The sequence below is a fragment of the Gastrolobium bilobum genome, unplaced genomic scaffold, assembly GCF_033153095.1.
Source record: "Gastrolobium bilobum isolate Gb01-03AN ecotype WA unplaced genomic scaffold, APGP_CSIRO_Gbil_v1 utg8498, whole genome shotgun sequence".
In the NCBI taxonomy this organism is placed as follows: Eukaryota; Viridiplantae; Streptophyta; class Magnoliopsida; order Fabales; family Fabaceae; genus Gastrolobium; species Gastrolobium bilobum.
In genome coordinates this window covers 188,926-242,019 of record NW_026898476.1, presented here as the reverse complement: position 1 = coordinate 242,019, position 53,094 = coordinate 188,926, and the positions used below count along the sequence as shown (strand labels likewise).

At 34.3% G+C, this 53,094-nt stretch overlaps 5 protein-coding genes and 1 non-coding gene across 8 annotated transcripts; 2 read left to right on the top strand and 4 right to left on the bottom strand.

The window, feature by feature from the left end:
- The first annotated feature begins 2,626 nt into the window (after window positions 1–2,626).
- Window positions 2,627–3,622, top strand: LOC133316588 (ethylene-responsive transcription factor LEP-like). Its single transcript, XM_061518358.1, has one exon. The coding sequence runs from the start codon at window positions 2,627–2,629 to the stop codon at window positions 3,620–3,622; it is 996 nt and encodes a 331-aa protein (XP_061374342.1).
- A 2,569-nt stretch (window positions 3,623–6,191) lies between these two features.
- On the bottom strand, window positions 6,192–17,388 carry LOC133316579 (zinc finger CCCH domain-containing protein 34-like). Of its 2 annotated transcripts, none has more exons than XM_061518347.1 (7): window positions 17,119–17,388; window positions 16,843–16,988; window positions 16,532–16,594; window positions 16,187–16,306; window positions 15,732–16,046; window positions 15,327–15,647; window positions 6,192–7,342 (listed from the first exon to the last, which is right to left on the bottom strand). In XM_061518347.1, exons 1-7 carry the CDS (start codon window positions 17,204–17,206, stop codon window positions 6,968–6,970), a joined length of 1,428 nt encoding a protein of 475 aa, XP_061374331.1. In that variant the 5' UTR covers window positions 17,207–17,388; the 3' UTR covers window positions 6,192–6,967. The 2 variants fall into 2 exon arrangements, with proteins under 2 accessions (XP_061374331.1, XP_061374332.1); XM_061518348.1 differs by having other exon boundaries at window positions 15,363–15,647.
- An 8,900-nt stretch (window positions 17,389–26,288) lies between these two features.
- On the bottom strand, window positions 26,289–26,361 carry TRNAF-GAA (transfer RNA phenylalanine (anticodon GAA)). Its single transcript has one exon. It is a non-coding gene; the product is annotated as a tRNA-Phe (tRNA).
- A 2,389-nt stretch (window positions 26,362–28,750) lies between these two features.
- Window positions 28,751–30,950, bottom strand: LOC133316563 (large ribosomal subunit protein eL20y). 2 transcript variants are annotated; one of them, XM_061518323.1, is made up of 4 exons: window positions 30,853–30,950; window positions 30,654–30,769; window positions 30,403–30,466; window positions 28,751–29,290 (listed from the first exon to the last, which is right to left on the bottom strand). In XM_061518323.1, the coding sequence occupies exons 1-4, from the start codon at window positions 30,865–30,867 to the stop codon at window positions 28,949–28,951; spliced, it is 537 nt and encodes a 178-aa protein (XP_061374307.1). In that variant the 5' UTR covers window positions 30,868–30,950; the 3' UTR covers window positions 28,751–28,948. The 2 variants fall into 2 exon arrangements, with proteins under 2 accessions (XP_061374307.1, XP_061374308.1); XM_061518324.1 differs by lacking the exon at window positions 30,853–30,950 and having other exon boundaries at window positions 30,654–30,778.
- A 2,179-nt stretch (window positions 30,951–33,129) lies between these two features.
- Window positions 33,130–42,453, bottom strand: LOC133316564 (large ribosomal subunit protein eL20z-like). Its single transcript, XM_061518325.1, has 4 exons — window positions 42,213–42,453; window positions 42,010–42,085; window positions 40,920–41,034; window positions 33,130–33,403 (listed from the first exon to the last, which is right to left on the bottom strand). The coding sequence occupies exons 1-4, from the start codon at window positions 42,391–42,393 to the stop codon at window positions 33,338–33,340; spliced, it is 438 nt and encodes a 145-aa protein (XP_061374309.1). The 5' UTR covers window positions 42,394–42,453; the 3' UTR covers window positions 33,130–33,337.
- A 235-nt stretch (window positions 42,454–42,688) lies between these two features.
- LOC133316592 (small ribosomal subunit protein uS11) lies at window positions 42,689–44,741 on the top strand. Its single transcript, XM_061518362.1, has 6 exons — window positions 42,689–42,844; window positions 42,995–43,114; window positions 43,210–43,255; window positions 43,738–43,823; window positions 44,075–44,204; window positions 44,466–44,741. The coding sequence occupies exons 1-6, from the start codon at window positions 42,842–42,844 to the stop codon at window positions 44,531–44,533; spliced, it is 453 nt and encodes a 150-aa protein (XP_061374346.1). The 5' UTR covers window positions 42,689–42,841; the 3' UTR covers window positions 44,534–44,741.
- Window positions 44,742–53,094: the final 8,353 nt, after the last annotated feature.

The following is a 53,094-nucleotide window of genomic DNA, read 5'->3' as shown; positions in this document are numbered from 1 at the left end:
AAAGCATTGTGCAGCACTGGGAAATATGCTAAAAACAACAAAACGGTTTGACCCATTTGATATGATTAGTAGCATGCTATTTCCAATGCTATATAGAATGACATAGCAGGCTAATTAAAAGAGAGTAAAATTATACTTTTAAGAGCTGTGAATCAATAAAAGTGTGGCCCACTATAGCTTTTGTTTTATGGGGCGGTTTAGTCCACTTCAATTTGCATGCTTTGTTTAAGCTTTTCATTGCCCTTTTTGACTATACCATTTTTCTATTGGCTTTTGGATATCAGTACTGTTGTCTCTCATTATCAGGGGAGAGTGACCATTTTGTCACGTTTGGACAAAAAAATTACCAGACTGCCACTCCAATAGTAAATTTTGCCAAAATGCCACGCGGCATAATTCGCTACACAGTGTAGCGAATTATGTATGCAAGTAATTCGCTACACAGTGTAGCGAAATATGCCACGTCAGAGCCAAAAATGCCACATGTCAAATTTTGCAAAATTCGCTACCCTATGTAGCGAATTTTGCAAAATTTGACATGTGGCATTTTTGGTTCTGTGCGTTCTGACGTAGCATATTTCGCTACACTGTGTAGCGAATTACTTGCATACATAATTCGCTACACTGTGTAGCGAATTATGCCGCGTAGTATTTTGGCAAAATTTACTGTTAGTGTGGCAGTCTGGTAAATTTTTTGTCCAAACGTGGCACTTTGGTCACTATTCCCATTATCAGACTTTGTTGAAAATTGCTCAAAGGTGATAGGTATACCTAGAAGGCAATTTGCAGGGAGCATGTATTCAGTGTTTTTGTTATCTGTTTTGTGTCATGAACAATTTTTATTTTATTTTTTTCATTTACTTTCTAGCCCTTAAATACTTTGCAGGGTACATTCATAATGTTGTGTTAGTCCAAAGTCTAGTCATGGCTACTACCAAAATTTGATTAAAATCTTTAAATGAAACTGAACATATTGGAATGCAAAATTGGATTTGTGCTTGAAAGATCTGAAACATGAGCGCAATGATCAAGTTTTAAATGAAGCTAAACTCTGCTGGAAATTATAAAGGTTTTTTTGGCATGAAGGAGATAGTTACAATAGAATCTGATCTTAAGCGTTCATCAAAGAGCTTAGGGGTTAGGTTGAGTTGTTGTTTGACACTCTTTCATGAACCAACTTCATCACTGAACAAGGCTTTTGAGCATAGATAGTGAAGAGCTAAGACCTCAGTCAACTAGTACCACTAGTTCTTTCTGCATAAGATATTAACCCATATACTAGAATTGAAAATTCTACCATTGACATGTGAAGCATACATGGAACAAACAAAAATAAGAATTTAACTAGTGGGTCTTTCTAAGAATAACCTTTTCTATATTTGTATTCTAGTGTGGGGTTGTTTCCATGATAGGGAAGACTCATACAATATCTAATTCTTGGATAATTTTCTGTCTGACACCCTTTGAAAAAATCATGAAGCAAACAAGAGCTCCCTATGTAATTGGTTGATTATTTTGCATAAAAGGATTCACATGTGCATATTACATGCAGCTGGTGAATGGCATGCTTAGTACCTTCAATTTCAAAGGTTTGAGACAATCAAGGAGAATGCCGACAAAACCATGCAGTTGTTTTTCTTTTCTGGTCTCCCCTCGGATTGATACCAGCATAATAATATTTCATTTATACCAATTATTCAGTCACCAAGGAAAGTTCTCCGAAGATGGCACTAAATTATTTTCTCAAAACCAAACTTTGTCAGGTCAATATTTATCAGGTTCAGGTGAAAAATAAAGGTAGAGACTTTATGCTAGATTTCTGTATTCATATATAACAAATTACAATAGTAGTTTATAGGGTCAAGCCCTTTTTTTGTGGTGTATTAGTATGTGTCTTTTTCACGATTGTCTCTTGTATTGAAAAGAACAAAATAGAGTTTACCTGACAGATTTCCAGGTAGTTTATTGATTAGCTTGGTCTTTACACATGAATTGATACACATAAATATTCAATTTTGTCAATCCTTATCAAATCCCATTACCTTGCATGTACCAGATGCAAGAATGGGCTCACTAAGCTTTACATTGTTACCGAGTTCAAAAACTAAAGTAATAGAACTATTTTTTAACCTACTAAATCTGTTCTTGTGCTTATTACTAAGTTACAGAAGACACATTTTTTAAGTATCATTGGAACTATGGAGAAAGTGTCTTATGCAAAGAAATAAAAACTCAAAGTGCAGTTTGTAGAGAGCTCCATTTAAAGTATTTGACAAGTTAAGGGAATCTTTACTTTCACTGTTTAGTTCAACTCTGAAGTAAATAGGATGGAGGGTTAGATATTTAATACAAAAAATAAAAATAAAAATAAAAAAGATTTAAAATGTAGGTGAAAAGGGGAGAATGGTTTTTTATAAAAATGACATCTGCAAAATGTCCTTTTCCTTCTCTCCATGATCAAGTCACAGTCTTTAAAAGACTTCCCACAACTTCACTCATTCATAACCTTCACTGCTCCTACCTTCTGCACTCCCATTCTGTTATATGCTCCCTTCACTTGGCACCATTTAACTTCCCTTAGCTAGCTTACAGTTTCTCAGCTCATCCAACACACATTTTCTTAACCATGTCCACCTCTAGAACCTCAAATGCTTCCCTCAAAGGATATGAACCAAATCAAACCCAAATGAATTTATCTCTTCTTCAACTCAATACATCTCCTTCTGGTGAGAGAAAAGGCCAAAGAAAACAAGCAGAGCCAGGAAGGTTTCTTGGGGTAAGGAGGCGCCCTTGGGGTCGATATGCTGCTGAAATTAGAGACCCTACAACTAAAGAAAGACATTGGCTTGGAACATTTGACACTGCTCAAGAAGCTGCTCTTGCTTATGACAAAGCTGCTTTGTCCATGAAAGGCAACCAAGCAAGAACCAACTTCATATACTCTGATGATACCAATTTTCATAACGTTCTTACTCCTAAAGATGTTCAAGCTCTCTTACCAGCTTCACAGTTCCTCACTAACACTCAGAAACCACAACCAACCAATCAAAATAGCCTCTCTCAGCTTGGTTCTTCCCACATTGAAAACCCCTCTCACTTGAACAATGACATGTGTTCTGAAACTGCACATGGGTCACCTCAGGATGATAATTTCTTCTTCTCCAATGATTCTAACTCAGGCTATCTGGAATGCATAGTTCCTGATAATTGTTTCAGACCTGTTTCCACTACCAACAGTTCAAGCAGCAGGAAGAGCAATGCAAGTGCTTCAAGCTATCACCAAAAGGTTAGCTCCATTAACACAAGCACCATGGAGGGTCAATCACATTTTGACAACACTGCATTCTCTCAAGAAGCCTTAAACATGCAAACAATGGCCTTTAACTTTGCAGATTTTTCTTACCCAAGTGAACTTAGTCAAGGATTATGGGGTAATCAACAATCATGGGATTGCAATTCCAGTGAACTGTCAGCTATGTTTAACAATCCATTAAGGATTGAAGATGGGTGCATGGATGCATCATGTCCCATCAATGACAGTCCAAGCTATGGGCTAATGACTCAGGCTGTTTCTTCAACTACATGTTCTCCATCACTTCCTCCTTTTGAGGATGCATGTTGAATTGGGATACCCACTCTTCTGAGCTTTTTCATTGAGGTACCTTTATGAAGGGGTGCCTTGTGTACTTGCATGCACTTTGGGGGACAATGACCATACTGCCACTTTTTAGGTAAAATTTTACCTGATTGCCACTTTTGAAAAAATTTTTGCCAAAATGCCACGCCTGAATCCCGCTTGTCAGACTGGACACGTGTCAGCGTCTGAATGGTGAACCATTCTCGCTGGGCTGCCCAGCTAGAATGACAGAATGCTGACACGTGGCAAAAGCACAGGCATTGAACCATTCAGACGCTAACACGTGTCCAGTCCATTCCCGCTTGTCAGATCAGCGAGATTCAGGCGTGGCATTTTGGCAATTTTTTTTTCAGAAGTGGCAATCAGGTAAATTTTTATTAAAGGAGTGGCAATATGATCAATGTCCCGCACATTGGTACGTCTGTCTTGTAACTTAAGTTCTAGGAAGTGGGAAATTTTTTCTTCTACTAATGTAATCACTAAATTACACATATGGGGCAAGCTCTTTTGGTTCTCTAGTTCACATCAAGGAAAGTCAATTTTGTGATACTCACCCTTCCTTGCTCATAATATTATTTTTAAAGTTATTTCCTGCAACTTAAAATAATAATGTCATTTCGGGATTCTAAAAAATAATTTTATCAGATAATTTTATTTATTTTTATTATTATAAAATAAATTTCATTTAAACCATACAACTCCAGTAAAAAAAAAATTACTGGATTTATTGAGAAAAGAAAATAAATACAAACTTTATCCAAAATTAAATCATGATATGTAGCTTAAATCCTTGTCCCAAAACAAAACTATTGATTATGATGTATCTTTTACTGTGGCGACCCCCACACACGTACACACAAAAATATATGCTTATATACGGACACATATATGTATTAATAGCATAATTTATTCTTCTTTAAGGGTAGTTGCCTAAACTTTTGGGTACAATAAAGGCAGTAATGCCACAACCACAAGCATCTCGCAAAAGGTTAGGTTCACGGAAAGATATATTGTCAAATGCAATAATAACGATCAATTCTAACGTATTGCTTGTCCTTTTAAATGACACATTTTATATTCTTTCACTTTCTTAAAGAAGTGAGACCCACACCTTTATTTTTATTTTTTGTCAAATCTCTCTCCTCTTTTATCTATCTCTTTCTATTTCTTAAAATGACACAACTTTACCTTCTTTAAAATGACACAACTTTACCTTCTTTAAAATGACACACACTTTTCCCATTGTTTAATAGTACATTCCCTTTAGCTGACTATTTATCGATTAGATAAATGTTTTTGCCTCTTCTTCCTTCTCCCCTTTTTCTATAATTTCCCAACGGTAGCTAGGTTCTAGCTCAAGTTTAATTGTCCAAAGAGATCTATGCTCATTTTAAAGCAATATCATGGTTAGGACTTAGGAACTTAGAAACATGGCAGCCAGGCAGCATAGGAAGTTTAATATGGAGGGAATGTGTCCTTGCTATGTTTCATTTATTCTTTTTTCGCCTTGTGGTTAATAATTTATAAACAGTTAAAATCACTACACATGACTAAATCATATTAAATGAGAGATGAAAGAATATATTCCCTATCTTGGGGGAAACAATGGTGATAAGCACACTTTAAAATAATAATAATTTTTTGAATAACTTTATTTGAAAATGTTTCTCACGAGATTTTCCTAAGTGAAACAGTTGAAACCTTCTGTATAATGATAAGAGGCCAAGAAGGTCTAATTTTTCATTTTATACAATTTAAAGTAGTTGTCTCGTCTTAGGATCTAAAATTAGATTGTACATTAAGCAATAATGCATTAGCAGAGGCTAATCTTAAATTGTTGATGATCAAGCTATATACAGTAGATAGTAGTTTGCTTGGTACTCTGTGTGTCAGATAAGTATTCTTTTGTCCACCAGTACTAAGAAAACAAGCACACTTAATATCGATTCCCCATTCCAAAAACAACAATGATGTTTATTTTTTAACTTTTAAGGAGCAGGATTAGCTGAAATGAAGTAAGCAGCCTCTCCGAATGCTGATCTTGGATCAAAAAATTAATCTAAAAAAGAGTTGGAGCAACTTGAGCTAAACCTCCTTTTCTTATCCCAGAGCATTAATGCAAAACCCAATGATCCAATTATAAAAGTGCAAAACCTCCTTCGTTAATTGAAGAATTGCCACAACTTTCATCATTATGGATCTAGGAAAATATTTCTGACTTAGGTTCTGACTCAGCTCAGAAAAGCTTGGAAAATGCAAAATAATTTTCAAAAACAAAAAATAGTTGGATAAGAGAAGGACTGGTTCAGTGCCTCCCCCATGCTAAGCTCTGAAAGTGAACAGATTCTTACATTCACTACCCACTGCACATGAAGACTTGACCTGAAAATGGCTATTCCTACAAGCCAGGTTTCTTGTCTTTAGAAGACATGCACTAAGCCTTGGCTCTTAATTCCATTGACTGATGCATGCCAAGCTGCACCCTTTTTATCACTTGAGCAGAGTGGTAATCTATTTATAATACAATCATCTTACAACAAACATCAAATTCGGTCAAGGGGGGAGGGGGTGACAAAAATAAAAATTCCCCTCCGGAAAGTTACCTGATCTCACATCAAAGCTTGATCAGGTAAACTGATAGAAAAGGAGAAAAAAGGTTATTACACATTCAAATGTGTTAATTTAAATGTGTTTCTTCATATACGTATTCTGTAATAAATTTAAGTATCAAGTCATGCTTTTCATTGTCACAACACCACCGTGTATCTAAAACCATATAAGATAGCAATGTGAAGCCTCATTGTACTCTCCTGATTACTTCTCTTCACAGTAAACCCTAGATACAAGTTGGAAAAAGTACTGATGAGGACTATCGAAGCAGAAATGGAAAATTGTTCCCAAATTCAAAAAGGGTTCAGGTGAAGAGACATTATCACATGGTCAATGAAAGTCTGGACAGAATTTTCTCTTACCAAAAAAGATTGGAGCATAAATAATCACAACAAACTCCAAAAATTGGAGATGTGGATGGACATGTGCATAATGGACTTGCAGAGTCCTTTGGAGTTATTCAATAGCAAGGTGGTTGTATGGGTTGCTAAAATTCTCAAGGTTGGCCATTGTTTATTCAAGATCAAAGGGATGGCCACAAAAAGATTATATGAACATAAAGATAATTGGTGTGAAGTGTGGAACTGAACGTGGAACTTGGATATCTTAAAAAAAAAAAAAAAAAAAACCTATTTGAGGACCTCCTTGAATAATGATGTCTGGTTGAAGAATTGAGATAAAAAGGAGAAATGATGAGGTATGCATTCACATTGCTTAGCTCTAGGTGTGAGAGACATTGCTATTTGTGGTGGTAATGGCCGCTGCTGAAGGACTGGAACTCTGAGCAGATGGTTGAGTGCTTGATTGAGAAACAGATCCACCAGTCGACAAAGTCAAGCCAATTGATGAGGATATTCTGGATGAGACAGACTCCATGCTAGATCCTGACATAAGTTCGGGCCGCAATTCTGATGATGAAGATGACAGAGCAAGAGTGCCAATTGATGAACCCACAGGATAGGGTGCAACCGGCATGTCAGCCAGTGAAGAAGCAGATGGACAATAACTCAGAGATCCCATAGGATGATCAAATTTGCAAGCAGGACCGAACTTACATACTCCACGCTGTGCATAATGAGTGCAAAGTCGTTCCCCCTGATAACAAGCACAAACATTGATGCTTGATGAGCAAGAAAGCAGCCAAAAAATATATTTGAAAAACATTCCAATTGAACATACAAACTTATTATTGCCAAATGCTAGTTCTTTCAACAAATAGAGTGACAAATGAAATTAACATACAGCAAGAAACTTTCTGTGAACCAAGGCCCAATGAAAAACGCTAATGCATGAAGAAGAGAGACAGCAACAACAGCTGAAAGGAAACAATGAAGACTAGTTTATCATGTTTGGAAATAGCCACATTCAAGAAAACGAGGAAGCACTCCTAATCTGTCTATAATATGAAAAACTAGAAGAACTACTAACCTAAAATCCCAGGAAGGAATCAAGGAGACAAAAAAAATTACCCATGAATTTTTTTTTGAACAACTCAAGCTAGTATGGGAACAAAGGATTGAGAAACAAAACATATGACCGAGCAGAGGAGAACCCTCTACTCTAAACAAAGAAACATGAAGCACTAGGTGTTCCTACTCATGGAGCAACCAACTCCGTATAAAACCCAAATAATACACGTATAATTCTTGCATAAAGGCTTCATATTTGACCTAAAAGGCATTCCATGGCAGAAATAAAATTCAGATATACAAATAAGGTAAAGAATGTGGAATGCTCAAACAGCTCTTAAGTTTTACGGATAAAAAATAAACAAGTATAAATGGAAATTAAGTTGGAGATCACATACGCAAATCTAGATCAGATAAGGAAAACAGAAATGCCATGCAAAATGCTTAAGGTGAAATAAATTATGGTGCAAATAAAAACACAATGAGGAAAAAGGACATGAAAATCAATGACTATTAAAATTTAGATAATAAAGAAAAGAGAATGAAATGATGTTCATTGAAAACTATTGAAACATGATGAAACATACATACCCTACAAACCGTTAAAACACTTCCTTCAAGGAAATCGAGTAACGGACTGCTAGAAAACCATTAGGAGAAACTATTAAAAAAAGAGCTTTCTAAATGGTTTTAATGAAAATTTGGTTTTTGATTGATCCATGTAGCAGACTCTACCTAGTGGGATAAGACTTAGTTGTTAGGTAACTAAATGCAACAAAATATTAATAAAAAGTTATTGGGACTTATATCGGCTAATTTAGGGATCGTTGGTTGTTGACATGCTAGCCTAAGCCTCTTCAACCAATTTTTTAAGAGTTGGTCCTTGCCATAGTTATCAAATGCGGGTAACGGGCATTAGCAGCCAACCCCCGAAAACACTAAAGAGCTATAGCGGTATAGTGCAACAGCAAAGTCCAATGCATGAACCTAATATATAGGTATACCACACATATAAATGCTAAAAAATAAAGACATTCATTCATAGTTAAATATATCATCACAATCATTTCAAATAAGGAATCTAAATATTGTCAATTACAAGGATCAACAGAATTAGCTGAGTTGGCCAAGTTTTCAAAAGTCAAAACCAATAATGTGGATAAGAATTGGAATAAAAAAGAAGCAGAACCAACATAATTGGAAAAGGAAGGGAACGAGGAACCTATCAACTTCTATCATGATGTAGATAATGAAAGCTTGAGATAAGCTAAGTACGATCCTCACGCATCATTTTCTATGGGATCAATGCTTCTTAACTTGAATACATAACATCTTAAGAAAAATAAAGCACATTTTTGCAAGCATGGGAATTAAAAGAAAAGAAAGAAAAACAAGACTACAAACCTAGAGGTGGTTGAAATAAGAAGCTGATCAGAAAAATGGGTTGGAGAACAAAGAAACCGTGCAAGGTTACAACAGAACACTGACCTCTGAAAAGGCTTGGAACAGGGTTGATGGGTAAAGAAAAAAGAGTTGATGAGGTGGAAGTTGATGAGAACAAATCACTAGTCGCCATCCACCGAAAGTGAATGGGCTCGTCTAACACTGAGATTCAAGAGTGATAGAGGGAGCTTTCTGGTCAACAAGGTTGAGAGTTGACGCAAAAAGAGAGTCAAGAGATACAAATTAAAAATTGGGGTTAAAAATCCATTTAACCCTTTTAATATGACTGTTGAGACACCAAATTGAGGACAAACCCCTTCCCTGTAGGGGCACTATTACACTGCAAACTGCTACTATGAATCATAGCGAGGCGTAGCGACGGTACCTACTACTGTCGTGCTATAGTGTGGAATTGCGGCATGATTAATAACTATGTTTCAGAGTAATTAATTTTTATTTATTTATTCACTAAAAAGGTAAAGCCAATAAATGCTAATGCTAATTGATAATAATAAGGACTAATTGATATTGTAAAGAACCAATTCACCCAAAAGCTTAAGCTGGTGGGTGAGACTATATTAATAGTTTTATATATCTCTAATATGTCCCCTCACACAAGAGCCCACTGGGCTTGAAGGGTGGACAATGCACACACCCATCTACCTGTGCTAAGAAATTCCACAAGAGAAAGCGGGATGCAGTGAGGATCGAACCTAGGACATGAGGCTCTGATACATGTAAAGAACCAATTCACCCAGAAGCTTAAGCTGGTAGGTGAGGTTATATTAATGGTTTTATATATCTCTAACAAATATCATCAATTTAATTATTTTATTAATGTTAATTGAAATGCTTAAAAAAGGTAAAGCCAGTAAATGCTAATTCTGATTGATACTAATCAGGATTAATTAATAACAACCTAATCATTTTATTAATGTAAGCTAGTAAATGCTAATTTGTTATCACATCACGACCTTGGCACCTAACATTCCTTCCCTTATTAAGATGTGACTTTTGTCCTCAAATTGAGAGGCGGCCTATGAATGGGTTAGGTGGATCTCGTTTTACAAACTCGAGCGGTAGCGAGTAGTCCTCCATGAAGGAAAGACCCTTCAAATATATAAAGGTTAGGCTTTTACATTGATGCTCATAGAGGAACTTCTCATGGCAGTTGAAGCAAAGTCCTTTGTCACATCATGACTGCATCTCTTCCTCTGTCAGGCGTTTGATAGGAAGCTGTGTGACAAGAGATTGGGAGGCGACAAGAGTTGCCAATGGCGGCAGTTGAAATGGCATGCGAATGCATCATGCAAGTCCACATGCCGATGAGCTTGAGCTACCATGCACACTCATGGTTGCAAAAAGATAAACCAGTTGTGTAATGCTCTTACAAGAGTCCACGGACCTAGTTGGCAAGGTTCTCAAAGGCAACTTGGTAATTGAGGAAAAAGCCAATTTGAGATAGCTATGCAAGGAATGCAGTGGGATGTTCATACTCGAAGGGACCAGAGCAGCAACGAAAGGCTCGAACAAATGCCTCCCAATTGGGCAGAAGATTATCATCCACCAGACCTTGGTACCAAGTGGCCACAAGTGCATTGAGATGCATCATGGTCAAAAGTAGTTGATCCTCTTGGTGTGTTATAATATTGAAAATAGTGCTCCACATTGAAATGCCAAACAACTGAGTCACCTAGGGAGAAATATGGAAACGTGAGGTGGAGGGTATGCCTATGCAATGGCGTGGTATGCAAAGGTGTGGGCTTGTGTGGAGCAAGGCCAAGGATGCCCAAAGCTAGATCAGATGACAATGGTGGTTGTGTTGGTAGCTCCTGTCGGAGAGCGGTAAAGAGATGTTGCTCATGTTTGTCCAATAATGCCACAAGAGTTTATGTCGTAAGTTGGTTGACTTGAGAGTCCAAGAAATCCTAACATAACTATTTCCCTGGCTAGTTGTTCAACCGCTTGGACTCGATCATTGCGCTCTTGAGAATAGGTTGTTGGAATGGTGGAGGCAGGAGTCCATAAAGCATGAGTTATTAAAGGGTAATTCTATAGTTGGCCGAATTGTAAAGAGAGAAGACATAGAAGAAGGGAGAGGTGAGAATGAAATTGATTGGGAGAAAGAGAAGAGAATCCGAGAATTATTGGAATGAAGTAATTTTCTTCTTGTCTATTCCATTAAGCCATGAAGCCTTTTTTAACAAGTATTTGAAATACTAAAAAGGTAAAGTCAATAAATACTAATTCTAATTGATACCAATCAGAACTAATTGATATTTGATATCAATCTAATCCTTTTAATAATGTTAGTTGAAATGCTAAAAAAAGTAAAGCCAATAAATGCTAATGTTGATTGATACTAATCAGGATTAATTGATAACAACCTAATCCTTTTACATATGGAAGGTAATAAATGCTAATTTGATATCATGTGATTCCCTGGGTGCCTAACATAGTCGAGTCGTTGACTAAATCCTCTTGATAGAGATTAAAAAATCACTAATGTATTGTACTTTATTTCTTTGGACAAATTTTTGATTCGAAGATTTAGCTTGTATAAACCATTATTGGTCAAACACCCATAACGTAAGCCGTTTCGGTAAGGGTATACATATATATATATGTATTGATTAGATAATAAATGAATCAACAAAATGGTCGAACAATTATGCTTGGATTGTCTAGATTCTCAACCAACTGGCAGCAGAAAGTCTAATGGCATCAATGGAAAAGCATTAGGTGTGATCCGACCACTACCACCATTTATGGCCATTCTAGCAATGAGAATTCCTGGTCACATTCCACAAAAATCCACATCTTTGAACACCACGCCAATGCATGGACATCCACCTTATGTTCTCGTGTTTTCCCTTGAGTGACCCGACTGTATTACTTTCCAACGTGCAACACTATTTTCAGTATTATAACACACCCGAAAGATTGATTGTTTCTAACCTCAATACATCTCGATGCACCTGTGGTTACTCGATATCAAGGTTTGGCGACTGATAACCTCCCTACCCAATTGGAACGCTTTTGTTTTCCCCATTCGTCGCCACTATGGTCCCTCAGAGTATGAGATCCCATTGTCTTTCTCTCCATGCTGTCTTAGATTGGCTCCGTCCTTGATTACCAAGCCACCTTCGAGGACCTTGCCATCCACGTTTGTGAACTCTCTCAGGAGCATTTACACAACTTGTTTATCTCTGGCTTGCAACTCTAATTGCGTATGATGGTTCAAGTTCATCGGTATATGGACTTACATGGCACATTCATGTAGGCATGCGAATATGAGTCTAAGCGAGCCGCACCTCAGCAGCCGGCCATTTCAGTCGCTGCCCTCTACAACACCAAGCCTGGCTTCCCTTACCGCCTTCTAATCCCTTGTCACGCAACTTGCTATCAAACTTCTAATAGCCGATGAGATGTAGGCGGGATGCAACAATGGACTATACATCAACTGAAATGAGAAGTTCGTCCACAGGCATCATTGTTGCTCAAGCCTGTTGAACTGGATTTGACTTAAGGACAAATCGTGTCTCAATGGAGGAAGGAAAGTTAGGCATATCAATTAACATTTACTACCCTCCATTAATAAAAGATTGAATTGGTATCAATTAGTCCTAATTAGTATTTGTTAGCTTCTATTAATCAAATATTGGTATCAATAGATTAGTATATGGAATAGGAAAAGAAAAAATTACTTCCTTCCAATCAATTCTCTCCTCACCTTTCCCTCTCTCATCTTCTCTTGTCATTTCCCTACAATTCTACTCCAAAATTACTCTTAAAAGATGCCCACTCTTTTAATCAAATTAAAAGTTTACCACAAGATTTTGGTGGGCTTGTGCTTTGTTTACTCTCCAACGCCAAAGGTTTTTTGCCTAAAGAGTAAAGAGGTGACTTAAACATTAATATGATCTATATAGTGAATAATAACTTAAATTAATATGATCTATATAGTGAATAATAACTTTTAAGGCGTTACAATTTATTAATAGCTACATAAACACTCTTATCAATAACTTCATAAATACTCTTTCCTTTGTATCCATTTTGAGGACCGTCATAAGATATCTCTTCAGACATGCCAGTGCTGGTGAAAGAAAAAAGAGAGACAAGAAGGGTGGCATGAGGGAGATAGAAGATGTTCTTTGCCTAAACTATACATTATTTTCAAGATCTTGTCTCAGTAAATCTTATATAAATATCTGCATTCTAAACCAGCATAGTCCACATTAAACTACGAGATATGGTAGCTCTCCTGCTTTATTGCTCCACACGCATTGCAACAGACAAAACCCATTTCCTGGCCAAAATCTCTTTCCATATCAAATTTGCTAAAAAATCACGCATATTATAATATTCATTTAGCTATCATTCTAATATACAAGACCAAAAGTCTTCATAAAATGAAAAATAAAGGAGAATAAATTTTAGGTTAGAAAGAAGAACAAAATAAAGACTAAATTGCAGCTATAGTTTGGGTAATATGATTACCAAATGATGGAATGTTAGTCATGCTAAAGAAAAAAAAGATGTGTCTTATATTCTAGAACAATGGATAACATATCAGGTAGTTACTTCTTCCATTTGTGAGGAAGAATTACAAAGAGATATTCTTCAGTCCAATAAAATAGATTATTTTAAGAGAGAGGAGAAAATTCTGGCAAATGCAACTCCCGTAATTAAGTATATATAGCAACATAAAGTAAGGCCCTCAATAAGTTGATGCTAATAATACTATTGTAACAGGCCGAATAGGCAACATAAGATCAATACCCAGTAATCAATGGCATGTTAACACACAGGAGTTCATAAATTTTAATCTGTAGGCAAGCTATTGAAAGGATATATATTTCAAATGATGACAAAGATCTTTCTTTTCATTTCCTTTTCTATTTTTATGATGATTAAAACAGAAAAGATCTTACTCTATTCAATAAAATTTCCTTGTATCAAAAAAATAAAAACTTCCATATATATTGGAAAGATGTATATGCTGGCCAAAAAAGGATAAACATGAAATTCAAAAACTCACTATTGGTGCCAGATCATTATAATATGCAGGACTCCAGAAACTACCTTAAGGAGTACATTAAAGGGAAAACCCCAGTACACAAGGTTCCCCCAACTTTGCGAGGGTAGGGATGAGGGTCAATTGTATGCACCTTACCCTTGCATTTTTGCAAAAAGAGATTGTTTCTCATATTCGAACCTGTGACCTTCCGGTCCCCTTGTACATAAGGGAAAAAAATATAATGTGAGAATTCCCTAGTAATTATGCAAAAGAAACTAATCAGAGGTGCATTGCATTCAAATACAACAGAACATGATCACCTCAACAAGTCCTTATTATGTTTCAGTTTTATCTTACAAACTTTAAAAAGAGTCACAATAAGATTCAACTGTTTATAGTACACAGTATTCCATGCTCTGGCAGAGAACATGTCCACAATGAAAGATTTTGAAGAGGACCTTACTGACAGAATTTACCGGAGTACAATCATAGTGATCAAACTGAAATATTTAACCGAACATACACCTAAAGAAAGGAACAAGATGCACACCTAAATGAATATATGAAAAAAGTGGGAATTCTACTCTCATAAAAGGTACAATCAAATCCAATGTGACACCATTAAACCAACAGTTTTACCTCCATGCTTTCAAATCTTGCCGGAAGAATCTCCAATAAATTAGAGATTAGAGATGTCAGAGTTCAGATATCATCCAACTCTATGACTAAAACATTCATCCACCAGCAATTCCAACATCATTTCATCAAATGGTCATTCAACTAAATTTTAGAGATTGTACAGGTGTGGTATAACCCAACATGAATGCATAACACATGATAAATAAAGACAAAAGCTCACCATCCAAGAAAAATGTTATCTTAAAATAACAATCAAAGCACAAGAGCAAGGAACAATGGCTCCTAGTATGGTTGGTTCTCAAAGATGAATTGAAAATTAGTAAAGCAAGTTTCAAATCCTACATAAAGCTATTGAAAACTAAATGATAAGAAGTCAATTTAATTATGTCTCACAACAGCTATTTTAATCCCTGGAAACTACTACATTTTGTTGGAGAGGGAAGATGGATCAACAACAACAAAGCATTTTTCTACTAGGTCAAAGAGGTTAGACGGATCATGCATATATAATTCAACAATCAATATGAGGTGCCACAGTACAAAAATGTTGAGAGGCAATCATTACCGGTCGCAAAGGAAGACCTGCAGGACTAAGGATCACATTCCCTTTTGGAGCACTCATGTCTGGTGGATGGTGATACCTACATGATGGACCAAATTTACACTCCCCTGTTTTCAAGTAATACTGACATTCTGGTTGATTAGGCCTCTCTGGAAATGACTGCTCCCTCTGAATACTGCCTGAAGGACCAGCTGAGAAACCAGAAGGTTGATAAGGTCCAGTATAGGCAGCTGCTGATGAGGGCAGCTGGGATATCCCATAAAGCTGTGCCGAACCAACATCAGATGGAGTACTAGAAGGAAGGACAGGGCCTGTTCCAGGAGCCTGCACCAAGAGCTCAACAGTCAAGAGCTTCAACGAATGCACATATAACTTGTCTAAGCAGTCAAAAAGAAATGCTTGCCCTACCTGATAAGGACCCCAGCCAGAAAAAGGGACCATGGCAGGGGACAATACCACAGGCCCATAGGGGCTCTGGACTAATGACCCAGGTAGCAGAGGTGGCCTTGCAACCAGAACACCAAATTGCTGTGATGAAGGACCAGATGGAGACTGTACGGTTGGATATAATGGTGAAGGTAATGGTACAGGTAAAGGCGAAACTGGGGGAACTGGCGATGGTGCTGGAATTTGGCTGCCAGCAGGCTGTGGATGATGGAATTTACAAGTTGCGCCAAACTTGCATTGCCCCGTTTTCACATAATAGGAACACTCCTTTTCACCCTGTTAATTGTTATTTATAATTTACAAAAGATAAAGATTCAAATTCAGAGGAAACTATTTCCATAATTAGAAAGTGCAACCCAAAACTCAAAAAACATGCTTAGCTTAATTTTATGCAGTAAATGTAAAGCAATACTGACCGGTCGCAACGGATATCCATAATAATTTAGTGAGACAGGGGCAGCAGTGCCTCCTGCCTGCCTAGGGTGGTGATACTTGCAAGAAGCACCAAATTTGCATGATCCTGTCCTCATATAATACTGCACTTTATGCATCAGCAGATATAATCAATACAAAAGGAAAGTCATGAACTTTGAAGAGAATCAAAACAAAAATAAAATCTCACTCCATCCATCCTCATTAACACATATAGACGACAGTTGAACACATGATTTTGTACAAAAACAAGGAATTACAGTGTCAATTGTGAAAGGCAATCATTTGATATGTGCGCCCATAGTATTTATCAGAACCATATAAAGCACCTGGCACACAGGCTGGCCTACTCGTTCTGGAAACTCCCCTCCAGTCCTCGCAGCTCCAATAACCTAAGCAACACATACACATAGATATCTCCAAATTACAAAAAGAAAGAAAGAAGAAACACTAAATCAGAGTGTACAATAGCTTGCAAACATCGCAATCTCAGTGAATAAAGCAAAAACTGAAAGACTTGACGGTGACACTGACACCACACTAATGGAAAAAGCCTTGTGATTCAGCAAGATCAAACCAAAATTGCAGAGATAAAAAAGTGCATGATCACATCAGTTACAAAACAAAACGACAAATTTACCGCGCCACGATCAAGGGGATGGTTAAACCGACACCGCGAGCCAAAGCCACAGAACCCGGTCCTCAAATAGTAGGCACAATCATTCTCATCGGGCCGTTGCGGATACGATTCCTCGCCAGCACCCAATCCCAATTGCCACATAGGCTCTGCATTTTTCAAATTCAAGATCAAACCCACTTCACAACACGCCACATTCAGAGAAAAATGAACCACAAATCACCAATCACAAAACAAAAAAAATGAACCGAATTTCTAGAAATGCAGAGATACACATACCTTCGAGTCCGGTTTCTCCCCCTGCTCCGGTCCATTCCGCCGACGGATCAGACCGCGAGCCTTCACTGGACCGGCCGTACTGCTCCATTGCACGGTCCTAAACCGGTGAAACGTAGCTGATTGTAGACAGAGAAAGTAAAGAGAGAAAAATGGGGTTGGATTTTTATGGGGTTTCTCTTTCTCTCTCTTAACTCACACTCAGAGACAAGACAACAGCGTCTCTGTTTCTTCTTCTTCTACTCTCTCTCTCTCTCTCTCACACACTCACTCTCTTTCAGTTTCAAAGCGTTTGATTTTTGATCTTTCTATGCTGATCCTCTGTGACGGGCTTCTTTTATTGGTCTGCGTGTTTGTTGGTTGGTTTTATTTATATGCACCCGCCAACACATCTCACTAAAATTATCATAATTATATATATATATATATATATTTCAGAAAAATATTTATGCAGAGTTAACGAAGATAAGTTATTTGTATTTATTTTTAAAATGATATCATTTTAAGATTGAAAGATTAAAAAATTATAATTATAAAGACTATAATAACCCTAAAATAAATTAAAATTACAAAAACACTATAATTTTTGTCCTAAAACAACGTCATATTGGACTTACTGCAGATAACTTATCTGAAGTAACCGCAGAAAAAGCGAACCCTATATATTTATTTATAATCAAATAACATTATTATTTACTACTATTAGAAAATAAAAAATAAATTGTGAAACTTTATTTTTAGAAATTGTAAGAAAAAATGGAAAAATTGTAAATGAAGCTCATTTAGGAGATGCTTGAATTAAGGGTAACTGAATGTGGTAAGGTAATGTAAACAACAAGCTAGTGTAGTGTGAGATATTGGCATAGAGACAAGGGAGTTTGAAAAGACTCAAGTGCCCTTGAATTTTAGCATGCGGGTTTAGTGGGGGAGTCAATGGAGAAGGTGTATGCGATATGATATGACAGCGTTGTCCTCTTGCATTAGAGTTAATACAAAAAGTAATGTGAACATTAATTAATTAATTAAGTACTGTGGGGGTGTGTGTGTGGGCCGTTGCTGATCGCTGATGTAGCAGATGCAAAAAAGAGCAGGGGATTGATGTTGTTGGTTCCACGTGGCAAAAAAGGAGGATCTTCCTTAAAAGTGGTAAAAAGGTCACATGAATTTACAATGTAACGAGGATTATGGGATCTTTTCCGAAACACAAACTTTCAATACGGTTATATGTAAGTCTCAAACTTTCTCTCCTAACCAGCTTCTAATCACTCTTCATGATAAGAGATTATTACATGTGAAAATATGTTATCTTACACAAGTTTAATAATTAATGAATGCATCCAAAACTATTTAAACAGTAACATAAAGATGAGGGCCCTTTTAATTTAATCAACACGAACCCCCCCAAAAAAGTTAATTTTTCTTCTTCTGATTATTAATATCTTTCCGTTCTTTGTATTTTATAATTAATGAAATTTAACTTTTTTGGAAACATGAAATTTAACTTTATGTTGAAGGTAAAGGTGGCTGGTTAGCAGACAATGCTTTTGCAACATACATTTTGTTGAGAGAATATTTTGATTATTTTCTCCTCCAAACCCACGTTTGAAATATGGCGTAATATCATAAAACACCTATGAAAATTTAATTTTTGCTCTCAATTTATAAGTATAAGTAACTTTCATGATTTAGGAAAAATTATGATATGGATTATCCTGACCTCCTTTTTTTCAATTAACATTTTCCTTATTTATATTATATCTTTTTACAAAAAAAATTTCCTTTGTGTGAATGACATATCCATTTTTACGGTTGTTTTCATGTGTTACTTTGAATGTTAAGAACATTCAAAATGAGACACATGTATTATAAACAAATTATCAATTATGTATTCTTGTGAATACATAAGCAAAGTATCAAAATTATTTTTTTTTCCTTTCTTCTCAAAGATTATGTCAGCATGGGTGTCTTGTTTTTATTGGATGAATGTAGATGCAACTGAGCACTTAAAATATTTTCTTGGAGGACATGGGACTTTAAATGCTGTGAATTTGCGGCGCAAAGTTATTAAATGAAAATAAAAAAATGTCTTCCAAGTTCAAGCAAGAGTATACGAGATTGGATTTTGAGAGAGAGAAAAAAATACAAAGTAATCAAACTCATTGAGAAAATGTTAAATCAAAAAGTGTGAATAATGTTAAGCGGACAAATGTTCTATTTATCTATTATATAATGGGATAGGATATTGTAACAATTAATTAGGATTATTACCAATATTACTATCAATCAATTTTATCGTTAGATCGATTATGTTGACCTAACGATTATATTTATTTCCATCTTTATATGGTTATAATTTTTTATATTTAATACTTTTATAATTTAAGCATATAAAAATATAATTTAAGTAAAAGATAGGTTACCTTATATTTATATGTTAATTATTGTTAGTTTTTTAAGGTTAGAAAAATACTATGCTAATATATCTATGGAGCATAGGTTACTCAATTTGTTCAAATAAGGTGGAATGTAAATTTTAGGCGCAAAATTGAGTTTATCGTGTGATATAAAAAAATTCAAAAAAATAGAGTATAGTTTATCATATCATCTTTATATCAATTATTGTATTATTTTCCATTAAAATACGACCCAAAAGATTTTAAGATAATAAAAGATGGGGGCTATATGAAAACATAGGTTGATCTTTATCTATCCGTTTATATATTCATATGTAAGATAAAAGTTCTTCAAATGCATATCATGTCCCTTCTAAAACTTTAATTGTCATGTACCAAAAAAAAAAAAAACTTTAATTGTCATGTCAACAGCTTGTAAATATGAATATATTTTTTTATTAATTTTTCATTTATTTTTGTATTCTCCCCTTTTTTGTTCTTTTTTCATATTTTTATATAAATTTTTAAATACAAATGCTTAATTTTTCGTATAAAAACTCAAATTATGACCAAAAAAAATACTTTTATGAATTAACTCTAAAAACAAAGTAAAGTAAGATTCTTACATCAGCAGGCTTATTATATTCTTTTTAGGTTATAATCTTTTTTTTTTCTTTTTAATATGAGGAGGGGCTGAAGACAGCAAGCAAAGACAATAGAAGCCATGAGGGGAATACAAAAAAGTACAATCATAATTTATTTTCCGATAATCGAACAAAGTTTGTAACAGTGACCAAAGTGTTGGCCAAAAAAATTATCAGACTGCTATGTCAATAGTAAATTTTGCCAAAATGTCATGTGGCATATTTCGCTACACTGTGTAGTGAAATATGTGTTCAAATAATTCGCTACACACTGTAGCGAAATATGCCATGTCAGACTGCTCAGAACCAAAAATGTCATGTGTCAAAATTGAAACAATTTTGACACGTGACATATTTCGCTACACTGTGTAACGAATTATTTGCACACATATTTCGCTACACAGTGTAGCGAAATATGTCACGTGATATTTTGACAAATTTTACTGTTAACATAGTAGTCTGATAATTTTTTTTACGAACAGTAACAAAATACTGTTCCCAGAAGTTTCACCATCCAATTAGCACAACCGTCAACCTCTCTGATCATGTCAATGAAGTGAACTTGCCAATTTCAATTCAAATGTTAGTACATATTCATAATTTAACGACTATTTTTTGAATATTTTAGTACGATGTTATTAGTAATACATAATTTTAAATTCTTTAAGTCAAATCAAGAAAATGCAACTGAATAAAATACTCTTTCGATATTTTTTTTTCATAACATTATAATTTTTAGAATATTCTATTTTTTTTTGGCAAATTACAAAATAATTTAATTGATATTAATTTATTTTGTTAGATTTAATTATAAATTTTTTTATAAAACAAATAAAATTGTATAAAAAGTATTCAAGTTTATTTAAAAATATATTTATGCTGACCTAATAAATCAGAATACATCATTCAACAAGTAAAAATTAATCTATATAACTTAAAAGCATCTTTTTAATATTTGATGCATGACCCCGTGTTAAATGACTCAAGGCCCTTTTAAAAAACAATGTTCATTGAATATTCAGTTCAATATATAATAATAATATTTTTAAGTTAAAAAATTAAAATATAAGATTATGAATTATTGCATGTGAAGTTTATTATTTTGTTTTTCTTTTAATTGTGTTTTAATGATCGTGTTGGAATATATAATGCACATAGATAATGTGAACTTGTTAATTTCAAATTATTGACAAACAAAACTCCGAAAAATCTCATATGAAAATATTAATTAATAATTATTATATAAATAATATTTTATTACTATATTATTGAATTTACAATTTGAATGATAATATTTTTCCTATAAATAGAAGCTAGGGGAAACCATTCGTGATTATTTAAAATTGAGAAAAAATCAAAGAGTGAGGGGTCATAAAATTTTTGGAGGAAACTCTTGAGAGTTATGATGAGAAAAAAAAAAAGAGTGAAGAAGGTTGTCAATAAGAAAAGATAAAAGTGAAGGTGGGATAATTTCTTTCTTTTTTTAATATATAAAGCACAAATGAGTGTTATTTTGGATATATTATTTTTCCTCTTATTTCTTTATTTAATTTATATTTTTGCACTTTGTATAGGTATATATATTAAAATTCATATTAAAGTAAGTTTAAAATTTCACAATTTTCAATTACATGCAGTATATCTGTATAGTAACATATTCATAAACAATATCATATATATGATAAATATCCTACCTGTGTATATGCAATTACTTACATGTATTGTTTTATGTTCTTTTCATTTATATCTTATGTCTTTAATTTTCTATCTTTTAAAATTTACCTTCGGTGAATTTCTTATGATTAATTTTATGTGGTGAAAATTCATATAACATATATTTTACAAAATCTTACGCAGTGATTTAATTTTTCTTATTTTCATTGTGATGTCAAATTTAAATAGGATTTTTATTCTGAGATGAATATTTGATGTCAGAACTGCTTTCTTGTTTCGCTGTTTTCTTTTTGTTCTTTGCCTGAGGCCTAGCCCCTTCTCGTTACCGAAAAAAATAATGATGTATTATTAATTACAATTTTCTAAAAAGATTATGGAATACTTTTGAAGGTACCCACATTTGTTTGCATAAAAAGTTTGTAGAATTTCTCATATAAGGGCATAGTTGAGACACTGATCAGTTTCTTAGGTCAAGAAATACATAGAAAAATTTATACTTACGAATATATTTGGGATGCTAGATTTCTTTAAGTTATTATGTTTTAACATTATGTGTGTATTTCACAATGAATGAGCGAGCCTAAATTAGGAGCGAAGTTTGTGTGCTCCAGGAGCAAAAAAAAATTAGTGGGACTGAAGTGAGAGAAAGAAAAAAAAAGTTGAGGAGAGAAGAGAGAGAAGGAAGAAATTGTTTTTTGGTTTATGTGTTAATTTTTTAATGAAAGAACTACCGTGATATTGGACTATGTTAAAAAATTCCCTATATTAGATGTTGTGTGTATTCAAACTAGAAATATTATTCAATTACGAAGTTCTATCATTGAACATAAATATATTTTTGTTGTGATATTTATATTTTATTATGGTGACTTAATATACTGTATTAGTTTAATGTATATGTGATATTAGAATTCAACATATATACAAATTAATATTCCTAAATTAATAATCAAGAGATGTTACAATATACAATATAAAATTGCGAGAGCAAATTTTTATGCAAAAAAAAAAAATATCGTGCTTATTTTCAAAAAAATAAAATAAAATATATGTTGTGCTTAATTTTTGTACTATTTAATGCATACTTGTCCGTTATTTCCTTTACATTAGCACTGCTACAATGCCCAGCTAGTTTAGCATAGCCCAAATATGTCCAACTCACTGTAACTAACAATATTTTATATATTCATTAAAAAACAATATTTTATATTATATGAGAAAATTAAAATTAAAAATTAAAATAGAATAATATGTAATGTTATTCTAGAAGACTAGAACCATCTTGCCTATGGAGTTGCCGGACCTACTAACATCTTCCTTTATACATATTTGTATTTTGTACAAAATTATAATTTTTATCAGAAATATTGAGTTCGAGTTTTGAAAATACAAAAAATATCTTGAAAGAGTCACTGGATTCGAGTCCATGCTCCAACCGAATTAAGATGGACAATCAATTAACAGTGGAATTTTTTTTAAAAAAAAAAACTTTTATTGTATCTAGATTTATATTGTATTTGGATCTTGATCCTCTTCTGTTAGAAAAAAAAAAAACATGACATAGTCATGTAGAAAATCATAACCATACGAAGATGAATTAATGGTAATAAATGAAGAGAAAAAAATATTATTAAAATAAGTATTACAAAATCATAATCATTAATTTATCTTTATATGATTGTGATCTTTCCACATTATCATTTTATTTTTTTTTTAATATAAGATGATCCATTTCCATTATATTTTATCTCAACTTTCTTAATGTGAATGGCATGTCCATTTTTGCAGTTGTTTTCATGTGAAACTTTGGAAGACATCACTTTGAATAATGTTATCACAAAGTAGTCAAATTTAAATAATGTTAAGGGGACAAAAGTTCTATTTATCTATTATGTAATACAAACGTTTTTTTTTTCACTACAGTTGTCATGTGATATTTAAAACAGTTATTTTATTATTATTTTTATTAATAAATATTTTGATTTTTCTTCTTTTTTTAAAATTTTTCTCACATTTTTCCACTATGATTTTCATTTTTTTTTATAAAATAAATTATTTAAATATGATTAAGATCGAGTTAGAAAATTAAATTATAAAATAAAAAAATAACAGTTATAAAGATTTTCAAATCCTAAAAAATTTACTTAACATATCAAGATAAATATATACAATATTCACTATAAGCTTTTTTCAGAACAAGATCAAGTAATTCAACCATGCATTAAGTATTTATTTATTAAATATAAATTTCACCCGTCATAAACATTTATAATGGCAGTGATTACAAGAGTTCACACTTTCGTGAAACTAATTATTCAATTGGAAGAAAAGGTTCTCAAAATTCTTCAGTTAAGGAATAAAAATAGGTCCCCACTGAATATGATAATACTTTTGTGGATAATATTTATTTCGAGCTGTAGAATAGAGGTATGGATGGTTTTTTCGGATTTTCCAGTAGCAGTTTTTGTCTTTTGTGCAAGAAAAGCTATTGTGATATGAAGTGAAATCATGGGTCCAATTAGTTTGAGTCAACCTTACATTGCATTCATATTTTCGGGCAACATTAAACCATCCTGTTCCACTGCATACCTTGTATTCTGCCTTTGGATTCAGTTTAAACTCGTACATTTTACTGCGTTGCATGTAGCACACCAATGTCATTTCATCTTTTTTCATATCATATCCTGGATTATCAACCGCCATTCGATTTTCAAAATGAAGAGTAACCGGTTTGTATCCCCCAAAACATAGTAACCACTCCAAACTCCATGCATATGATGTTCCACAAAACAATATCAATGTTAAAACAGTTTGCACTATAATTTTTGTGGGAGTGTTACTCATTCCTTTTCCCATTGATCTTTCTTTCATTGGTATCACGATTAAGCTAGAGTTCCCAGTTTACCTGTGCTTAATTGTTCAGACCTTTAAATAGCAAAAAGTAGAAGTCAACCGAAAAAAAAACTCCTGAAATAGATTTTAACTTGTTTCACGTTAAACAAACCCCATTAATTATTTATAAAAATGATCTTTAAGAGCGTGTGTAAGTTTAAAAATTCAAAACTGATCGAACATGTGATTATAGCGTGAAATTTGTCAAAGAAAAAAAAATCTTTAACCGAAAAAGTATTAAATAAAAAACTTAAAGGTGATATAAATATATGATCTAACTAATTGTATTTAGTCTATTCATTTCTTCATTTTTAATATCACGGGAGTCCATATATTTTTAATTTGAGTGGATAGAGTATATACTAAGAAATACTAAAGATGCATAAAAAAAATTTCTAAAGATTTTATTTCCAAAAAAAAAACAGAAATACTAAAAATTTACTCGTACATGTGAGTTTTTATAGACTTATAGTAGTATATTTTTAAAATTAAATGCATGTGATACCCAAGAATATTACAATATTATGTGGATCTAGAAAGTTTTAGATTTTTATAATTAAATAACACGGATATGATGATAGTTCAGTTGGCGCATGAGAGCTGAGCATGTGGAGTGAGAGCATGTGTTCAATCTTCCCCAGTACCATGTGGGATAATTTAAAACCTTAATTCTGGATCCGCTCTGAACAAAATTACCTCCAGTAAAGAAGAATACATGTGAGTTATCCAAACAAAAAAAATAATTAAATGACACGGTAACGTATTCTTTAGCCTGCCAAGATTCAAGAACCTTGCAGAAACAAACTTTGTCCTATTTTTTTAATTGCTTTCCAATCTCATGATCGTCATAATTAAGTTCATCAAATCGACTATTTTCGATTTGAGAAGATTAAGTAGGAAGTGAACGAAGGGAATGAGGTTTGATTTCTCTAATGGACACTTAATTGTTATAAACGTTTATGTCAAGACATGTATGAGGCAAGTCCACATGGTCATGAAGACTATTGGTTATAAAAGGTGGGGTTGGTCTGAAGATGACACTACTGTAGCCTTTGCTACTTGCTAAACATCTATCTATTATGTTTGATGCTTTCAGAGAATCACGTTGACGAGAAAATTGGGTATTTTTGTGTCCATTGATTGAGCTGCGAATCTTCGGCTTTTTCCAGACATACAGTGCTGTGTTGTTTTTCTGTTTGCATAATTATTTCAAAGGGGTTGTGTCATTCAAGTTTTTTGTTCTATCCAATGGTCTCGTTGACTAAATGAGCTTGAGTAAGGTGTTTTATTGTTGTGAATTTGTCTTTTTGAACTTTTTCCTTTGTCATGAGAAGGAAGCTGGAAAACATGTGTACTTATATTCCTTTTTACCTCTAGTTCAACTTAATTGAGATAAACATATAATATAAAATTTGCTACCCATTTTAAATTTTCTTAGATTTAAAAGTGGATTTTTTTCCTATTATAACAACACTTTTAAATTGGTGCAAGAAAGGAAAATAAAAACTGCAAAAAACCAAGTTTGGGACACATTTTTCTTAATAGGCACGAAAATAAAAAATTAAGAAACTGCGGTGAGCGTGGATCGAACACGCGACCTTCAGATCTTCAGTCTGACGCTCTCCCAACTGAGCTATCCCCGCAAGATGTTATGGATGTAATGTACAAATATCCACACTGTCAAGAATCATATGATAAAATGGAATCCTTTTGGCAAAAGCAGAAGCAATTAATGTGCCAAACATTTGCATCCTTTTAACCAATGTAGATTCTAAAGGAGGTCCTTCTGGCGTAAGGTAGAAGAGTGAATTCGTGTTTCAAGAGCAATGAAGACCAACAATCCCAATATTATTAATGTTTGATGTAAATATCCTTCATTTGTTTTCCTTCTGGTGTGAGTTCAATGATCCAAAGCATTGCAGGGCGACACACACAAACAACAAAATGACTATAACCAGGGCAAATAAATTAAGATCCTAAACTCATACTACTTATAAATAAGTGTCTTTACGTCATGTTCTTTACTTATCCAAGCGTGAGGAAATACATATAAGAATGTTGAGGACAGTGACATCACAATTTACAAGCTTACTGCTTCATTGCGATTGTGATCAACTTTGTGTTCTCAATGTTGCGCTTCACTTTGACAAAGAAAGCAGTATGACAAATAGGCTAAACAATTTGAGTGTGACACTTCAGAAAAAGGAGACCTAACATTAGCAAAGACAAAATAGAAATAAGTATGTCGGAGAAAGAATGAAGGAAAGGTGATCTATACCCCAACTGATATGCATTAATATCTATTATTAAATATAATAGATATTAAATTAAATATCTATTATTCAACTGATTTATTAAATTAAATATCTATTATTATACCATATAAAATATGATTAATGTGTTCTGGAGTGTAGTTTTATTTTTTGGGAAAAAAATTTAGATAGTAAAAAATTTAACAGCATAAATGTTTTTTATTCGAAAAATACAAAAGTGACATGTCACATCAATCACTGACACTGTTTATCAAGTTTTTTACCTAAATGTCATGCGAACAGTGTTATTTTCCAATCTGCCACGGGGTCAAGTTCGCTACCCGGTGTAGCGAACTCGGTTTGCTCACGTGTCACTTTTTTAATGGACACCAAGTTCGCTACACGGGGTAACGAACTTGGTCAATGTAGTGACCTTCATACTTTTTTTTTTTTAACTTGGTACTTGTTATCCACTAGAAATGTGACACATCAGCAAACCTAGTTCGCTACATCGGATAACAAACTTGGCCCGTGGCAGATTGGAAAATAACACTGTTCGCGTGACATTTAGGTAAAAAACTTGATAAACAGTGACATTTTGGTCGGTGTTCCGTTAATTAGCATTACCGTCATTTATTTAAAGTGTAGTTTGAGCATCAAAACTCTATATGAAGAATAAATTGAAAATCTCAACTCTAATTTATAATTTTAAATAAATTAAAAAATTTGTTTTTTTAACTTTATTTTGAATTCATATATTATGTTAGCTAACACTTAATACATTTTGTTTTTCCTTTTTGCTATTTTTTCCAGTTGTACTCAGAAAAAAATTTAAAAGATACATACCATTATACCAACTTTTTTCTTTAACAAAAAATAAAAATAAAAATAAAAATAGGTTCACCCGGACACAAATATTAATTTTAAAAACACGTAATATAGACAGTACATTCTTAAGAATTTCTCCGTTTCGCTGCGTCCATTATGATCGAATTAATCATTACAAAAGGTTAAAAAGATGAGAAGTTGGCGGTTGCTTTGCTCATGCCTACACTTAGTCCAAATGCTCATCATCATTAGTAATCTTTCTGACAGAATTCTAAAGTGGCAACTGGCCACATCAGTTGTGCCTTGACAAAACTGTTTATATTGGCCGGAGCCTATGAACGTGAACCCAATGACTGATTTTGCTCCTGTTTTGTCTCGGAGGAAAGGTTACAAATCGCACCCACAAGATAGCACGTTCCCTCCACAGCTAGAACGCTTCCCAATCTTAGTTAATGCTTAAAATAATAAAACCAGTCGAATTTCAAAATCAACAGTTCAACAAGCACGGATACGAGGAACAAGATTCTAATGGGAGGAACATAAACATGACATCTAATTGTATTTACTTCAACTATCCAAATTTAATTGTGTTCACTCAAAAATTTTCCGAAAAAAAAATCAGGTACAAGAGATAGGAGATGAGACTGCCAATGGTTGACGTCAGTAATGTTTCAACAGAAGAAAATACTATACTTTTTTGTTGTTGGAAGATCCACCCTCGATTGATTCAACCATGAGAACTACACCCAACATTTGAGAACGGACTATAACTGCCAAAGGATCTAAAACTAAGAGCAAGGAGATTATGCACCAAGAGAAGCAATCATTTGCATAAATAGTTTCGAAGTAGTATAATTACTCCTTCATATGACTTATAGGCGGAACGCAGCCAACCATAACTAGGGAATAAAATAATATAATGCTAAATTTCAAGCAAAGGATAACATCCAGATTGAAAGACAAATTTGTTTGATTCTACTCAATTATCAAAAGGATTAAAGATAATATCCAATAGAAAATACGTAACCCAATAACGATAGTCTAAAAATACTCAAAACAAAATTCTGGCAATCAACAACCAACAGAATGCTTCTACCGAAAGCGCCTGATAGAGACACCCTACATACTTGTAACTCATCGATCAACCACATTACATAAACAAGTTGGGCTTTTTGGCCTTGTATGTGGTCTTCAGCTTCCTTGATGGTGGCCTAATTTTCTGGAAAACCAATGGGAACTTGATCTTGGAGTTGTGAAATTGTTTGGTGCTCTCCCTTTTGCAAAGCTTGGCTGGGATGGTAGCAGTCTTAATAATTTGAATGCAAGGGAACCGGACCCTGTGACGAGAAGCCATCTCATTATACATATGCTCCACTGCACCATTTAGAGTGGTATCACGGTACTCCTTATACATGTTGTGATAGCCGGTCCTACTCTGATACCGCAACCATATCCCATAGTTATTAATCTTGGTTGGGTTCTTCTCAAAAATCTGCAAAATAAGTTCACTTGTAGATGAATAAAATTGCATACATGTACAAATTCAACAAAATAAAGCCCACACAGTTCGCCAACATCAAGCCATTGCTACTGGATATATCTTCAACTATCTAGACACAGCTTTGCAAGATGCAACAATATGCATTAAATAAATATGTCACAAACTAACCAAACAGATTATTATTAAACCATAACAAGCATCAACTCTAAACATTACAAATACATACATTACAGGAACAGAGAAGTGCACTAGAAAACAGTATCAGTGAATACATTTTAAATCAGCAAAAAAAAAAAATCCTTTTTCAAAGATGACTTCTTTTGTAGGGTTATTTGAAAATAACATGAGATAACAAAAAATATAGGTTATCCAGAAGAGAAAGAAACAGGTCATGCATAATCTAACTAAAATGAAATTATATATTATTAACAATCATTTTAGCAAAACCATAGTAAACACAATTCAATAAAAACAATACAGTAAAAGAAAACAACAAACAGGGAAATGCAAAAAAGAAAAGAAAAACTGCAGACAATAGGAAATTATCAATCCTTGGCTACACAAGTAAGTTTAGGATAAATCTACATTAAAAAAAGGTAAATACAAAATCCTCAAGGTCTGCCATTAAATTTGCAATCCATAATAAGGTTAACCATCACAAAGGACTAACCACAATAATGTAGCAACAAAAACATTCAGCGGCAAACTTTGAAATACTTGGTGTATTCAGCGTTTTTGACAAGAAATAACAAATTCATTATTTTTATTCCATTATGAAATATAAAGACGAAAACTTTGTAGTAAGTATAATGCTATGCATGCCTTTTTCCTCAATTATAATTATCTTGTCTATACCATCAGATGCACTCCACAGCACTCATAATAACATTGAGTGAATGGCATACAAACATTTACATTGATGCCACTGACCACCAACAAAAGCATGAAAACTCAGCCAAGCATGAACTTATCAAACTATACATTCCCCAGAAGGAAACTCAATAATAAAAATGTCCCGTTCAATCCGGGCATTTTGATATGGTTTTCAACTCCTCAAGCCATATTTTCAATACAGGGAAACTAGAGCATAAGTGAGATTGTACCTCATTAATAGCAAGGACTTGTCCATTGCTCTTCTTAACCTTCTTCAGTTTCCTCAGGAAGTACCTAATTGAAAGCAATAAATCAAAAATTGAAAACAAAAACAATTAACTTTGATTTTGCTGGAATCGTAAAACGATACACCGAGGGAACAATTCATTACATTAGAGATCTCACAAAAAAACAAGAAAAGGAAAAGAAACGAAAAATCTAAATAGATCAAAGATGCGCTGACGAGAATAATATGTTTTACCAGAACTTGGACTTGGCGCGAACCTCGTTGGTTGCCCAGAGCTTCATGCGGTAAATCTTAGGGTGCTGATCGGAATCCGTAGGGAGAGCCCTCCCAACGACCTGGTACTGGTGGAACTGTAAACCAAAAACCAAAACGTTACAAAAACCATTCCAAAGCGAAAAGGAAATCAAGCACCGTTACTATGAGTTTCACTCACCCTGAATGTAACCATTTCTGAGAGAAGGAGAACACACACACTCTCTCTGCCTCTTTCTTTCTCAGTCGCGGTGCTGTGACGAAGGAGTAGGAGGAGGAGGAAGGGTTTTTGTTTATATATGAAGAGCCTTGAAACCCTAATTAAGAACTAACAGTAATAGGGCTCGTTCTTTGGGCCGGACCTTCTCAAGGCCCATCATGTACGGATATTATCTTTTTCCTTTGTAATGCCATTTTGTCGTTTTTATTTTCACCACGACCAGAAAATAGTGTTTGTTTAACTTTTTTTTTCGTGACTCATGGAGTCGTGGTTAATATAAATAACAAATCAAAAATAAAACTTAGTTAAATAAGGAAATTAATATTTTTAAAAATATATAAATGATATTGAAAATTTACGATATAGAGTTTGTTCTAAATTGATTTATTTCATTTTAATGTTTGAATTATTATCAAAGTATATAAAGATATTAAATATTACGAGCTTACAAAATTCTAAACTTCAATTTGTATCTATAATTTAATCCTTCAACGTGTTTTTACTATCAATTTGATCCTCAATGTCCGTGATATGATCAGTCCAAAACTGTATGGATCAAATCATACACGATTGAAGGTTGAAAGTTATGGGCTTAGAATTGTAGCAAGTTAGTCTGGTATTATGGAGAAAAAAGCTTCTTGATTTGGTTGTGTTGTGACTCTGGTGCAAAGGAAATAACTCTGGTACGTGCAAAGATACTCAGACGCTCAAGTCAGTATCAATGCGATGTGTATATATTTTTACTAAGAGATATGTACCTGGAATTGTTCCCTCCGTATTTATAGTGTGCTTTATGTCGTCCTTTGTAGGCGACATATTTTCTTATTGGTAATTCAGGATGGCTGCCCTTACGTCACAATTATTACCCTGTAGGCTATTTCTTGATGAACAAGTCTAGATGCCAAGCTGTTTTCATAGAGTGGTGGCAAACTGGAACTGTCTCATCTTCACTGATTCTCATATGCGGTGGACCTTATGGAATCTCTATGTCCTTTCTTAGTTCTTAAGTTTTGCCTTGCAGCTTAGTATGATCATATGTGCAATAAGCCTGTTTTGCGCAATAAGAGTAGTCCGCGCAATGTGAACATTGCGCCCACCGCCACGGAATTCCTCGTGGGCCTTTAATTAAGCTTTTACTTTATCCGAATCAGTTCGAAATCTTTAAATAACCATGCATTTTGGAGCATTGTTTTTTTTACTTATGTAGTCTGGGCTCTGAAAGTATTCATTTACACTCGAATTTAGCTTTAAATCAAAGAATCCAAAGAGTATTTTCTTATTTTTTGCTAAATTCTTTTTTGGTACAGCAAGGGCGTCAAGCCCAGAAATGAAAACGAAATTAAACAGGTTCAATAGAGGGACTTATTAGAACCCCATATAAATCACAATTAAAAAGTGTTGTATCTGAAATGGATAAGCTGATAAATAATATCTTTCTCAGTATTTCACTGTTTTGCGTTTCAACCAATCCGTATAGGTATTACAACCAATCCATATAGATATTACTGGCGTTTGGTAGAGATAAATTTTAAATTTTCACAAAATTCATATTGAAAATCCTAATTACTTATATTTGGTACAAGAATTTGTTAAATTTTTCTGAAAAAATAAGATTAGTGGAAATTAAAATTGTGAATAAGAATCCCATGAAATAATGTGGTATTTTTGGATCCTCGTGGAAAAATCTTATATAATTTATAGGACATAAATAACCCAATTTTAATATTTTCATGACTAAAATCTCTTTCTTGTTAAAGCCCTAGTCGTGATACTCTGCTTCACAAGATCATTGGTTTCTCTCTTTTCTTTCATGCCTTTACTGGGTTCCTCTCCTGCTTCACGCCGCTTCGTTCCGGTGACTATTTTGTGACATATTTTATTTTTTGAGATATTCCAATCGGTTCATCGTTTCGCGATTAGTTCGATTTGAGACGAATTCAGAATTAAGACTTTAAACTCATTTCAAAGATAGATAGTACTGAAAAGGATCAAATATATGCTCTTATCACCACCTACTTAGTTTCTTGACGCCAACTGAACTACCATCGTTTGGTTGAAACAACATTATGTTGCCTTCCACTCATTTCAATTTATTTTCCACCCGAACAAAAAATAGACATGAAACAGAAAGAACCTAATGCGGTACGGCGGATGAAATTCAATTACATATTGGACACTATTTTTATGAGTTTTAAAATTACTCAGGATCATGCACTTGTCAATGTGAATCAACCGAGGGAATTAAGTTAGAGCGAGTACATATATTTTATTTTTCTTATGCCTTTCCAAACTCCATCTGCTCTAATATGTAGTAGAAAATGCATTCCAGCGTGAATTTCCAAGAACAGCATCCATTGTTACTTTCACACAAGTTTCAAAGTATAATTTACAGGAAGGAAAGCTCCACAATGTTGTGCAGGTTAAAATGTACAATAAATTTTGTGCTTCATGTCAACTTCACAAGATCTTGACGTGTTACACCAGCGGTAAGAGCAACCACAGCAATGAGGGACTGTAAATTCAATACATAGTCGAAGTGAGCACAGGCAAGATAAAACCATCCAAATCAAATCAATAATTATAATAAATTAAAAAGGAGCAAATTCCTAAATGTCCTATAAATATTAACGTGTCACTATATTATCTATTTTTTTTTACTAAACTATTTTATCAGATATAAAAACGTCCTAAAATTTGTTGCTTAAAGGATATATTCGGAGGGCAATATAAGAACAAATTTGATGACTATTCAAAATATTTGAACATCTTTAAAAGAATAATGTAGTGATATCCTAATTTTAGAGAACCAATTTAGGAGTTTACTCTTAAAAAAGGATGCTTTTGAGAAAGTGCTGTGTTGGATTTAAAATATGAATAATGCTCGGTGTACATCAGAATCAAGTACCCTACCTCACATTTGTGTAAGGTGGCAAAACCAGAGTATAAATATGTACAAAATGAAGTGAAACTAGTTGTAATTAGATGGTGAAAAATGTAACGATGCTGAGATGATTGTGCGTGCAAGTAGCATTATTCTTAAAATTTTAGAAGAGCAAAAGTAACAGCAGCAATTAGGCTCTAGTTTATTATATTATTATTATTTCCTAGTTAGAGTTGCTCACACACCCATTTTTGCATAGAAGAAAGCAAAGCCCACTCTGCAGGCCATTGGATATGTGACTGTATGTCAGATGCATTACTCCTAGTTACATTACAATCCCTGGATCAGTCTGTATTATCAAACAGCATAATGCAGCAATAGACCTATCTAACATTATCATAGATGAACCCAACATCTAAAGAAAGCAGATCACTTATTTGTATCGTCATTATGATAGTAGACAAATGGTTAAAAAAGCCAGTGAGGTCATCCAATTCCAACAGTATTATATGTCAATTGTAATTTTCTCTTTAATATTTTCCATCTACTTAGCATGTATGCTGAAGAGTTTTGGACCGCCAACATTTACATTTCCAAGGTAAGTGACCAATTGGCAAGCGAAGAACCTCTCAATACCAACAGCAGAATAAAAAGGACCTTGCTGCAGTGAGTTTGCAGCCAGACAACAGATCACCTTGGGTCAATACTATCCATGGAAAAGGACGGTTGATAAAATTGAGAATATCTGACTCAAAATAGGAGTAGACAATTGATTTGACATCCCAGTAACAAGGGTCCCATTTTTGTGCGTGCTCATCAATTTGTAGTAAGGAATTTCTTAAGATGGTAAAACAACCTTGGAGAATTTTTAAAGAATGTTCATACCGATTTACTTAACAGCCAAATGCATCTAACATAGTTCTTAATATGAATGATTTTATTCCTCTTGTATAGTCATCAATCTAAGGGGACGAACCGGAGCAATGGTAAAACTGTTCCTTCATGACTGAAAGATCATGGGTTCAAATCCAGGAAACAGCCTCTTTGCAATTATGCAAAGGTAAGGCTGCGTACAAGGATTTCCTCTACCCCACACTCGCTAGTCAGATTTAAGGGGGAGTAGTGGTATAGTCATCAATCTATACAAAAAACAATGCATATAACCTCACTATCTCAGACACTTCTTTTCCACTCTGATGGGCCTCTCAAGCCATATGTCCAAGTGTACAGTCGAAAGGCCCATAGGAGGAAGGGTATGGACACATCACAATTAGTTACTGATGGGGACACATGGCAAGCGATGAATGGAGAGGAAGATATTAGAGAAATGGGAAAAGAGGTGAGGGCAGTATAAGTTGGTTACGGGAAAGGAGAGAAGGCAAAAAAGATTATTGTCAATATGTGGGTTAGAGCACTGAGAAGGTATATGCCTCGGTTGCTGTAAGGGATAGGTGGGAGTGTAATCTTCTTTTATAATCGGCCAGTCCATTGTTAGGAAGTGGCCTTAATCTTTACTGCATTGTTAATTTGCTGTCATGAATCTGAGGGTTGACACGATGGTGTATGCCTCAGCCTGATTATAATAAAAGTTGTTATTCATCTTCTTCTTGTTATTTCTTTGCAATTATCCAAGTATCAGAATCAGGTACCAACATTTGGTATCAAAGCTCTTTTCTGGGAAACAAATAGTGAATGGTGTTGACAAGAAATATGGACCACCGAATGGAGACGTTGGAAGCTAGGGTAGGAGGAACGGAAGAAGGTGTTCGTCGGATTGAAACAAATCTGGCTGAAGTTATGAGAACCCTTCAGGACATAGCTCGAGCTGGGAGACCCGGAGGATCTAACAGTGATGGCAGTGGAAGCCAAGGAGGAAACAACGACAACAACGCAAGAATAGTGAGGAACGAAGAAAGAATGAAAAGGGTGGAGGTCCCTTACTTCTCAGGGGAGGATCCTTACGGTTGGATCTTTAGAGCTGAACGATACTTCAGGGTCAATCGAATTCCACCAGAGGAACAGTTGGAGACGGCATCGATTTGCTTGGAGGGAGAAGCTTTGAGTTGGTTCCAGTGGTGGGAACCGCGAAACCCATTGGCAGAGTGGTTGATCTTCAGAACGGCAGTGTTACAACGTTTTCATGCATCTCCTTCTGGAAATCCATACGAAGCGTTGATGGAACTGAAGCAATTGGGGACGGTGGCTGAGTTCAGAAAACAGTTCGAAGTGTTGTCCGCTCCGTTAGGACAAGCGGATGAGGAATTAATGCAAGCAGCATTCCTGACTGGGTTGAGACCGGAAATTCGAGCCGAAATTCGCTTGCACTCACCTGGAGATATTGGGGAGATGATGATCTTGGCTCAACGGGTTGAAGAACGCGAAGCTGTGTTAGGAAGGGGAGATGGTGGAGTAGGCCGTACAGGGATTGGGCTTCATAATAGTCATATGGGGGGAAGTAGGCCCGCGTTGGGAAATAAGGGAGGTGGGAGTAGATGGCAACAAAATGGGCCTGTAACGTCGGCCCAAAGCCCTACATCCAACACACTTAATACCCAGGTGTCGTCAGCAGCCAGCCACACCCTCGCGAATCCTAATCGCGTTGGGGGGGCTACGAGTGAACCAGGTGGTACTCAACCACCAGGAGCGACAGCCAACGCGTCAGATGGCCGCCGGAGAAACAATTTCCGTCGACTTTCGCCGGAAGAGGAGGCTGATCATAGGCGTCGCAACCTATGTTTCCGTTGTGGAGGACCCTTTGGTCCTGGGCACGTGTGCCCTAACCCACAGTTGCGCGTGATGCTTGTGAGCGACGATGGGGGTGCCGACGGAGATGAAGATCCGATTCAGGAGACAGGGGGCGAGGACCAACTGGAGACCCTTCAACTCAGCATTCAAAGTGTGGTGGGTATCACCTCCAACCGTTCGCTGAAGTTATGGGGGGAGATTCAGGGCCATAAGGTGATGGTGCTCGTGGATACCGGGGCATCTCACAACTTCATTGGGGAGCATGTGGTAGATATAGTGGGGATCCCATCCTTGCAATCAAGGTCTTTTCGGGTGGAGGTGGGAGATGGTCACCGAGTCCAAGGTATGGGAGTTTGTCAGGGAGTCACTCTAGTCTTGCCTAATGTGTCAATCATTCAAGACTTCTACATATTCTGTCTTAAGGGGGTGGATGTGGTGCTGGGATTTTCGTGGTTGGAAGGCCTGGGAGACATTCAAGCTAATTTTGGGAAATTATCCTTACGGATTCCATGGAAAGGGAGCATGGTGACCTTGCAAGGCGATCCTGAGTTATCTTATTGTCAGGTCTCTTACAAGAGCATGAATCGCGCATGGAAGAAGAGCACAGAGGGGTATTATATTGAACTGGGGTATTCAGCAATGGAGTTAACTGGTACTCCCGATGAGGATCCTCGGGTTGCAGAGCTTCTACTGCAATATGATGATGTTTTCCAACCCCCCTCAGAACTACCACCTTCTAGAGCATGTGATCACAAAATTCTACTGAAACAGGGGGCAGACACCCCTAATATTAGGCCTTATCGTTACCCCTACTATCAGAAGGAAGAAATTGAAAAGTTTGTCAGAGAGATGTTAGTAGTGGGCATGATCACACCCAGTTGCAGCCCATATTCAAGTCCCTTAATCTTAGTGAAAAAAAAAGATGGGAGCTGGCGTTTCTGTGTGGACTATAGGGCCTTGAACAAGGTAACTATTCCTGATAAGTTTCCTTTACCTGTTATTGATGAATTGCTTGATGAGTTGCATGGGGCTGAGATTTTCTCCAAGTTAGATTTGAAATCAGGCTATAATCAGATTCGAATGAGGGTAGAAGACATTGAGAAGACCGCATTTCGTACGCATGAGGGCCATTATGAATATCTTGTAATGCCCTTTGGCTTAAGGAATGCCCCTTCTACATTTCAATCACTGATGAATACGGTCTTCAAGCCTTATCTGCGAAAATTCGTCTTGGTTTTTTTTGATGACATCCTGGTGTACAGCAACTCTTTAGACCAACATTGTGACCATTTGAAGATAGTGTTGGATGTCTTGAGACAAAATCATTTCGCTGCCAACAAAAAAAAATGCACCTTTGTGGAAAACGAACTCGAATACTTGGGTCATCTTATTTCCAAGGAGGGTGTCAAGGCTGACCACCACAAGTTGGAGGCTATGTCACAATGGCCTACTCCCACAAATGTGAAAGGTCTTCGTGGGTTTTTGGGATTAACGGGATATTACCGGAGGTTTGTGAGACAATATGGTCAGGTTGCACACCCATTGACTCAGCTGCTCAAAAAGGACAGCTTCGTATGGAGTGAGGAGGCTCAATTGTCCTTTGAAGCTCTCAAAGCGGAGATGTTGTTGCTCCCAACATTAGCACTGCCTAACTTTGATGAGACCTTCTTTGTGGAGACAGATGCATCAGGAGTGGGGATGGGGGCTGTATTAATGCAGGTAGGCCGCCCTATAGCATTTCTCAGTAAGGCTTTTTCTGACAAAGATAAAGTACTCTCGGTCTACGAACGGGAGTTAAAAGCTATCGTGTTTGCCGTCTACAAGTGGCGTCACTATTTGTTGGGGCGTCATTTTGTCATTACAACCGATCATAGGAGTCTCAAATATTTGACGGAGCAACGATTAATGGTCGAAGGACAGCAAAAGTGGGTGGCTAAATTGATGGGATATGATTTTGAAATACGTTACAAACCCGGAAAGGAAAATACAGCAGCGGACGCGCTTTCTCGTGTTATGGATTGCAAGGAGCTCACCAAGGTCACCAGCCCTGACTTGCAAGGACTGTCTGAAGAGGTCCTTCATGATCCAGTGACAAAAAAAATTTTCACTGATGTCGTACAAAATGCTACTTCTCATCCGGGTTATCAAGTACTCAAAGGAAGTTTATGGTATAAAAACAGGTTAGTTCTCCCTCGATCCTCTCCTCATCTTGCTGCCATTCTCCAGGAGTTTCACTCCTCTCCTTGGGGTGGCCATTCGGGGGAATTGAGGACATTAAAGCGCGTGGCTGGTGTTTTTTTTTGGAAGGGAATGCGTCAGGATGTGGCCGCTTTTGTGCGAGCTTGTGCTGTTTGTCAACAGCAAAAATATGATCATTTGAAGCCTGCTGGGTTGTTACAACCGTTGCCTATTCCTCAACAAGTGTGGGAGGAGTTGTCCATTGACTTTATTGGGGGCTTGCCAGTTTCCAAGGGGACGGATACCATATTGGTGGTGGTGGATAGGCTTTCCAAGTATGCCCACTTCATGACTCTTAAACACCCATATGATGCTCAGACCGTGGCTGCTGTGTTCTTGAGGGAAGTGATTCGGCTGCATGGAATTCCCAAGTCCATTGTGTCGGATCGTGACAGAATTTTCATGAGTAAGTTTTGGGGTGAACTCTTTAAACTAACGGGCACTAAATTAAAGTTTAGTTCAGCCTATCATCCCCAAACGGATGGCCAAACCGAGGTTGTCAATCGTACCTTGGAGACTTATTTGCGTTGCTTTGCTAGTGGACATCCCAAGGGGTGGGCTAAGTGGTTGTCTTGGGCTGAATTTTGGTTCAATACAACATATAACAGGTCTATTCAAATGACCCCATTTCGAGCGGTGTATGGTCGTGACCCGCCATCTCTTATTTCTTTTACACCTGGCAGCACAACCGTGGCAGCTGTCGATACATGGTTGTGGGCTAGGGATGCTATTTTGGTGGAACTAAAACAGAATTTGTGTCAAGCACAACAGCGAATGAAGCTGCAGGCTGACAAAGGGAGAAGGGAGGAGAATTATGTGGTTGGTGATACGGTTTTTGTAAAGATCCATCCTTATAAGTTGAGGTCTTTAGCTAGGAGAATTAATCAGAAATTAAGCCAAAGATTTTATGGACCATTTACAATTTCAGCAAAGATTGGACCCGTGGCTTACAGGTTGGAGCTCCCTTCATATTCAAAGGTCCATCCTGTCTTCCATGTCTCTCAATTAAAGAGAGCTATTCATCCTTCTTTGGTGGTACTACCCCTGCCTAGGTGCTTGTCTGCTGACTTAGAGTTACAGTTACAACCGGCTGCTGTTTTGAAAGCTCGTCGTCTCCTGGATGGTACGAGTGAAATATTGGTACAATGGGCAGAGTTGGATGATTGTGATGCTACATGGGAGCCATTAGAGGAGTTTCAAGCTGCATTTCCTTATTTTCACCTTGAGGACAAGGTGGATTTTGAAGAAGGGGGTATTGATGGGCCTCTCAAGCCATATGTCCAAGTGTACAGTCGAAAGGCCCATAGGAGGAAGGGTATGGACACATCACAGTTAGTTACTGATGGGGACACATGGCAAGCGATGAATGGAGAGGAAGATATTGGAGAAATGGGAAAAGAGGTGAGGGCAGTATAAGTTGGTTACGGGAAAGGAGAGAAGGCAAAAAAGATTATTGTCAATATGTGGGTTAGAGCACTGAGAAGGTATATGCCTCGGTTGCTGTAAGGGATAGGTGGGAGTGTAATCTTCTTTTATAATCGGCCAGTCCATTGTTAGGAAGTGGCCTTAATCTTTACTGCATTGTTAATTTGCTGTCATGAATCTGAGGGTTGACACGATGGTGTATGCCTCAGCCTGATTATAATAAAAGTTGTTATTCATCTTCTTCTTGTTATTTCTTTGCAATTATCCAAGTATCAGAATCAGGTACCAACACACTCTAAACGAACTTGACCTGATTGAAAGACTCACACATCCACCTGTCAAGATTAATTATAAAGGACAACTAAGCATAAATATGTCACTGAAGTCAATTCTAGATCCTGGTTATTAACTGGGAAACAAAACTAGCTTTTAAACATCACTTTCCATTTAGAGGACTGGCTTTAAGGAAGCTGCAATTTCTGCATGAAATAGAGCAGATAAGCAAATGGACTTTTGGCAGCAAATCATCTTATACTGCTTAGTATTATCATGAAAAAAAAGGGAAAAATACATATGAATATGATGCATATCTAAGAGATTAAAAGTGCAACAACCACAAATATCTTCCAAAGTCTTTTTAGCCGCCTACCAACTATTGCACTAAATGACTTGCAACCATTAATGCATTAAAGACAACCTGAAACAAGTGAAAATGAAATAATTTGCGTTAAAAACTTACAGCAACTGTACATGCAATTAATCCAGGCTTTTCACGATAATCCATTCGTACGCATAATAGAAAGAATGTTCCGATGTACCAGGGAACGCCACCAAGAAAGAAGCCAATTATAAACCTTGCAATAAAAATTAGATTAATATCATCATAGAACATATATACAACTTTTAGAGAATTGGAACTGCAAGCACTTAAATGGATATGGGTATAGGCGGTTTATCAAAGGATCCAACCACCACCATCATTATCACACCCTAGTCATAAAGACCAGGACAGGTGGCTGTTGAACTTCACACTCATTGACATCCAATTTTAATCCATTCTCTTATAATTTTTGTGTTATCTATAGCTAAAAAAATTCTCTCTGTTATTTGATTGATATAAAAACATCGCATGATGATAGCATAGCTGCTTAACTTTAGCACTTCAATTTGATTTTGGTATATATTCTGCTATCAAATGATTCATTACACTTGCTTTCTTTGTTGCCATGTATAAATGTAGCACCTAGCTTTCTTTTGTCCAACATTCATCATGAGTACAGGATGAAGGTCCATTCAGCCACAGACCAATTTTTTTTTTCAAAGGAAGAAGATGAACAAGAAGATAATCTGGTGCAAAACGGAGATGCAATGCCAGAGGTAAGTTGCCTTCTCGAAGCGTGCAAAAAAGAATCAAAAAAATAATAAAAAAGATGCTTCAATGAAAATGGGCTTTCCAATTCCATTGCACATTGGAAAGCCCATTTTCAAAAAAAGCAAGGGACTGACAACGATAGGCAGCAGAAGAATACAAAGTTCAGAATAAGCAACACAATGCTTTCAGATGGTACCATGGCTGCGCAATCTCCACAATTATGAGGGGAAATGTGGTGTTTAATTAACAGCTCATCCTTTCATCCAGAATTTTAAAAGAAATTGCAAGACATGATGTTAAGCTTATTTAATTGCAAGCATTTAGAACTATGAAACAAGTAAGGCCCCCTAAATGACAGAAATTAATAACTAAATTTAAATAATAAAATTTTGAAGCCAATTACATTTAAGTCAGCATTTGTTATATAAACTTGAACAAAATGAAAAACTGAACTTACAATAGCCAACCCAGACCAAGTCCACAGCAAGGAAGACGGTGTTCTCTTAGGGGCCTTCCTTCAGCAACGGCATAAACTTGCACAACATCAAAAACATTGTGAATACATTACAAAGGAGACAAAATTAAACATTTGTTCTTGTCTGTCCTCTAAGAAAAATCACGTGGGTTAATTATGTATCCAATAAAAATCTATGCTTGTACCTGGAACGGCGACGTATCCTTGTCCTTGGTAATAAGCATGAGGGCCACCGTAGGGAGCTGGTGGGGCCGCCGTAGGATAGTAATTGGCGACGCCTTGAAAGGTGCCATAGTAAGGGTTATCGGTGGCTATTCCTCTGTTCTTCCCCTCATCGTTCATCGAAGAAGAAACATTGGAAATCATGTTTTGTTATGATCGTTATCGTTATCATTATTATTCTCGTATAGTCATAAATTATGTTGCTGAGTTTTCGCAATGCTTTGCAATTGTTTGCTTCGCTGGCAAGGCTTTCTCGAATTTAACCTTGGACCCGATTCGTTTCTTTTTGGCCCAAAGCAACTGCGTATTAATTAAATAAAAGGGCTGAATAGAGGCCTCAAAGAGCCCAGGCCCAAAACTCTACTTTAATTGAAGAATTCCAATTCCGTAAATAAGAAAGGTTGAGGGGTTTAATCTTGCAAATCCTGATTCTTCACATTTGCAAAACCCTAATCTCGCTATCGTATAAAAACGAAGCAAACGCTGCCTCCATTTTTTCACTTTGCGAAGGGTGATTTTGCAGGAGCAACCTTAAAAGCCAAAGCTTCATCCAAATATCCGAAACACTTCGTTACATTGCAAGTTTGCAACCATGGTATGTAGATCATAAACCCATAGACTTGTCCGTTTTCTGTGGAGCCGTAAATTTTCTATTTTGAATGTTGGGTTTTTTATAGGATTGGTTTATGTGTTTGGGAATGCAAGATGGATTCAATTCTAATAGGATTTTTTTCTCTCACTGTAGTCGAGGAGAAAGGTTAGGGAACCAAAGGAGGAAACCGTTACTTTGGGTCCAGCTGTTAGAGATGGTGAACATGTCTTTGGCGTAGCTCGCATCTTTGCATCGTTTAATGACACCTTCATTGTTAGTATATGCAGTTTTTTTTTTTTTTTCATTTCTTCATTTGGATTTTCATTTTCTGAAGGCTGGTTGTAATTGGATGATTTTTGTGATTGCAGCATGTCACTGATTTGTCTGGGAGAGAAACCCTTGTCCGCATCACTGGTATGAGTGTTTCTCTTCACATCACAGGAACTATTAAATTATTGCACATTATTAAAGTGAAAAATATAGAAATATTAGTTATTATTTAGTTGCTATCATTTTTCCTGTTTTTAGTTAATTTTCACATGTTTTTATAATATTGATATTGGAATTGCCCTAATTCAATTTCAGTGGATTTCATTCTTCATAACAATTTATTTCCTTTGTGTGAGATCTTTATGTTTGAGCTGAGGCATCCCCATATCCCACAATTGTTGTGCTTAGTGATTTTGGCCTGCCCTTTTTATAAGAAATTTTGCCCTTCTCTATGAAATTTTATTTACAGTATCTTAATCTTTGAGTTTCTCAACTGGCAAAGTTTTACTTGGTGCCCATTTCTATATCACGACCCAAACATTCTTAGCTATCGTAAGATTTTGGGTGAATCATTGGAAATAGGACAACTGCTGATGTATTCTTATGTCTTTGCTTCCTAACTTCAGGGGGAATGAAGGTTAAAGCTGACAGAGATGAGTCATCTCCATATGCTGCTATGCTTGCTGCACAGGATGTTGCTGCCAGATGCAAGGTCATAAGATTTCTATTAACCTTGTTAACTTTCATGACCGGCATGCTGCTTTCTTCTTTATGAATTTGATAGAATTCCAACTTGATCTTCGGGCTTTTATAGCCATTATCATTGATGATTTCTTCTAGTGAGATGTTTGAATGATTTTGTACTGGTAATGGCCCGTGAAGTCATTGTATTAAGTAGGATGTTATTATTTTTTTGTGAAGATGTTGAAATTTGTGTTCTGATTCAAATTATTTTACGAGCAGGAGCTTGGCATAACTGCTCTTCATATCAAGCTCCGTGCCACTGGTGGAAACAAGACGAAAACACCCGGTCCTGGTGCTCAGTCTGCTCTTCGTGCCCTTGCTCGTTCAGGAATGAAAATTGGCCGTATAGGTATTTTCCTTTTTAACAACAAAACCTTAAAGAACTTGATTTGCCTTACACAAATGTCTCATTATTGTCTTATTTTTTATTTTTTGTTATTTATATATTTTTTGTATAGCTAATTGGTATAAAGCAGTAATTCCCTTGTGTTCTGTGATGCGATGTTTCATTTTGTTTCTGTATTCATTGTATTACTCAGATTTGTTTTCTAATTGATTTAAAATTGTATGGCATTTATTATCAATTGATGCATGCGTCTTGATTTTTCAGAGGATGTCACTCCCATTCCTTCGGATAGCACTCGTAGAAAAAGTGGTAGAAGGGGTAGAAGACTTTAAATTGTTATGGCATATGGCTGGAGTTGCTATCTTTTACTTTCCATGCTAAACAGAACTGTGGCTTTTTTTTTTTAATTTAGCTGAGTTGGATTTCAATATCTAAACTTCTATTGTATTTCTTGAGTTATAGACAAAGAATTCTTACTTGAGTTCATTTCGACATTATTCTTAAATAGACTAATGAAAGTTTTGCATGTTCTTTTCGACATTATTCTTCTTTTTTTGTTGATTCTTTTTATTGATCCAACAATAACAAAAATTGAAGGGAGGTTATATTACTCTCTCTTTCCTTTCATTTATTTATAGTTATTTTTGTTATTGTTGGATCAAAATAAAATTAATGGTCCTCACTGGATTTGATTTTGTAATTATTAATTTGATTTTGATCCAGTGATAATAAAGATGATTATAAAGATGATCATATAAGCGGTTGGATGAGAAATATGAATGTAAATATAATTATGTTGCATGTACTATATATTCATATTGGTGAAAATATTAATTAATTTGAAAACAAAATTATTAATAGTCAATTGGATATATTTCAAAAATAAACTGCATCTTCCTCTTAATATTTGTGAAAAATAAGCCCAAACCCATCTTCTTTTGCATGGCTATATAGATATGAGTAGGGTTATATTTACAATTTTTTTTTTAAAAAAGTTATAAATTATATTGTCTGACGGGCTATGTAGCACCGATACTGACACTGGACACGTGACACGATACGACACGACACTCCGACACGTTAATTCTAAAAAATGTTAGATTTCGACACGTTAGGATATATTTTGATATTAAATAATATTTTTAATTTATGTAGTATATATTATATTTAATATTTAATAATTTAACAAAAAAATGAATCTAAACTTATAATATTTATAAATTTTGTAAAGAAGCATAAGATATCCAAAATATTTATATTAAACTCAATAAAATGGTAATCATAATCCAACGAATCTAATAGTTGAAACTAAAAACTCAACGTAACGTAACCTTTTGAATTTCTATAACCCGTGTTGGAGTGTCGGGGAGTGTCGGAGAGTGTCGGACACGACACGTCAGAATTTTTGAAGTGTCGGTGCTTCATAGCTGACGGGTAATACTCTATTAAGAGTATATTATCGTCAGATATAGTGTAGTTTGTAAATAAAAAATTTGTAAATATAACTTTTTCTTATATATATATATATATATATATATATAAATATATATATTTATATATATATATATATATAAATTTTGGGTTCGTTTTTTTTGCGATCAATATAGTTAAGTTATCTACGTTGAGTTTAAAACGTCATTTTGGGTAAAAATCATGATATTTTTTTAATTATAATTTATTTCAGAGTTATAATAGTATTTTTTATAATTTATTTCAGAGTTATAATAGTATTTATCATTATCTATATTTATTATAAAAACATTAAAGCTTTTTTTGTCTGGTTTATGTTTGTTTCAAGATAGAGATTAGAGTGTCATGTTGGTAAACTCGAGCGAAACTTTGGTGCTATCCCTGGATCATACAGCGGTTCAAACAGAGAAAAAAAAACTAGAATTTAGATGTAAATAAAAATAAAAGTGAGGGTTTAAATGGAATTTTATTTTCCACTTTTGGAAAAAGAATGTATTCACTTGGATACATCCCATGCACTGAAATTTTTTCCGATAAACTCGATCGACATAACTTGTCACTTCCTTATCAGATAACTAATAAAAGTTTTTAAAGCACTCTTTAAAAGTCAAAAAAATAAAAATAAAAACGGTTTTTAATATGTTAAATATTATGTTTTATAATTTTTTATTTTTAAACAAGTATATATACAAAATTACTGAACATGAAGACTTAAAAAGCTTTAACTGTTTTATTTTATTTTATTTCTCGTAGGAAGAATTTATTGTTAGTTTTAATTTTGTATTATTATTTTTCATAAATGACCTTAAATACACATTTAGTATTTTAAGTGGATTGCCATTTTTTTTTTTCTATACCATTTTCTCAGTTGTTAAGGGAGAAATTAATTCTTTGGAGAAAATTGTTGAAATGGAGATTCGTTCTAAAGATGTTTTCTAATACGCATAAATTTTGAAATCGATTTAAGGACTATATATTTTAGAGATTCAAAACTTTTTCATACAACTTCCCAAAGTTTTCCTTTGAGTTACTTATACTCTGATGCTTTTTTTGTTATTTATTTTATATTATTTTTCATTCAAGTTCATTCTTAACATCATTAGAAACTTGATGAATTGGTCTATTTTTACCTTTATTAGAAGAAGAAAATAGACTAAGTAGAAAAAAGATAGAAGAAGAAAAAGATCAAATATATCAAAACTTATAGTCCTGACAAAAAATATTAAAAGTAAAAAAAATGAATAGAAAAATAAATAAATCAAATGTCAAAATCAAAAAGAATATATTGGTTCAAAAAGCTTCTAAACACACAAAATTAATTATCACCATAGAAATATCATAGCTAACAAAAAGATACTATAATATGATGCAATCCAACCTAATGAGTTCGTCGTTCCATTTCAACTTGTCGTTTCAGATCAGAGACTTGAAAGTTGTATCAAAGATAATGAACATGAAGATAATATGCATGGAAATTTCTACAAATTTCATCAAATTATTGCAAAAAAGTAGCTTATTTATCAAAAAAAGTATAAGCAAAATGAGATAAAGAGACATGTCATAATACTACTTCTCACAACAAATTTCAACCGGGAACAAAATACTCACTACTAGGATAAATTGATCCTAAATTTACATTAAATTAGTCAAAATCATTTTACCAAAAAAAATATGTCAAAATCAGTCTGTGTTTTACAAGAAAGAAAAAAATATAGACGCGCAATGAAAAGTATGAATGATGATAACTTTACATAGGAGAATCTGACTTTATCATTAGAAATCAAACTGCTGTGATAAAGAGGTATCGAACCAAAAGGAAGAGAAATATAAACGACTAAACCTCATCATCCTTGTTTTTTACTCAGCTAAAAAAGTTACCCATAGTTGCTGGAGGGGAGGATATTTTTACTACCAAAATTTTTCACTACTAACTTATTATCTATTTAATCACCATTGAATTAAAGAGAGAGAATGCTAAAAAAAAATTTGAAAAATGAAAAAATGTTGATCCAATGGTGATTAGATATGTAGTGAGTTGGTAGTAGAAAATTTTGATAGTAAGAATATCCCTCCTCTAATTGCTGAAAGACTATTTATCAAAAAGAAACTACAATTTACAGTAATAAAGCATAGGGCAGTATATACTTACTATAAAAAAGTTTATCACTCTTACAACTAATTTAATCATCGTTAATTTTCGTCAATCTAAAGGTTATAGTTTATTGAAAATTAATATTTAATTAATACGCATGACAAAATAAATATTATTAATTTTTAATAAATTATAATCATTAAATTGATAAAAATCAACGGTAATTAAATTGATTGTAAGAGTGATAAACATTTTTTGATGGTAACTTTGAAAGTTTCAAACAAATCCTATACCAAATGAATTTGTCTATGCAGAGTTAGGTGAAATTGTTTTCTCTATTTATTGATTCTAAAAAGTAAATTTCAGCATAGAGGATATAAAAAAGAAAATTCCTTATCTTATTGCAGGCACTTTACAAAATTTTTGTGAAACAATAGAGAAATTTTGTTGCTTTGTTTAGCAAACAGAAACTCTTACCAAGCTTAAAGGAACAAGATGATATACAAAATAGTTGAAGGTTTTTTTTTTTGTATTGAGGGAAAAATAGACATATTTATCAAGTTTCTGATAGTATTAAGAATGGATTCGGATAATAAAAACCCATAAAGATAAATGATAAAAAAAAGGAAAATAAGTGATTCAAAATAAAATCACATGAGAGTTTTCGAATTTTTCCCTTTTTTTTTCTTTAATAATGAAAAAGTCAAATAAAAAAATGAATAACAAATTGGAGTATTTAACTCAGGGGAAAGATATTGTAACAATCAATTTAGTGTTATTACCAATAATTTTTATTGTTAGATCGATTATGTTGATCCAACGATTATATTTATTTCCATCTTTATATGGTTATGATTTTCCATATTTAATACTTTATATTTATTTCCACCTTTGTATGATTATGATTTTCCATATTAAATGCTTTCACATTAAATATGGAGAATCATAACCATACAAAGATGGAAATAAATATAACTGTTGGATCAACATAATCGATCTAACGATGAAATTGATTGATAGTAATATTAAGATCCTGTTTGGATGCTCTCTTTTTTAAGCTAAAGCAAAAAAAAAGAGCTTAAAAAAAGTTAAAAGTTGTTTGGTAATCACATAAAATTTTTAGCTTAAAAGATATTTAAAAGCACATATTTCAAGAAAATTATCTCTCTCTATCTTTATAACTCTTCATTTTAAAAAAAGAGATAACACAATTCAAGAAAAGCAGACAAAAAAAGAGCTTAAAGAAAGAAGCTAAAAGCTGTTTGGTAATTGCATAAAAAATTTAGCTTAAAAATACATATTTCAAGAAAATTATTTCTCTCTATATCTTTATAACTCTTCATTAAAAAAAAGCACACAATTCAAGAAAAACAGATAAAAGCTTAAAAAAAACTCCTCCTATGAGCTTTTAGTTTTCAGTTTTTATCTTCATTATAAAAAAAAGAACTTTTCATTATAAGAACTTTTTCCAAAACCTGTTTGGCTTAACTTATGCTTATAAGTAGCTTCTAACTTAAAATAAAAAGGATCCAAACATGCACTAAAAAAGCTCCTCCTAGGAACTTTTAATTTTCAACTTTTTTCTTCATTATAAAAAAAAGAGCTTTTCACTATAAGAGCTTTTTCCAAAACCTGTTTGGCCTAGCTTATGTTTATAAGCAGCTTCTAACTTAAAAAAGAGAAGATCCAAACAGACACTAATAGTGACACTAATTGATTGTTACAATATTTTATCCCTTTAACGTATCACATTATTTATCCAAATTAAATAAATTAAATATGGCTTGATCTTGGTTCTTGAAAGAGTGCACGTTTCTTAAGCTTCATCAATATTGTGGAATAGAGCACTATCACATCATTCACATGTTTATCACTAATCATGGTTCTGGCAATGTTATGTCATCTTGCTTAAGCAATATTAACGGATTATGTTAATGATAAATGGTAGTGACTTGTTGAACACAAGCAAGTAAACTTGGACTCTTTGACCTATTTGAGGTTTTTTACCCTTTAATTCTTTAATTTGGTATTTGATTTACAATATTTATTAATGGAGGTCGTTGAGTGACGCGAGGGAACCCAGTAGCTCGCGTCTGTCGTGACCCTCTCCCGCGTCACTTAAACATTCTTTTTTTTTTTTTTTCAATTGAGTGACGTCCCTTCCCTGGAGTACTCATAGGATTGTGCCAAGTGACACAATCTTGTTAGTCTCGTTATCGTAAAATTTCGGAAGATCATAATTTTTGACTCGGGCATCTAAATCAGATGATTTTTTTTTTGATTTCACTTAACTTTTCGAGATCTACGCAATGACACCTCATTTGACATATTTTATCTCTCACAAATATAGTTCAAATTATTATTGCAAATTTGAACTATGTTAATTAAAGATAAAATATGTTAAATGAGGTGTCATTGCATAGACCTCGAAAAGTTATGTGAAATAAAAAAATCATCTAATTTAGATACTTAATCAAAAGTTATGGTCTTCCGAAGTTTTACCGTAACGGGCTAACGAGATTGTGCCACTTGGCACAATCCTATGAGTGCCTCTGGAGAGAGGGGCGTCACTCAATTGAAAAAAAAATGTGTTAGTGACGCGGGGGTGCGGCACTCAGTGACGCTGGGTCCCCATCACGTCACTAAACAACCCCAATTAATAAATAACTAAAATCAAATACTAAATTGGTATATTAAAATCTCAAAATAAACCCTATGGGTCAAAGAGCCCGTATAGATAAAATAACCGTTTTAGAAAATTTGAATTTCTTTTTTAATTCCAAATTGTGATTTATCTATTTAGAAGTTTCATCTATATTTTTCAAGTGTAAGACAGTACGTACTATCACAATTTATTTGATTTTTTATAGTCCATTCCATTTTTTTATTCTCTGAACTTTAAAATACGAAGTTCTGATCACCATTCATAATGAATATTTTTATGTGTATTATTGGCAAATAGATGTTTGTTGCGTGTCAATTAAGGAAAATAAAATAAAATGCCTAGCAGCCCCTCGCTTGCGTTGATTTGCTATTTTTTCTTGAAGTAGCTTTGTTCTTTGTTAATTTATTCATGATACGCGGGCATTTCATTTTTTATTTATTTATAATAATAATTAACATTTTTTATGTTATAAGAAATAAAATTATATCATACACACATATAAAATCATATGGAGCCCATGTGAGGTCATGTGAAGAGAAGAGAAAGAAAAAAAAATTATGAACCCCACATATTTTTATACATATATAGAAAATAAAATTATCTCCTACGTTATTAAAAACACTAATCCTTTTATAATAAGGCATATTGGATTTTTAATGCATATGTTTGGGCCTGCTGTGACCATGAGAGTTGAGTTTATGGGAATCTGTTTCTACCCCAAACTTGAGTTTTACTTTTAGTAATACGACGTTAATGACCTAAATTTGGGGTAGGAGAATAGAGTCCTCTAATTAGCTGCCTGTATTTAAAGGGAAAACTTCCATCAAACGATCGAAGTATAAATGAAATTTTCGTTCTTTTGAATGAGATTTAAAATTTGTCATTTTGAATAACTTAAAAGTCATTCGTCACGTGATAATTTTAGAGCCTATAATCTTTTTTTTTTTAATGAAAAATCAATAATTTTGTTTTACTGTCCCTTTCAGTTTAGGTGAGATTGTAAAATAATTATAGTAACAAATTAACTGTAAAGTGTAAATAATTCATTTTAAATTGTGAATCAGTGACCTAGAATTTTTAATTTGAAATGTAGGTATCTCATAGGTGTTCACCATGAAATCATGTCATAGCATATATCCCTCTTCCATATTTAATTAGCCTATAGTTGGATCCTATAGCTAGTCGAAGAAGAGTGCATCTTGTCGTTGTTGGATTCTTTTTGTTTTTGATGGTATCAGATAAATTAAAAATAAAATAAAAATAACACCGAACAACTATCCCTTTTGCTCAACTATCCCTGTATTATAATTGCATGTGTCACTATAAGTAATTAAATGGCTCACTGACTAACCAAACCATGGTAATAGGTGAAATTCATCCACTTTTTCCTTGATCAATCTATTACACGTTATAAAACAAAATGATTAGTTTTAAATATGAGTTGGCTCAATTGATTAAAAAAAAAAAAATTGGTTATGATTCTGTTTCTCTTATGCCCACAGATAATTTATCGGTTTTGGTGGATCCCATTTTTTCTGATAATGAGGTTCGTGGTCAACTATTACTTGTCTCTATCTCTAAGAGGAATACTCATATAGTCATATTATAATCGTCCTATTTAGAAGAACATCATGATCATATCATCAACAGTCACGTGTAAAAAAATTAATTTAACTTAAAAGCTTAAACTGTTAAATAAAAATTCATTAATAATTTATATTATTTTAAAAAATAAATATTTTTTTCTTAATTTATATATTTTTTTCTCTAATACGATAAATAATACTTGCTTTAATAATAACGGCGGTTGATTATGGTGTCTATGTGGAAGGAACCTTTGAGCTTTGAAGATCACTTGCCGAAAGAATAGAACCCACAAAGGAATGGAAAGATGGTGTTCTAGAAAGAAGACCGGTCGTACACGATTGGGAATTTCAGATCTTATCAAGTTTGAAACATTGGAAATTTCATATTGACGTGACCCAAGCAATTGAATTAATATATTCATTCCTTTGAAAAAATATAATATGATAGAATTGGGAATTTCAGAAGGAAGAGTTGCACTCAAACTTCTTGAAGAATGCTAACACCGTTGTTCAAGGGAAGAACTACCGCCCAATTTGGAAGAAGAAGAAAAAATCGCAAAGATGCAAACTCAATCAATGATAGAAATTTTTTATACCATATGCTCTTTGTAGTCGTAACTATTGGAGTTAATTTTTAAATTAATTATTTTTAGGAATAAAAAGTTTGATTTGAAAAGATATGTTATTTCATCGATGAACGGATATGTCCTTTTAATTGTGACCTTATATTTTTTATAAATAAATAAAAAATCAAAATTTTAGAGTTTTTCTTTGCATTTTGCATTTCATTATTCTAGTGTGATTGGTCAAGCATATGTTGAGTTTGATGAGGTTATTCTATGTCGAAGTGCCGCCACGAGAATAGAGTAATTCGTTCTATCTTTGGAGATAATTGTTCACGAATATTGAGCATCTTAAAGAGGGCAAAATTACCTTAAGATTGTTAATGATAGTAGTGTAAAAATCTATATTGTTAGTGATGGTGGTATAAGAGAAAACACAAAAAATTGCAAAAAATTAAACCCGAACCTAGTATTTAATACTATGTCCTTAAGGCAATTTTGCCACCTTAACGATACC

Bases quoted from the DNA above. Each gene is read 5' to 3' on its own strand.
- LOC133316588 (XM_061518358.1), top strand. From the start codon at position 2,627: ATGTCCACCTCTAGAACCTCAAATGCTTCCCTCAAAGGATATGAACCA.
- LOC133316579 (XM_061518347.1), bottom strand. From the start codon at position 17,206: ATGGAGCAGTACGGCCGGTCCAGTGAAGGCTCGCGGTCTGATCCGTCG. The intron at 16,989-17,118 runs GTATGTGTATCT...TGAAAAATGCAG, and splicing joins GGGAGAAACCGGACTCGAAG to AGCCTATGTGGCAATTGGGA. The intron at 16,047-16,186 runs GTCAGTATTGCT...AACAATTAACAG, and splicing joins ATGGATATCCGTTGCGACCG to GGTGAAAAGGAGTGTTCCTA.
- LOC133316563 (XM_061518323.1), bottom strand. The intron at 30,467-30,653 runs GTAAAACATATT...GCTTTCAATTAG, and splicing joins CGCGCCAAGTCCAAGTTCTG to GTACTTCCTGAGGAAACTGA. The intron at 29,291-30,402 runs GTACAATCTCAC...CTTATTTTGCAG, and splicing joins AAGTCCTTGCTATTAATGAG to ATTTTTGAGAAGAACCCAAC.
- LOC133316564 (XM_061518325.1), bottom strand. From the start codon at position 42,393: ATGATTTCCAATGTTTCTTCTTCGATGAACGATGAGGGGAAGAACAGA. The intron at 42,086-42,212 runs GTACAAGCATAG...ATGTTGTGCAAG, and splicing joins AGGATACGTCGCCGTTCCAG to TTTATGCCGTTGCTGAAGGA. The intron at 41,035-42,009 runs GTAAGTTCAGTT...TTTTATTGCAAG, and splicing joins CTTGGTCTGGGTTGGCTATT to GTTTATAATTGGCTTCTTTC.
- LOC133316592 (XM_061518362.1), top strand. The intron at 43,115-43,209 runs GTTAGTATATGC...TTGTGATTGCAG, and splicing joins CGTTTAATGACACCTTCATT to CATGTCACTGATTTGTCTGG. The intron at 43,824-44,074 runs GTCATAAGATTT...TTTTACGAGCAG, and splicing joins ATGTTGCTGCCAGATGCAAG to GAGCTTGGCATAACTGCTCT.